The 72,089-nt window shown below is 45.7% G+C and overlaps 1 protein-coding gene, 3 non-coding genes and 1 pseudogene across 4 annotated transcripts; 3 read left to right on the forward strand and 2 right to left on the reverse strand.

Moving 5' to 3' along the window:
- Positions 1–14,361: 14,361 nt before the first annotated feature.
- Positions 14,362–14,461, forward strand: LOC140208831 (U6 spliceosomal RNA; annotated as a pseudogene).
- A 5,367-nt stretch (positions 14,462–19,828) lies between these two features.
- Positions 19,829–19,901, reverse strand: trnav-cac (transfer RNA valine (anticodon CAC)). Its single transcript has one exon. It is a non-coding gene; the product is annotated as a tRNA-Val (tRNA).
- Positions 19,902–29,730: 9,829 nt separating this feature from the next.
- Positions 29,731–29,803, forward strand: trnav-uac (transfer RNA valine (anticodon UAC)). The gene has a single exon. It is a non-coding gene; the product is annotated as a tRNA-Val (tRNA).
- Positions 29,804–33,098: 3,295 nt separating this feature from the next.
- Positions 33,099–33,180, reverse strand: trnas-gcu (transfer RNA serine (anticodon GCU)). Its single transcript has one exon. It is a non-coding gene; the product is annotated as a tRNA-Ser (tRNA).
- A 4,058-nt stretch (positions 33,181–37,238) lies between these two features.
- On the forward strand, positions 37,239–45,568 carry LOC140207564 (uncharacterized). Its single transcript, XM_072276110.1, has 2 exons — positions 37,239–37,266; positions 43,641–45,568. Exon 2 carries the CDS (start codon positions 44,046–44,048, stop codon positions 45,267–45,269), a length of 1,224 nt encoding a protein of 407 aa, XP_072132211.1. The 5' UTR covers positions 37,239–37,266; positions 43,641–44,045; the 3' UTR covers positions 45,270–45,568.
- Positions 45,569–72,089: the final 26,521 nt, after the last annotated feature.

Genomic DNA, 72,089 nt, shown 5'->3' on the forward strand with positions numbered 1-72,089 from the left:
TGTTTACATGTATACAAGTCATTTTAGCTATTATATTCACTATTTTATTCCTGGTATTAGACATCAGAGGAAATATCGGTTGTGTAAAGGTGCAGCTGATGAAGACTAGACATTCTTATGCCCCCGGTGTTTCCATTATCTGAACCGACCTATTTTCGTCATTGCGGGTCTTTATCTGCGAACCCACTGAACAATGTCAGGATCTTTTTTTTTTCTCCCCCGTGTAAGTATGTAACAGGACTTGCAAATAAGTAACGCCGAATTTCATTTAGACATACGAAAATAATAATTAAAAAAAAGTGCCGGTTTCTTGAAATAGAAACACAGCTGAATCTGATGATGGAAAAGAAGAGTGAATATTTATCATTATCGGCGGGGTCACAGCTGAGATGAGTTCGAAAGTAACAACAAAAGCCGAGTTTAAATGTTATCATGTCCACTGATGTTTCGGTCACTCTTTGGTGCATTGATCGTACAACTCTTTCCTCTGAACGATAAGTTGCATGGAAATTCTGTCGACAACACATAACCATCTCCTGCTGTGCAGGGTACTAAGCCGTTAGTAATCCAATGCTGGTTGTAGTTGATGATATTTAGCATTATGAATGTTTGCGATATTTTATGACCAGTACAAAATCCACATGTTCAGGGTGACAAGGACAGTAATTGTATTCGCCGGAGAGACAGTATTTGGAATTCTGTTGCAGAGTTGGCAGAACCAGACTTTCTAGCCGGTTATTATTACGTCGGCCATGGTTCTCAGACACTTCCTATTGAAGATCCAGAAAAAAAACATCCTCACACGCTTGAAATCTAGTACATTCTCATTTACTTCAGAGAGTAATCATCCTTATTCTGCAGGGTTCATTGTTGGTTTTTGCACAATATTTGCCTGACCATCGACTAACTGAACGACATTATCACCCTGAAACGTGTGAGAATTTCTCGGTATCTATGTCTCACCTTCTGGAGAATTTACACTTACCTTCTCCAACGTCATAGAAACATAGAAAACCTGCCGCTCAATACAGGCCCTCCGGTCCACAGATCTTTGCCGAACATGTCATTATCTGAGAAATTGCCATTGCCCTCTATTTTTCTAAGCTCCATGTACCTGTCCAGGATTCTCTTAAAAGACGCTATCGTATCCGCCTCCACCACAGTCGCCGGCAGCCCATTCCATGCATTCACCAAACTCTGCGTAAAAAATAAATACCCCTGACATCTCTTCTCAACCTACTTCCAAACACATTATAACTGTGACCACCCGTGCTAGTCATTTCAGCCCTGGGAAAAAGCCTCTGAGTGTACCCACGATCAATGCCTGTCATCATTAATATTACTGGTTTTTCAACTGAACCCACAAGCATTCTTCAAATCCCTCGCCCCCCTTATTTCTTCAGTCCTGACGAAGGCTTCCGGCCCAAAACGTCGACTCATCGTTTCCACTGATGCTGCCCGACCTGCTGAGTTCCTGCAGCGTGCTGTGACTGTTGCTCCTGTCATCATTATATCAGGTCACCTCTCATCCTCTGTCGCTCGAATTAAAAAAAAAAAGCGAAGTTCACTCAACCTATTCCCATAAGGCATGCTCCCTAATCTAGGCAAATCTTTGTAAATCTCCTCTTCACCCTTTCTGTGATTTCCACATTCTCCCTATACCTGGAGAGAGAAAAAATCTTCATGTTGTTACCTAACACGCCTCCATCATTCGTCCTCCGTTACTTCCTCCGTCTTCAACGGGAATCTTACCACGATAAAATCCCCTACACGGCCCCCAGCCCCTTCTGCGGTTTCTGCAGGTATCACGTCACTCCCTTGTCCACTATCCCTCCCGACTAATCTCCTTCCTGGCACTTATCACTGCAAGCGTTACAAGTACCCTAACTACATCTACACGTTCTCCCTCATTCCACATTGGTGAGACCCAATATAGATTCCGGTACCGCATTGTGGAACACTATCGCTTCGCATTCACCCTCTAAATATTAGCCTCCTTTTACATTGGCGAATGAACGTGTAAACATTCCCCGGTGTTCCTATCCAGATGGATCTGCGACCGGTCTATAAGAATGGAGCCCAGTGAATCCCAGGTAGATTGGCAAAATGAATTTCAAACTGTCTTGAAACAGGATGCATAGATTCACGGTGGAATCTTGCTCTGTGACTCTCCTCCTAAACTATCCTACTTTTTGTCCACAGGTGACAAGGATGAAGAGTATGATGGAGCATTCCACACTTAAATCTTCAGCAGGTCAATACGGATGTTGATGCCATCCAGCAAAGCACCCATTTCATCACATTTCATTCTGCATTGTGTGCCGTGTTCAGTGCTCATCCAGGCAACTGGACCAATGACCCCAGTTACAGGGCAACTCGCCACCTCAGAGTCCCCGTGTCAGTCAGAAACCTGATTTGCAGAGAAATATATCTCCTCACGTCACTGTTATTCTCTGCCTCTTCCCATTCGCCACTGGAAAGGCTGCAATCCTATAAAAGAGAAGTTAATCATTGCCATCGGAGGAGCAATTGGAGACAGGCAATAAATGATGCCTTGGTAACAACACAAATATCGCAGAAATCAACAAAACTAGAGCGAGCGTTGATGTATTGATCAATGGACAGGATGCATTGATTAATGGCCCAGTGAACAATGAAATAGCTGAGTAGGAATTGAAATGAATTTCTGTCGCAACAAATGGTAACTGTTTCCGAGTTACTGATAGAAAGCAATTTACAAGAAGAGGTGAGTCACACTGTGGGACCAGCGCAGTCAGCCTCACAAATCGAATTCAAAGTGTGAGAGGAAAAAGCGTGTTATCAGCGCTGAGATATTCTCAAAGAATCCGAGGGCCACGCATTGGTACCAGTCCCACAATGGATACAGAGTGGCGAGTCAGCCCACAGTGATAATACCAGTTCCGCACATCGCGCATCGATACCAGCTCCACGATAGATGCACACGTGAGACTTTCTCCAGGCTACCGAAGGCTGTACATTTGTACAAGTTCCACACTGAATGTAGAATGGTAAGACTTTACTTTTCCAATAAGCCGAAGGCTTCTCATCGGTCCGAGTTTCACAATAGGCACAGAGTAGTTTAGTTTGTACTACAAAAGCAGAAGGAAATGACCTTGAAAGGTGAGCTTGACCACATCCTCTGCTCTGCACATACTTAGGTTTTTGACGAAAATGAATAGACACTGAATGGGGAAATCGATCATAAATAGTCGTGAAGTTGCAGATTATTACTACAGAGAAATAGGCACTTCCGTTCATCTGGTCATCCCTCTGTGATCATCCATATATCTGCACCCTCTGTCCCACTCTCATCCACGTACCTACACAACCTTCACTGAAATGATACAATTGAATCCGCATCTAGCAGTTACGCTTGCAGTTCCTTCCACACTCGCTTGACCCTCTGAGTGAATAAGTTCTAATTCACATGCTTCTTGCATATTTAAAATTTCTGCCCAAGCCTATGAACTCCAGTTGTAGATTCACTCAAAGGATGGAACATAGAACATAGAAATCTACAGCATATTAAAAGGCTCTTCGGTCCAGAATGTTGTGCCTAATATGTAACCTACTCTAGAAACTCCTTCGACTTTCCCGAGCGCATAGCCCTCTAATTTTCTAAGCTTCATGTACCTGTCTAAAAGACTCTTAAAGACCCTATTCCATCCGCTTCCACCACCGCCGCCGGCACTTCCATTAAAACTCCACTCTCTGTGTGAAAAACACCTTAACCCCTGTATCCCTTTTGCACCTATTTCCAAACACTTTAAAGCTATGCCCTCTTGTGTTAGCCAGTTCGGCCCTGGGGGAGAAAAATCTCTGACTATTCAAGCGATCAATGACTCCCTTCATCTTATACACCTCGATCAGGTCACCTCTCATCCTCCGTCACTACAAGGAGAAAAGGACAAGTGCACTCGAGCTGTTCACCTAAGGGACGACCTCCATTCCAGGCAACACCCTTGTAGATCTCCTCTGCACTCCCTCCCTACTATCCACGCACCCTCTCTATAGTGTCTATCGTATAGAACCTGGATGGGGAATCACTGTTCATTTCCCGAACTCTTCCTTTCAAATTATCGCTGGACATTCTGAAGCTTGTTGAGATTTCCAAACTGTAAGCAGGTGGCTAGAACAGGCCACGATATTCTATCTACGGCCTCACCAACGTGTTGTACAGCTTCAGGAAAACGTCCCAACTCCTGTACTCAGTGAACTGATTGTGAAGGACACTGTGATCAGAGCTCAATACGAGCCGATCTGCCCGTGACACCCGATTTCCTGGAATTATCGATCTGTATCGCCAGGTCTCTTTTTAAATACTGCACAGTAACTCCACATATTCAATACGTGTGTCGAAACCTGTTGTATCTTTCCTCACAAAGCAAGCCATCTCGCACTTGTCTGTATTAAATGCCATCTGCCATTTTTCAGCCCATTTCCTAGCCAGTCAACATCAAGCTGCAGCTTGGATAGAGTTCCTGGCTGGAACGACGCCTACTACTTCGGAGTCGGCCGCAATCCCTCTGATTCAGTTTTCTACATCAACACCTGAGTCATTAACATGCATGATTAAATAAATAAAAAATCCCTGCACTACACTACACTGAGTGAAAGAATCAACCATCCACTCTCTGCTAATCAAGAAAAGACCGCTCATCAATCCGTCCACAAGCCACGTCTAAATTCGTGTGGGCGCGGAACATTTTATTATCAAAGGTCCCTGGAATATTGCACTCGATCTCTTTTATATGCTCAGAAGAACATACGTACAACGTCTTTTATTGTGATATATATCATTAGCTATTACTGTGACTTTTTGATTCAAATAACTCGAAATGACAAAAACAGGCGACAGTAAAAAAATGATCCTGTCTCCCCCCTCAATAAATTGTAACCTATTTCACCTGCCGAGGTAATGTCCCGCCCTCAGTGACAGAAGGGAATGTGCTCCGCTGAATGGGACAAAATAAATGTGTTTGAAGTTGATTGTTCAGAATGATTGTCTATGTTAGAAACAACACTGATCAGAAAATATCCCATTTTAGCAGCTGACGTCAGATGTCTTGGAAAGTACATTGGTAACGTTCGCATTATCTTTTATTTACAAGTTAATAACCTGTAACATCCCTTGGGGATATGAATTCATGGCACGGTGCCAGAGTGAGAAGAAAACTTTAATGTCAGTGTTTGTGTAGCTGGTTGTCCCTCATGCGGCTGATGTCATTACCACACTAATTGCCTCAGTGGAATTACTCTGAATTGCATATAACTCTGTAAAACCTGCCACCAGTCCGTATAAGCGTTTGGAAGGTTCCGTGCATCTGAACGCTGCCTCAGACGGAATATGGGATATCCAGCGATTTACTACATCGCGGGCATTTTCTATCCTGCAATTGTAGCGATCGGGATCCCTGGTAAGATACTGGAGCTGGTCACTCTGTGTACGGTGCCGTCGACATCTTGATTTTGTTCCGCTGCACTGTTTCTACTTTCCCTGAGCACAGGTGCTACCTTCGTCTGAAATGTGTTTCCAGAATTGAGGTTTCAAGCACTTGATAGATTCGTTATTCAGAATTGATATTGTTTCTATGTGATGCTTTGCATTTCTTTTGTCAACGACGTTGGTGCCGATATTGCCATAGTTCCGTAGTTTCATCTTGCTCAGCTTTCTGAACCGACAGTGGTCGCATTTCCAGTTCAGAGGCTTTTTCATCTGACCGATCAGTCAAATATCGACACTCAGGTCTGTTCTCCCCTAAAACGGTAAATTATAACTTATGCATTAAGTCTCATGATTTCAGCTATTTCACCTCAAATAATGGAAACTGGTGTTGTTTATGGAGCGATCGAACTTCACCGGTACGTGAGTGGTGGAAATCAGACGCCCGTTTCTAATCTTTCGGAAAGTCGCCAACCCACTGCTAATTCTGTCCATTATTGTCCAGCCGGAGTGCACGGACCGAGTCCGCACAAATTGAATTTCTGCTTTTCACTTCCAAAAAAAGCATTCCCTGCGGATCTTTGGAAAAATGGTAGCCATTCAGATATTTGCAGCTAACGGTAATTCTGTGTTGATTTTTATTCTCTCCAAATTTCTTCTAGTTAATTTAACGGCGATTGTGATCCTATCTCGGGGAAAATGCGGACTTTCCAAATGCATCACCCGTTACCTGGTTGGAATGGCAACAGCGGATATGATGGTGGTTATAGTTTTCGCTTTAGTGGAACAGACCAACAATATCTACATTTATTCCAGATCCCTGCTCATCACTCCTGTGTGCGCAGTGACAATTGTATTATTTGTTGTGACGAGGGACTGTTCCGTTTGGTTTACGGTCAGTTTTACCTTCGATCGTTTCATCGCAATACGTTGCCGAAAGCTCGAAAAACGATACTGCACTGAGAGAACAGCAACAGTGGTCATGCTGGCCGTGGTGTTAGTGAGTTGCGGAAGAAGCGTCCCGTTTTATTTTACAGTTGAACCTTACGCCATCATTGACAACGTGCCGTGGCGTTGTGTCCTCACAAATGAATACGCTACTTCACCCGTGTGGAAAGGAATCGAATTACTAGATAGCATTTTAACACCCTTCCTACCAATCGGCTTAATTCTTATCTTCAATGGATTAACAGTAAAACATATAATTGCGGCAAATAGAGTCCGCAGAGGACTTCGGACGAGCAGCGATAAACAGAAAGATACCGAGGTGGAAAACCGCAGAAAATCGATTATTTTATTGTTTGCAATTTCAGCTAATTTCATATTATTCTGGATGCCCTATGCAGCTCATTCCCTGAAATGGCAAAGGGAAAATTACTATTACTTGGACAGATATTTGAGTTCTCCGGTATACATACTGCAGCAATTTGGGTACATGTTGCAATCTCTCAGTGTGTGCACCAATACTTGTATCTATACACTGACCCAGAGGAAATTCAGACGAGAACTGAAGGGGGGAATGAAGTATGTGTTTACGTTAAATGGCCGTCTGTGTAAATAACGCCCACTCCAATTGCAATTCAGAGGAGTTTTAAAATAAAACAGTTCAAAAAATCAGGAGACTTGAGAAATATGTCATAAATTCAAACAAGCATGTGCCTGGTTATCCTGAAATGAATTAATTCCAAAATATCGTAGAGACTTGACAATCATCCAGGAAACGGTACCGCAGCATAAAAGCCAGGACCAACAGGCTCCGGGACAGCGTCACCCACCAGGCCATCAAACTGATTAACTCACGCTGATTTGAGTGTTTTTCGATCTTGCATTGACAGTTCTATTTATTCTAAATTATTATAAATTACCGGGATTGCACATTGCACATTTAGACGGAGACGTAACCTAAAGATTTGTATTCCTCGTTTATGTGAAGGATGTAAGAAATAAAGTCCATGCAATCGCAAGGGGAGGAATGACATCCGAACTTACCGGGGTTCAGATGTTTCAAAATGTTCATAGTCCGGTGTAAGAGAGTAAAGGGAGAGCCTTTTAAACACAGGGCGAGTGTGATGGTATCACAGCTGCGGAAAGAGAGGGAACTGTGGTGGGATTGTATGTTAATAGATAGTGAGTGGAACTCGGAAGTGAGAAGGGAAGAAACACTCGTTTAGGAGTATTGTGTACAGAGCTCCCATCACAAAAACGAAAACAACACACAGAGACAGTGACAGATCGGGAGACAGATTTTGCACAGGTGCTTAGATAAACACGGCTGTTGTCACAGGTAACTGAAACTTCACTGATATTCATCGGCAATTCCTCAGTTTAAAAGGTTTAGGTGTGACAGAATTTCTCAGTTGTGTACAGGAAGGAGACCTGGCACAAGTAGCGAGCAGGAGGACTAGTGAACAGTCCATCTTGTGCTAATACCAGAAAGTGAAATGGGTCAGGTAACTGATCTCTCCGCGTGTCAGCATTTCAGAACGATAGAGCACAGCGATTCGACATACCTTACACTGGGATAGCAGCAGACAATATGGAATGTACTTATTGATACTATTGGGTAGGAACGTGGGAGCAGATTTAGGGAAGCGATTTGCTCTTTCAAGTGCACAGGAGAAATATGGAGATTGTTAATGGAGCACTTGATTAGGGCTCAGCGTTGGCTTGTTTCATTGAGGTGGGGATCGCATGGCTCCGTAAAGTGACCCTGGTTGATAAGAGATATGGAACATCTCTTCAAGAAAAAAGAAATATACTTATGGTTTTGAAAGAAAGGATCAGGCAGGACTGTGGAAAGTCACAATGTAGCAGGGAGGGATTTAACAATGACATTAGAAGAATTAAAAGGGGACATCAGAAGTCTTGGGAGAACCGCATTAAGGTAGGTGAAAAACAGGAAGATGACGAGAGAGAATGGGAGAGATCAGTGACAAAAGAGGAAACATGTGTCTGGACTGCAAGGACGCAGTGAAACTATTTTATGATACTTTGCTTCGGTAGTGACCAGTGAGTGAGACCTTGAATGTGGACACAGCGAAAAAAAGCAGGTGAGCTGAGGCATGCAGAAGCTTAGAATTACGACCTGGAAACTGGGAATAATTGAATATAAACCATTTCCCGGTCCTAGAATGTATGCAATCCAGGTTATTAGAGAAAGTGAGAAAAGATATTGCTCAAGAAATATAATAAGGATAGTCTTGAGAAGTACAGGCCAGTGAGACTTCGGTGAGTAGTGGGTAAGGTATTGGAGAGGCTTCTTAAGTCGGAATTTACAGAGAAACCTACTCCGGTTGGGGATAGTCAGAATGGTTTGTGTCCCTCATGAGCCAGAATAAATTCCATGAAAAAGTGAAAAATAAGGCTGATGAAGCAGAAGAGTCAATGTGGAGTATATTAATTCTGTAAGGTGTTAGACTGGGTTCCCTATGGTGCACGCATTCAGAAAGTCAGGTGGCCTGGTATCTAGTGAAACCCGGCTGCATAGATTCAGAACTGGCAAACCAAGGGAAGGCCGATGAGGTAGTGGATAGAGTGTATTCTGCCTGGAGGACAGTGGCTGGTGATGTTCCGCAAGGAGGGTATAATCTTTACTACACTTTACAAACTATATCAAGACACTGCTATTATAGTGTTTTGGGAGGCAGGCTTTAATTTGACCATCCTGCAGGACGTGGATAATTTACGGATTTAGGGCTGATTTGGAAAGCAAACTATTAAAATCGGACTGAACAACAGGAATTCTGCAGATGCTGGAAATTCAGGCAACACACATCAAAGTTGATGGTTCACCAGCAACTTTGAAATTCGGACTGAAATTGCACGCTATCTGAACTGAAATCACGTTTACCTATTACAGGGCAGATGCCACGAATACATCAAAACATTTTTTTTTCCAGTGGAACTTTGCAACTCAAGATCAGCATTTCAAAATATTCAGCAGCACCCCTTGTTGCATTCCAAATGAACCAGCTTCCAAGAAAGCGAATTTAAAATTCCCAATTCAAGTACACACGAATTTGTCTTATGTCAATTCACCTTTGAACAGTGGGTTTATCGTACCCGGAATAGATACACTCATACCTCGGTCCATTTAACCTTGATTTCACGTGGCCAGTGTGGAATCCGTGTCTCCCTGTGAAATCAATACCACAGCAAACAAGCACAAGAAAGCAATCGAAATACGTAGGTAAGGCAAAGCAATAATCGAAGCTCCAACGTTTCTTCCTTCAAAACTCTCGCTGGTAACTGGCGTATATAGAATAAACAGTTAATTCCTGGAGTGAAAATCCTTATCAAATATTCTAAAGAACAAAGGGAAACCAGATGTGTGTGATTGTGGCCCCCATACACTGAGACTTTATACAATTTCGGAAACAAAAGCGGTCTCTGATATTCACATGTTCCTGCAAATTTATTTCAACCAATGAAACAGACATTTGCAGACAGTGAGATCCTCTTGTGAATAAAAAGAGCAATTCAAACATCCTTTCAGTACGATGCTAACAATCACATGGCTGCCTTCCGTTCACTCACGCACACATTATCTCTGTTTCTCTTTCAACTGAACTCACAAATGTCCAGTCATTGTGCAATATTTTACATATTCAATGGATTCACACTTTAAGCAGAAGTTTTAAGTGTTGAACAGTCTACAAATAATCTATAATTAGAATCATACAGCATTTAAGAAATCCTTTCGAGTCTAAAGCAAAGGGACGCTGAAAGTTATGCATCATCCGCAAATTATAATTCAACATATCTGAAAGATAACATCACGACGTCACCAAATCCCCAACGACTGAAACGTTTTCTCACCTCCAATCACGGATCAAAGATACGATTGAGATGGAATGAACGATTTGTTGTGTATTATCAGGTTTAATAATCCCTATCACCACCGTTAAAGTAACAGATTTGTACACTGTACTGGCGCCTTTGCCACACCACCCCCCCCCCCCCCACATCCCAATCAAGAGCTATGTCCTTTACTGCTTTAATGATGGAGTGAAGGTATATTCTTTCAGTGTGTTACCTCCCTTATCATCGGAGGGTGAAGCTTCGGATGATGGCGCCTCATGGAGACTCGTTTGCTTGCATCTTCTCATTCAGCTCTATTTCTATCTTTAATATCTCTTCTCCTTCCCTTTTTGAGTTCTTTTGAAGGCTGCGGCCAGGAGTTACACGATATAGAAACATATAAAACTATGAAAGGGCTGGATTAGATTAGATTAGATTATGAGGACACTCAGTTCTCGTTTGTTGTCATTTAGAAATGCATGCATTATAATTGACACAATGTTCCTCCAGAAAGCTATCATAGAAACACAGGACAAACCAAGACTAAAACTGACAAAACCACATAATTATACCATATAGTTACAACAGTGCAAACAATACCGTAATTTGATAAAGAGCAAACCATGGGCACGGTAAAAAAAAATCTCAAGTCCCGATAGCCCCATCATCTCACGCAGACGGTAGAAGGGAGAAACTCTCCCTGCCATGAACCTCCAAGCGCCGCAAACTTGCCGATGGATTGGAAGCTCCCGACCGCAGCCGACTCTGAGTCCAGCCGAAAACTTCGAGGCTCCGACCTTCCTTCTGACACCGAGCACCGAGCACCATCCTCTGCCCGGCGCTTCGACCATGCCCCGGCCAAGCCAACAAGCCAAGCCAAGGACTCGGGGCCTTCCCCTCCGGAGATTCTGGATCGCACAGTGGCAGCGGCAGTGAAGCAGGCATTTCAGAAGTTTCACAAGATGTTCCTCCGTGCTCTCACGTCTGTCTCCATCAAATCAGGATTGTGCACGGCACCCTTATTGACAGATAACGGATAAGGTCGAGGCTAGAACTTGGGGCATAGCCTCAAGTGACGGTAATGTAGATTTTGGACCGAGATAAGGAGGAAACGTTTTCCCAGACAGTGTTGAATCTGCAGGATTGTCTGCCCAATGAAACAGTGCAGGCTACCCCAGGAAATACATTTAAGACTAGGTCGGATAGATTTTTGCAAGTAGGGGAATTAGGGGTTACGGGGAAAAGACAGGTCGGTGGAGATGAGTCCATGGTCGGATTTGCCATGACCTTACTAAACGGCGGACCCGGCTCGATGGGCCAAATGTCCTACCCCTGTTCCTATTTCTTAAGTTCTTCTGTTTTTTATGCTTGCTGCTCGTATGGTTACATTTGGTTAGCACATCCAGCGGTGTCTTCTGCTAATACCCAAAAGTAACTTAACGGCTTCATTAATTCTTCACTTGGTCTATCCTTGTATTGTCGGAAAAGTCGAATGTTACGAATGTAAACCTGAGACTTTATAAAACTGCGATGTGTTGTGCTCTTTTGATATGTTCGCATAGGAACACATTCCAATCAATGATCAATATTTCTCAGATGCTGAAGTACAAAGGACGTAGTGCATGTTATATTCTTCATTCAGATTCCTGCCCCTATTTCCTTCGATTGTGAGCTTCTTTTTAGTCGCAAATGGGGAAGGGAGTCGGAATAGTGACAATAGTACTGCTTTCTTTGGTTGTATGCTGGCAGGAGATGTTGGAAACAGGCTGACTTTCATCGTCATAACCATACGGAGCTGCGTCGCTACGTCCACCACCAATCTCCTGTTTGATATGCAGCCCCTGTTTATTATTTCTCTGTGAATGGGGATGTTGGCTCAGCAAATTTCCTATCGGCTGCAGACACTTCATTTCATCTCCAGTGTTACGTTCCTTTTCTGAAAATAATTTCGATATTACATTCAAAATGTGTTAAAATCAGCATACATTTTACTCTTAATTCCACTTCGCTGCAAACGGAAGTGCTTCTTTTCACACTCTTTTTCACAAGCATTCTAAAACTGATTCAAATGCATTATTTACACGCTCCTCGCAACCACCTTCCTCGCAAATATGTTGCCTTCTAATTAAGTTCGACAGCTTCTCTTCAAGACGGGTCACCAGATCATGGAAAACATGATTGCTTCATCTAATCAGTCCCTCTGTACTCCATTTTGCTGCCGCAATTCTACTAAATTCTCAATTAAGCTTCCTTTTGCTCCAGCTTCGTTTAAATTCCTTGCCTCACATCGTCCCATGGGTAATCATCGAGAGCCTCATCACAGGCACTTAATATCCTCCGTACATCCGTGACCAGCGATGTCCCCACACTGAGGAGAGTTCCACGTTACCGTGTAACAATCAGGGTAGAATTCTCAGTACGGAAGATGTTGAGCCTGTCGGAGCAGGTTATCATTTCATTGTTAATCCAAGGGATTATATCAATAAAAAATACAGTAGATGTCATAAAGGAAAATGTGTGCAGATGCGGCTGAGACTTCAGAAATTAAACTGAAGGGAAATGCTGGATGTTGAGTCAGTTTCAGAACAACGGGGTCGATTTAAAATGTTTATTCACGCTGTGCAGGGAGTTTTCCAACCCAAGGTCGTCAGAAGCACAATAAAAACAATAGATTAATGTTGAAAGTTCAAAGTAAAATTTATTATCGAAGTATGCAAAAGTTACAACCTGAGATCCTTTATTTTCTGCAGGCATCTTTAGCAAATCTATAGACGAGTATATGGATCAATAAATGTATAGGTAAGATATTGAAGAAAAAGACAGCTATGAAAAAGAATAGAGAAAAAATAGTAATGATGTTAACCGTACGGCATATGAAATGTGAGAGTAACAGTCAAGAGTTATATTCGGACTCCCAAAATGCAGGTTGAGAAGTAAATTGCCGATAATGCTGAGACTGAGGGGAATAGAGGTTCTTCCTTGTCGGAGAAATATTAGGAACTGCACTTAGACACGGAGGAGATCGCTTCAACCAATCTTTATTCGTGATATCACGGGAAACCCTTCCCTAAGAGCGGGGTGTCAGAGTTCGGGAAACAGCTTCAAGTACAGCTTCATTGATACAGTTGAGTACATATCAGTAAGCTCTGCAAGCAGGGGTTATCGGTTAGTTATCAGCTGTTCACGCACTCATGATCACAGCACGGTCCATTGTAGGATGCAGGTCTTGGGGTTCAAATCAACATTAAAGGACAACACTCACAGTCAGGTCCTGATACTTGACATTAGTGCAGACACACAATACATTCTGTTGCCCTTTGATCACGATAAGGAAGCCGCTCTAGCAAAAATATGCTGATGTGTGATAAAGAATTACAAAAACAGGGACAGACTGGTGCGTTGCCCGCACCTCCCCGGCCCCCAACTCTCGCCTTCACAGGTTTCAGGCATTTATTTGATTTAGTCCATTTTAACCCTTTGATGCTTGAAAATTCCTCCACAAGTCCCTTCTTGTTGATCTGTCTTCCAGATCAACATCCTAGTACGTTGTTTTCTTCTTCGTCCTGAAAAGAGGGTTTGTATCCTTCAGGGAAGGGACAGTAGTTTCTCGGATACACTTTCTCCCCCAGCCAATGCTCTTCGCTGGCTATGGACCCCAACATCTGTGGAACTACTGGGGTGCCTAAAGGATTTACAATATGTTTGATCCACTGATTACAACACGGCGTTAATGCTCCACATACAGAGCACCCGAGAAGACATAACACTACAATTATCATAACTCCATGGATGATTCACAACCTCCAGCTGGAGAACCAGCCAGTAAGCCAGTCCCACCAGCTCGCCGGCCCCTGCGTGAAGCCATCTGTGTAATCACGTATTTCACCTATAGCATAGGAAATATTATACCACTCGTCCCTGACGTGGGTGATAGATTTATCTCCTGCTACGGCACAGACCCCTCCTTGTTGGGCAAGTTCATAGTCAACGGCATAGCGAGTCTGTTGAGCATACAGCAGCATCTCTGCCAGTTCTCGGTTGTTAGCATTAAACCCATCTATTGTACTGTTGCCTAAGATAGTCAGCCCACACATGAGATAGTTTCGATTCTTTGCAGCTATGGTACGATACAGAGAAGATTAGCATGGCCCCTGCGCAAGGATGACACGCAAATCCTCAAAAGTGAACTCAGGCATAGGCATATGGTCGTCTGTGGCCGGACCTGGGGCCTCAGTATTTTGCTGACAGATGGCACATCTTTTCACAACCTCAGCAATGGCTGTTGTTATTCCTGGCGCATACCATTGCTGTTCTATTGCATGTAGCATCCCTCCTCTGCCCATGTGGGCCGCACATCGATACCAGTTCCAAGATAGATACAGACATGAGACTTTCTCCGGCAACCGAGGGCCACACATTAGTAGAAGTTCCACACTGGAAGCAGGGTGCTGAGGGTTTCGGTTATCTAATAAGCCGAGGGCCGCTCTTCGGTACCAGTTTCACAATAGGCACGCAATAGTTTGTACTACAAAAGCAGAAGGAAATGAGATTGAAAGGTGAGCTTGAATACGCCCTCTATTCTGCACAGACTTAGATTGGTGACGAAGTGGAAAATGAGAAGACACTGAATGGGGAAATGGGACAGAGATAGTCATGAAGTCACAGATTATTACTATAGAAAATAGGTTCTTCATTCAATCTAGGCCATCCCTCTGTGATCTTCCGCCTCACTCCATTTTTCTGCACCCTCCGTCCCTCTCTCATACACGTCCCTACACAACCTCCACTAAAATGATACAATTGAATCCGCATCTATCAGTTACGCTTGGAGTTCCTTCCACGCTCGCTCGGCCCTCTGAGTGAATAAATTCTATTACATATACTTCTTGCATATTTCAACTTTCTCCCCAAGCCTATGACCTTTAGTTGTAGATGTTCTCAAAGGATATGACATAGAATATAGAAATCTACATTATATTACAGACCTTCCGGTCCACAATGTTGTGCCGAATATGTAACCTACTCTAAAAACTCCTTAGACTTTCCCTAGCGCATAGCCCTCTGGTTTTCTAAGCTCAATGTACCTGTCTAAAGGGCTCTTCAAAGACCCTATTGTACCCTTTCCACCACCGCCGCCGGCAGTGCTTTCCAGGCACTCACCATTCTCCGTGTGAAAAACGTACCTCTGGTATCCTCTCTGTACCTATTTCCAAGCACCTTAAAACTATATCCCCCTTGTGTTAACCTGGGGACAAAAAAAAACCCTCTGACTATTCACACGATCAATGTCTCTCTTCATCTTGTACATCTCTGTCAAGTCACCTCTCATTCTCCGTCAGTACGAGGAGGAAAGGCCAAGCACACTCAACCGGTTCTCCTAAGGTACGCCCTCCAATCCAGGCAACATCCTTGTAAATCTCCTATGCACTCTCTCTCTGTTCAGTATGCACACAGCCTCTCTATAGTATTGACCCTGGATGGGGAAGGTCTGCGCGCATTCACACTGTTCATTTCCCGATTTCTTCCTTTCAAATTATCGCTGCACTCTTTGAAGTTTATTGATATTTCAAAACTGTAAGTAGATGGCCAGAACAGCCCACGATATTCTATGTACGGTCTCACCAACGTGTTGTACAGCTTCAACAAAACGTCCTGATTCGTGTACTCAGTGATCTGATTGTGAAGGCCTCTGTGATTCGAGCTCAATACGACCCGATTTGCCCGTGACGCCGCTTTCCTGGAGTTATCAATCTGTATCGCCTTGTCTCTTTTTAAATACTGCGCACTAAAGTCCACATATTCAATATGTGCGTCGAAACCCGTTGCACCGTTCCTCACAACGCAGACCGTCGCACACTGTCTGTATTAAATGCCATCTGCCAGTTTTCAAGCCAGCTGACATCAAGCTGAAAGCTTGGATGGAGATTCTGGCCGGAACAGCGCCCCCAACCTTAGGGTCGTCCGTAATTCTTCTGATTCAGTTTTCTACATCGAGATCTGAGTCATTAACATACATGATAAATAGCAATGGGACTAACACCAATCCCTGCAGTAGACCCGTCACAGTCAAAAAATCAACAACCCACTCTCTGCTAATCCGGACATGAACGCTCATCAATCCGGCCCTAAACCGCAGCTAAATTCCTCTGGGCGGGTAACTTTTTATTACCAAAGGCCCCTGGAACATTGCTCTCGATCTCTCTTACAAGCTCAGAAAAACATACGTACAACATGTTTTATTGTGACACATGTCATCAGCTGTTACTGTGACCTTCTTGTTCAAATGACTCGAAATGACTAGAAGAAGCGACAGTAAAGAATGATCCTATCTCCCCGTTCAATAAGGTATATTCCATTTCACCTGCCGAGCTGGTGTCCCGCCCTCAATGTCAGAAGCGAATGTGATGCGCTGAATGGGATAAAATAAATGTTTCTCTCTCTCCAAATTTCTTGTAGTTAATTTAACGGCGATTGTGATCCTATCTCAGGGAAAGTGCGGACTGTCCAAATGCATCACCCGTTACCTGGTTGGAATGGCAACAACGGAACTGATAGTGGTTATAGTTTTCGCTTTAGTGGACCGGACCAACAATATCTACATTTATTCCAGATCACTGCTGATCACTCCTGTATGCGCTCTGACAAATGTATTATTTGGTGTGATGAGAGACTGTTCTGTGTGGTTTACGGTCAGTTTCACATTCGACCGTTTCATCGCAATATGTTGTGAAAAACTAGGGGAACGATACTGCACTGAGAGAACAGCAACGGTCATCATGGTGACCGTGGTTATAGTGAGTTGCGGGAAGAGTGTCCCGTTTTACTTTGCTCTTGAACCTTACGTCATCATTGACAACGTGCCGTGGCGTTACTCCTTCACACGTGAATACACTGCTTCACCCGTGTGGAAAGGACTCGAATTACGAGAGAGCATTTTAACACCATTGCTACCAATCAGCTTAATTCTTATCTTCAATGGGTTAACAGTAAGACATATAATTGCGGCAAATAGAGCCCGCAGAGGGCTTCGGAAGAGCAGCGATAAACAGAAAGATACCGAGGTGGAAAACCGCAGAAAATCGATGATCTTATTGTTTGCAATTTCAACTAATTTCATATTGTTTTGGATGCCCTATATAGCTCATTCTCTGAAATGGCAAGTGGAAAATTACTATTACCAGGACAGATATTTCAGTTCCCCGGTATATATACTGCAGCAAACTGGATTAATGTTTCAAATTCTTAGTGTGTGCACCAATACTTGTATCTACACACTGACACAAAGGAAATTCAGACAACAGCTGAAGGATGAAATGAAATATGTGTTTACGTTAAATGGCCTTCTGTATAGGCAACGCCAACTCCAATTCCAATTCAGCGAAGTTTTTGAATAAAGCAGTTTAAAATTCAGTAGGTTTGGCAAGTACGTCATAAATTCAAACAATCGTGTGCCTGGTCATCCTGAAATGAATAAATTCCAAACTATTACAGAGATCTGACAATAATCCGGGAAACCTTACCGCAGCATAAAAGCCAGGACCAACAGTCTCCGGGACAGCTTCATGCACCAGACCATTAAACTGACTAACTCACGCTGGTTTGAATGTTTTTCTATGTTACATTGCCTGTTCCATTTATTATAAATTATTATAAATTACTAGGATGGCACATTGCACATTTAAACAGAAACGTAACCTAAAGATTTTTTTTTTATTCCTCATGTAAGTGAAGGACGTAAGAAATAAAGTCAATTCAATCACAAGGAGAGGAATGATTTCCGTACTTTTACAGGTTCAGGTGTTTCAAAATGCTCATAGTCGGGTAAAAGAGAGTAAAGGGAAAGCCTTTTAAACAAAGGGGGAGCTTCATAGTAGCACAGCGCGGAAAGCGGGGACAATGTGGTGGGATTGTATGCTAATGGACTGTGAGTGGAACTCAGAAGTAGGAAGGGAACAAACACTCGTTTGAGAGTATTCTGTACAGAGATCCCATCACCAAAACGAAAACAACACACAGAGACAGTGACAGATCGGGAGATAGATTTTGCACAGGTGCTTATATTAACACGGCTGTTGTCACGGGCAACTTAAACTTCACTGATATTCATCGGCAATTCCTCTGTTTAAAAGGTTTAGATGTGACAGAATTTCTCAGTTGTGTACAGGCAGAAGAATTGGTACAAGTAGCGGGCAGGTGGACTAGTGAACAGTCGATCCTGTGCTAGGATCACCAGAAAGTGAAATGGATCAGGTAACTGATCTCTCCGCGTGTCAGCAGTTCAGATGGATAGAGCACAGCTATTCGAAATACCTTACACTGGGATAGCAGCAGACAATATGGAATGCACTTAATTGATACTATTGGGTAGGAACGTTGGAGCCGATTTTGGGAAGCGATTTGTACCTTCAAATGCACAAGAGAAATATGGAGATCGTTAATGCAGCATTGATTGGGATTCAGTATTAGCTTCTTTCATTGAGGTGGGGATCGGATGGCTCCGTAAAGTAACTCTGGTTGATAAGAGATATGGAACACCTCTTCAAGAAAAAGAAATAAATATACTTAAGGTTTTGGAAGAAAGGATCAGACAGTGCTATGGAAAGTCACAATGCAGCCAGGAGGGATTTAACAATCGACTTAGAAAAATTAAAAGGAGGTATGAGAAGGCATGAGAGAGCCGCATTAAGATAGGTGAAAAACAGGAGGATAACGAGAGAGAGTGGGAGAGATCAGAGATAAAAGAGGAAACTTGCTTGTAGTCCAAGGAGGCAGTGACACTTTGATACTTTGCTTCGGGATTCACCAGTCAGTGAGACCTTGATGAATGTGGATACAGCGAAAAAATGCGGGTGAGCTGAGGCATGTAGACACTTAGAATTACGACCTAGAAACTGGGAATACATGAATATAAACCATTTCCCGGTGCTGGAAGCTATGTAATCCAGGTAATTATAGAAAGCGAGCGAAGATGTTGCAGCGCTTTTGGACATGACATTTGCATCATCACTGTCCACAGAAGTAGTACGGGAGGATGGGAGAATGGCAAATATTACTTCTTTGTGCAGAAAATGTAATAGGGATAGTCTTGGATAGGACCCTGGTCAGACCCTACTTAGAGTACTGTGCTTAGTTCTGGTCACCTGACTACAGGAAGGATGTGGAGCGATTTAACATCTTAAAGTAGTTTTGAAATTTTGCAGGACACGGTATTTGCTCCTGATGTTTGTCTGGATGGGAACATTTGAGATGTCCGCTCCGGTGAAACCAGAACACATCCTCCGCTCTGCGACAATAGCTTCGAACCGCTAATTCTCCCGTTGTGCCGTCTACGTCATCCACGAACCTACTTATGTTTAAATCCGTTTATGTTTTCCTGAAAATTATATATCATTTTTATTATTTTTTCTTTCTTTACTTTACCATTGTCAGGTTTGAAATACAATGTGCTACTGCTGGAAAAGCGGATGCTCATGTACTTACACCATGGATGCCCACGACAGTAAACCTGAACACGAACTGAAAAGTTCAGTTTCAAGTTCATCCCAAACACTGGAGCCCAAACGATGTTTCTGCCCAGGATTGAACTGGGGACCTTTCGCGTGTGAAGCGAACGTGATAACCACTACACCACAGAAACTGTGCAAAGCGCTCAATACTCTGCGCTATTGAGCAATGACCCGAGGCACCTCCTCCCCACCCTGCTCTGCAATACAGCAATAAGAACAAGTCATTACCCACCGTTCCTCTTCGCTTTCAATGACAATTATTGCATTTATGTGACATATACGGTTACATGCATTAACAATTTCCTGTGGGGTGCTGGTCAGGGCGCGACATGTAACAGGTAACTGAACTATGTTGCTTATATACAGCAAGGAATTCAAACAGCAAACACGAGGAAATCTGTAGATGTTGGAATTTCGAGCAACACACATAAAAGTTGCTGGTGAACGCAGCAGGCCAGGCAGCATCTCTAGGAAGAGGTACAGTCGACGTTTCAGGCCGAGACCCTTCGTCAGGACTAACTGAAAGAAGAGTTAGTAAGAGATTTGAAAGTGGGAGGGGGAGGGGGAGATCCAAAATGATAGGAGAAGACAGGAGGGGGAGGGATGGAGCCAAGAGCTGGTCACGTGATTGGTAAAGGGATATGAGAGGATCATGGGACAGGAGGCCCAGGGAGAAAGGAAAGGGGGAGGGTGAAGCCCATGGGCGAAGGGTATAGTGAGAGGGACAGAGGGAGAAAAAGGAGAGGGAGAAAAAGAATACACACACACACACACACACACATATATGTGTGTGTGTGTATTTTTCTCTCTCTCCTTTTTCTCCCTCGCCCTCCTGTCTTCTCCTATCATTTTGGATCTCCCCCTTCCCCTCCCACGAGGTTGTGCTCCAGCTCACGAACTAAATTCAACGGCGCCTTTAAGATTTCTCACCCTGTCTCTCTCGTCCTTTCTCATCACCTCAGATTACAAGTTAATTGAAAGTGACTGAACAACGTGCCAATACACTTATAGACAACAGGACGCGTTACAAGCCGGAGTTACTTGTGAGATGATACCAGCTGTAGAGTAATGAATCACGGCCAATCGTCACACTGAATCCACACTAACACCAGACACACCATCACACTGATATCTCACTGATGATCATGTTCCAATCTAATCCGTCGGATCGCAACCAGACAAAGACATGAAAGGCCAGTTATATGACCGATTGTGAAGGAAATTTATATTGGGAACAACAACCTTCAGGCAAATAGACCAAATCAAAGGTCGCAGTGGAGGGATCGCATTGCAGCTAGAGGGATCTGACCATTGGAAACGGAATCTCAGCATGTCAGTAGAATCGGGGGAGGTGTCCTCTCTTTCACAGAGGCTTAGTGAACACAGGACATGTGAGAATTATTTTATAATTCTGTCCTGAAATAGTGGAGCTTCATGTTGGGAGAGAGGGATAGAGATATCATCATCTCGATACCATTTCTGGCCATTGAGGCCACGATTAATATCTCTTTTGTTCGCGTGGGCCTGAAACAACTCGCCGTAGTAAGTAAACATTGAGCTTAATCGACAGCACAGCGAACCAAGGTGAGGTGCAATTACAGCGTTTCTGAGGCATGGCTTCAGGAAAGGTCGGGTTCGTTGTTTCACTGTTTGGTTAATTGAATTGAGAAGACAGGAATGTGTTGGGCTTGTGATGTCCTGATTCAACAAAGAAATCGCCTGTTCAGGCACGTTCAACAAAGGGAAGTGAGGCTACGCGTGTTGAGCGAGAGAAGCAAACAGGGAGAATGTTTGCAGCCCCGCGGGCACATGCCTTTTAGTGAATAAGGTCAAAGGTGCATCGCTTCGAAGTTAAATGCAAGTAATAAACAGGGTGCTCAGCTTGAAAAACGCGCAGTCACCTGGGTGTTGCAAGCATTAAAATCACAAGTGCTCTAGGTGAGGCTGGAACTCCCAGCCTCGGCATTTCTCCGCCGTGTACTGCCATGTAAGTACCGCGCGCTAACCGATTGCGCCACTAGAGCCCAGCGCTGCAAACACTTGGTTGTAAATATCTGGAAAGGAAAACTGGAAGAAATTCCAATATCATGGAGCAAACAGCACAGAAATATACGTGAAAACGCCGTTCGGCCCACAGTGTATTGCCGTGGCATCTAAACAGCAAATCAAAGATACTCAAACTCTAATCCCTCCTTCCTACCATGTCCATATCCCTCGATCTTCCTGACATCCATGTGGATATCGAGTAATCAAATGTGCGCATCAAGTACCGCCTATAAATTTGCTGATGATGCAAACATTGTAGGTAGAATCTCAGATGGAGAAGAGAGGGCCTACGGGACTGAGATATGCCAACTAGCGGAGTGGTGTCGCAGCAACAACCTGGCACTGAACATCAACAAGACGAAAGAGCTGAGTGTGGACTTCAGGAAGGGTAAGACGAAGGAACACATTCCAATCCTCATAGAGGGATCAGAAGTGGAGACAGTGAGCAGTTTCAGGTTCCTGGGTGTCAAGATCTCTGAGGACTTATCCTGGTCGCCACATATCGATGCAGTTCTAAAGAAGGCAAGAAAACGTCAGTACTTCATCGGGAGTTTGAAGAGATTTGGTATGTCAACCAATGCACTGAAAAGCTTCTATAGATGTACATTGGGAAGCATTCTGACAGGCTGCATCGCTGTCTGGTATGGGGAGTGGGGCTACTGCACAGAACCGAAAGAAGCTGCAGAGGTTTGTAAAATTTGTTCCTCTCCATCGTGGATACTAGCCTACGAAGTACCCAGGACATCTTCAAGGAGAAGTACCTCAGAAAGCGTCCACTATTAAGGACCTCCAGTACCCAGGACATGCCCTTTTCTCACTGTTACCATCAGATAGGAGGCACAGAAGCCTGAAGGTACACACTCAGCGATTCAGTAACAGGTTCTTCCTCTCTGTCATCCGATTCTTAAATGGACATTGAACCCATGAACACCACCTCTATTTTCAAATATATATTATTTCTGCTTTTTTACACAATTTTTAATCTATTCGATATACGTATAACATCATTGATTTACTTATTTATTATTATTTATTTTCTTCGTCGATATTATGTATTACTTTGAAATGCTGCTGCTGAGTTACAAAATTTCACGACACATGCCAATGATAATAAACCCGATTTTTTTTTTCTGAATTCTGATTCTGATCTCTTTAAAGCCTCTAATGTTTTTGTTTCTACCACCGTACCGGGCAGTGCACTCCAGGCATCCACCACTCTGATCAAAAAAGTTTGACCTTGACATCTCCCCAGAATCTACCTCCTCCCTTCCTCAATGCATGGCATCTGGTATTAGTTACTTCAACCCTGGGAAACCGACGCACCCTGTCTACTCTAACTCTTCACCTCATAATCTTCTAAACCTCTACTAGATCTCCCCTCAGCTCCCGGTGCTCCAAAGAAAACAAACCATGTTAATCCAACCTTCCATAAACACATATACCCTTTAAACCCGGCCGCATCCAGGTAAACCTCCTCTTCAACCTCTTCAAAGCCTGAACTTCCTTCCTACAGTAGGGTGACGAGAATTGTATGCAATACTCCAGAAATAGCCTAATCAGAGTTTTATAAATTTGCAACATAACCCCTTCACTTTTGAACTTAAGGCTTCGACTAATAACAGCAAGTTTGATCTTATAAAAGCAAGGTTGATCGATGAACCTCCTTATCGATCTTCGCTTTCAGCTCAAGCGGGTATAACTTCAGGTTAAAAGGTACATTTATTATCAAATTATACAAATCGTCTTCTAATTCGGTTGGAAATGAAACCTAGAGGGAAACAAAAGGCGGCAGGATCATCAACGCACATATCCCCCACCGCAGACGGAGATTAAAGTCCTGATATCAGTGGATTCAGCATTAATCGGGAACTCGGGATCATCTGCGTAGACAAGTATTCCGTAGATTGAGCAGCCAAACTCAGTGTGTTTATTGTTACAATGTTTCTCGTTGTGAACAATGAAAGTACAGTAGCCTCGGCCGGCAAATGTCCAATTAAATCGTCGCGTCATTGCCTTACGTCAGAATGGAACAAAGAAAGTCAACACATTACGCGACAAACTCTGAAACCTACACTTCCACTAAACCTGTGTCCATCGTGTTAGATGCAGCTGATATAGAAACATAGAAACATAGAAAATAGGTGCAGGAGTCGGCCATTCGGCCCTTCGAGCCTGCACCGCCATTCAGTACGATCATGGCTGATCGTTCAACTCAGACCCCTGTACCCGCCTTCCCTCCATATCCCCTGATCCCTTTAGCCACAAGGGCCTTTTCTAAGTCCCTCTTAAATATAGCCAATGAACTGTTTCCTGTGGCAGAGAATTCCACAGATTCACTACTCTCTGTGTGAAGAAGTTTTTCCTCATGTCGGTCCTAAAAGGCTTCCACTTTATCCTCAAACTGTGACCCCTCATTCTGGACTTCCCCAACATCGGCAACAATCTTCCTACATCTAGCCTATCCAATCCCTTTATAATTTTATACGTTTCAATAAGATCCCCTCTCAATCTTCTAAATTCATAGCGTATAAGCCTAGCCGAGCCAGTCTTTCATCATATGAAACTCCCGCCATCCCAGGAATCAATCTGGTGAACCTTCTTTGTTGTTGTTGTTGTTGTTCGTCCTTCGTAGTCGGAGATGACCATGGCTTCAAAGTCAAATGGGAGATTGGTGGCTGTGGGTCCGGAGGTGACTGATGAGGCCAATCCGGGCCCTGAAGGCTCGCCCACATGTGGGACACAAGTGGGTGGGTGCTGTCATGGCAGTGGATGCTGCTCGGGCCTTGCTCACAGCACGCTTTCGTTGCGCCTCGATGGTGCGCCTGACTTCAGCTGCACGGGCTCCTGTGGTGATCTTGCTGCGCCAAGCTGGACGGTGGAGGGCAAGCGTCTCCCACGTGTTGATGTCGACACCCAGGCCTTTGAGGGATGCTTTGAGGCAGTCTTTGTAACGTTTCTTCTGCCCCCCGACTGAGCGCTTGCCCTGACACAGTTCTCCGTACAGCAGCTGCTTAGGCAATCGGCTGTCTGGCATTCTGACCACATGTCCAGCCCACCTGGCTTGGGCTTTCAGCAGGAGGGTGTAGACGCTGCAGAGCCCAGCTCGTTCCAGGATTTCCGTGTCGGGGACTGTGTCCTGCCACCTGATGTGGAGGAGTCTGCGGAGACAGCTCAGGTGAAAGTGGTTGAGCTGTTTGGCGTGTCTGCTGTAGACAGTCCAGGTCTCGCTGGCGTAAAGGAGGGTGGTAAGGACCACTGCACAGTAGACCTTCAGCTTGGTGGTAAGGCTGAGTCCTCTCCGCTCCCAGACGTTCTCACGGAGTCTCCCAAAGGCGGCGCTGGCTTTGGCAATCCTGTTGTTGATCTCAGCGTCTATGTTCACTGCGCGAGAGAGTATGCTGCCCAGGTAGATGAAGTTGTCGACTGCCTGGGGGTTCTGGCCCTTCACCGTGATGCGCGGCTCCTGGTATGGCTTTCCTGGGGCAGGCTGGTACATAACTTCGGTCTTTTTGGTGCTGATAGTGAGACCGAAGTTGTCGCAGGCTTGTGAGAAGCAGTCCGTTTCACGCTGCATCTCCTGATCTGTGCTGGCGTTGAGTGCGCAGTCATCAGCAAACAAGAAGTCTCTGATGACAGTCTCTTGCACCTTTGTAACTGCCTGCAGGCGCCTAAGGTTGAACAACCTGCCGTCAGTCCTCTACCTGACGTGGATTCCTTCTTCGTAGTTACGGAAGGCATCTGTCAGCATGGCAGAGAATACCATACTGAACAGAGTCGGGGCAAGAACGCAGCCTTGTTTGACGCTATTTGTCACTGGGAAGGCCTCCGACTCGTCGCCGTCATCCAGAACTTTCACCATCATACCGTCGTGGAACTGCCGGACGATTGTGATGAACTTGCTGGGGCAGCCAAATTTCTCCATGATCTTCCACAAGCCTTCTCTGCTGACCGTATCGAAAGCCTTGGTTAGATCGACAAAGGTCACGAAGAGGTCGCTGTGTTGCTCCTGGCATTTTTCCTGGAGTTGGCACGCAGCAAAAATCATGTCCGCCGTCCCAAGTTCAGCACGGAAGCCACACTGGCTTTCTGGGAGCATACCTCGCTCAAGATGTTGGAGAACGCGGTTGAGCAGGACGCGGGCCAGAACTTCCCCGCAATGGACAAGAGGGAGATGCCTCGTTGGTTGTCGCAAGACTGGCCGTTGCCTTTCCTCTTGTAAATGTGGACTATGCTGGCATCTTTCAGCTGTTGCGGGACCTGTCCCTTTTTCCACATGGACTGGAAGAGAACAGTCAGCTTTTGCATCATGACAAGGCCTCCTGCTTTGTATAACTCAGCAGGGATTCCATCGGGTCCTGGCACTTTGCCACAGGAGAGTTGCTTCACTGCCTTCCTGACTTCATCTACTGTGGGGAAAGTGTCGAGGTTCTTGTTGATCTCTACCTGGGGCAGGCGGGCAATGGCCTCGTCGTTGATGTCGGCAGGGCGGTTAAGGACGTTGTTAAAGTGCTCAGCCCACCGATCCAGAATCTGCTTCTTCTCTGTCAGCAGCTGCGTCTCATCTGCGTTGAGGAGAGGTGAGGAGCCGGATACAGCCTTAAGCGCATCGTAGAAGCGCTTTATGTCGTGGCTGTCTGCATAGCCCTGGATTTCATCGGTCTTCTTGCTGAACCAGCTGTCCTGCATCTCGCGAAGTATTTTCTGCACCTTTCTTCTTGCGTTGGTAAAGGCATCTTTCTTGGCTAGCGACGTGGGGTCGTTCTGATGCGCTCTGTAATGTTGATGTTTCTCCGTTAGTAGTGCCTGTATTTCTTCATCATTCTCATCAAACCAGTCTTGGTGGATACACGTTCTTCTGGAGCGGTCGCAGCAGCGCTGAACGACGAGAAGCAGGCGTGGGATTTGCCATCAATTCTAACCTCGCCCGTAAACTCACCAAGCACCCAGAGAGCATCAACGACCGCCTGATGACACTTCAGCTCCCACTTGCAAACAAGAAGAGTGCTGCGCTGATTAGTGCCTACGCTCCCACCATGACCAACCCAGATGACATTAAAGACAAGTTCTACGAAGAACTCGACGCCCTCATCTCAGCAATCCCACAGTCAGAGAAGCTCATCGTTCTCGGGGACTTCAATGCCAGAGTAGGGACAGGCTACCAAACCTGGGAAGGGATCATTGGAAGACACGGCACTGGCAAGTGTAACAACAACGGCCTTCTGCTCCTCAAGACATGCCACACACGACCTTGTCATCACCAACACCCTGTTCCACCTACCCACCCGCAAGAAGACGTCATGGATGCACCCACGCTCGAAGCACTGGCATCTGATTGACTGCATCATCACCAGGAAGAGGGACAGGATGGGTGTCAGAGTGACGAGAGCCATGTGTGGTGCCGACTGCTGGACCGACCACCGCCTCATCGTGTCCAAGTTCAGGCTTCGCATTCTGCCCATGAGAAGACCCCAAGGGTAGAAGATTGCAAAGAGGCTGAATGTCTCCAAGCTGAAAAGCAGCAGGGTTGCAGAAGAACTCGTCGATGACCTTGAAGGCAGACTGCCAGACACACCACAGCATGACGGGACCAGCGTTGAGGAACAGTGGACGGCCTTCACAGACGCTGTCTACACTACCGCCCTCGAACACCTCGGACCAGCAACCCGAAGAAAGGAAACTAAGTCTCCATTAATTCCACGTGGTAGACCAAATGCAAAGATTACTCGCATTGGCAGTCTTAAGACACAAAATGATTCCCAGAGACACAGGACCTACTTTTTACGATCGCAAGTGACCCTCAGAACGTTATATTCGGGTTACCTTACTTCATAATTTCCATTCGCGCTCACCCTGCCACCACCACCCCCCCGCCCCATCTATCCCTCTTGCTGACAACTCCCCCTACCTGTCACTTTTCCAGCTGGTTTTCACTGCTTTCCATGCGTGTTTTTTTTTTTTTCTGTTGGGAACTTCAATACATGAACCGTGTGCAATCAATTTCAGATCATCATGTAATCTGCTCACGGGTAGTGTAGCCGAGAGGTTTCTGTCTCCAGTCTTTAAAGTGAAGAGGCTTCGAATCACAACACAGCCACGGCTCGAATGTCCCCCTATGCTTTTTCGAGAAGCTGTCGTTGGGCGGATGGTCGCAACCGACATTCACCATCCTGCAGTTGTAACAGAAATCTCTCATACCCCTGATGATCCCGTACTTCGATTCTCCTTCCACCCCAGCGGAGTAAAACAGTGGCTAAGATTGTGTCACTAAATTGAACGTAGATTGTTTTTTACAAGTGGAGTACTCATGTTGTAATTAATTTTGGAAAGAGCTGACCATCCACTCTCCAAACAGACTGGCCGGAGCTCTCATCATTGAAGCCAATCTGTTCTTTACATAGGTTAACCCAGCGTAAAAGAACAGGTCGAGGAGAGAATCTCTCTGCCCACCAAAGTCCGCCCCTCATTGAAACATGCGATAGAAACACCATTACAGTTTATCCACGTTGCTAAAATTACCTCTGCATTGAACGGAGTCACATCCACGTTTCACTCACGTAATAAATATGTGCACTGATCTGCCAGCGTAAATTAAAACAATATACTGTCCATAATCCCGATAAAACCCCGCATGGATTTGTTCCTGCTGTACATGACATTAAATCAAAGGTAGAGTCCCGGCCGATATGCAAGCTATCAGTTACCCAGTGAAACCGCGCGACATGCGATGTACCCAGCATACGCGCCGCGCCGCAAATGCTTGGAGGACAGTATCAAACTCCACCTTCCAGCACCCTGACATGGGGTTAAACTGGAGGAATTATCCATGTCATTGCGGCTGTTGTTACAGTACAAGGTGAGCGCAGGGAATGAAAACTAAAAGGTCCGGAAATGGGCAATTCCTTGGTTACTTTTCACACTAAACTATTGAAACCTGCAGTTGAGACGATTCCATTCTGGAACAGAATTATAAATCAGTTCTTCCATGTCCAGTGTAATCCGATTTCTGACTTGCTTTACCAAGCTGCTGTTAAAGAATGGAGCCCTCCACCAAATCTACTGACATGCCGATTATCAGATCCTTCAGGCTCTCTGTGACCTGCGACCTCTGATGTGACCGACTCAGCGCTGCTGTAAAATGCTCACATTCCCGCTCTCCTGTTACACGGGGCTCGCTTCCTGATGGTTATTGTGATTAATATAATTTTCCATCCAAAAGAGGTTGTTTAATTATCCGCAGATGAGTGGGTCTGGTTCAGATACGACGGAACAGATTGGAAAATGAAGATTAAGATGGAATTAATGAAACATTAGTGTGATTGTGTGTTTAGTAATAGCTCGCTTGTGCACTAGGCGGGGCTAAAGACATTGGTTTCTGACTCTACAGATGCTATTTCCTCTTGTTTTCACTATTTCCGTTGTCTATGAATTATTTCCTTCAATTAACGTTCTGGCGAGAGTGACGAGAACGGAAGATTGGCGAAGACTGGCGAAGAACTAATCTACAGCGAGAAATGTCAAAATTACAGCTGAATTATCCTTGAGAGGCGGGGAGCCACCATGTGGTGACTGAAGGACATTGCAGCGACCGATACGTTTTTTGTTGCAACACACATCAAAGTTGCTGGTGAACGCAGCAGGCCAGGCAGCATCTCTAGGAAGAGAACCAGTCGGATGTTGTTGGATGTTGCGCCCTGACCAAAACATCACAGCAAATTCGTTGTGAAATTAATAAATATGCACTATAAAGTTGGCCCTTGTTCCTGAAGTGGGAACGAAGAGTGGGCAAAATTTAGTTTTCTATTGCTTGCGGGCAGAAAAAAATTGTCCTTAAGAACAGGATGAATAAATAGACAGTCGGAGGTGCAGGGTGTCTGGTCAATGCTCAAAAGCGTAGAACATTGAGCTCCTGGCAGCGTTTCTGTGGTGTAGTGGTTATCACGTTCGCTTTACACGCGAAAGGTCTCCAGTTCAATCCTGGACAGAAACACTCTTTAGGCTCCAGGATTTAGGAGGCACGTGATCTCAAAGATCCCGCGAACTTTTACGTTCGTATTTACATTTATTATCATGGGTATACCCCTGCGGGAAATTGAAAAGGAATGGTCAAAAACCTCGTGCATAATCTACAGAGCAAGGGAATTGGGAACCGTTTTGTTTCGAGACAAGATGATGATGCGAGATCATATATCGGTATAGAGTTATAGTCACTATATTTTAATATGTCGGTCTTGCTGAGTATTGATGCAACATGTAACTACTTACGGAATATCCCACGCGTGCATGCAGATGAGTAATTAACCAGTGATGTTTTTCTTTTCTTCGTCGTTAACGTCACGAATAAGTTTATATTTCGGTATACACTTTGCCCTGTGACTCAACACATAGCTCCCGATGTTCCCTCGGCACCCTGTTACCTCTATTACATTATTAAAACATAAGGGTCAGTTATCTTCATCAAACCGGCCACTGTTACGTATATTCTTCAATGTCTTGATGGCGAACTTACCACTGATGTTCCAATCTGCCCACAGTCGATATAAAATATGTATCACTGAAGTTGCAGAAATGTCAGTCAAAATGTATCCGGAGGTATCAGCAGAATGGAAGGGAGAAAACATAAAACTGTACATCGGAAGTAAAGAGACAGATGGGTGGGGAAATCGCGGTTTAATCGGTGCCGCCCACAGTATTCATGCGCTGTATGGAAATTCCTTCAGTTTGTGTTTTACTTGTAGATTCCTCGCCTGCGTGGCCGCGGTTGATGCATTTCACTTACTCGGTCCGGACGTTGTGCCGCTCTTCTGCTGTCTCCGGAATCGGATGACGAGAACATACTCCGCTCGATCTGTCTTTGATATCAGTTCGGTACACTCGAGTATTAATCGACACCGCGCTGTGTTTAATCGTTTCTGACGCGTGTTCTGCAGGAAGGTTTGAAAATCACCTGCTTCGGGATCTGTGCGCTCAACTCCCAGTTCAGAATTTCCGCATGCACCTCCATCCGCCCTTCATCGTTGCGAAGAGACGTAGGCTGAATGGGGAAACTGATAAACATCGCAACTTATAGTGACACTCACACATTTTCCCCTGTAGGCGCATTTGTACTGATCGTTCAAGGAACAGCAGACTTTGGAACAGTTCAGGAGAACTGGAAAATTAGAAATGTCTCTCCACTCTTTAAAGGGAGAGAAACAAAAGACAAGAAATTTTATTCCCATTCCCATTCCCATTCTGAACACATTTTAATTCCACATCCCATTCCCATTCTGATATGTCTGTCGACGCCCTCCTCTACTGTCAAAATGAAGCCACACTCAGGTTGGAGGAACAACACCTTATATTCTGTCCGGGAAGCCTCCAACCTAATCGCCTGAACATTGACTTCTCTAACTTCCGCTAATACCCCATCTGCCCCTCTAACCCCATCCGTTATTTATTTTTATACACACATTCTTTCTCTCACTCTCCTTTTTCTCCCTCTGTCCCCCTCACTGTACTCCTTGCCCATCCTCTGTTTCCCCCATCCCCATTTTCTTTCTGCCTAGGCCTCCTGTCCCATTATCCTCTCATATCTCTTTTGCCAATCACCTGTCCAGCTCTTGGCTCCATCCCTCCACCTCCTGTATTCTCCTATGATTTTGGATCTCCCTCTCCCCCTCCCACTTTCAAATCTCTTACTAGCTCTTCCTTCAGTTAGTCCTGACGAAGGGTCTCGGCCTGAAACGTCGACTGCACCTCTTCCTAGAGATGCTGCCTGGCCTGCTGCGTTCACCAGCAACTTTTGTCTGTGTTACAGGAAATGTTAGGCTCGTTAGTCTTCTTCCGTGTTTAGGACGATGTTGTCCATTATTAAGGATGAAGTTTCGGGGCACTTCGAGGCACATATTAAAATAGGGCAAAGTCAGCATGGTGTTCCTCAGGGGAAATTTAGCCTGACAAATCTGTTGGAATTCCTCGAGGAAATAACAGACAGGATAAATGGAGAAGGGTCAGTGGATGTTGCTGGCCTAGAAAATCAGAAGGAATGTCACAGGGTGCAACTCTTGAGGTTTCTTAACAAGAGGAGAGCCGATGGTCTTACGGGAGTTATACTAGCATGGATCGAAGATTGGCTGAATGGCCGGAGGCAGCGAGTGGAATTAAGTGGAGCGTTTTTCTTGTCGGCTGCCGGTGACCAGTAGTTGTTTGGACCACTTATTTTCACGTTATATGTCAATAATCTGAATAAGGGGATTAATAGTTTTCTGGCCAGTTTGCAAACCGTATAAATATAGGTTGATGGTTATGTTGTGTGAGTGTTGATCAGCAGGAACTTGGCAGAAGGAACTGAACTGATTAGGAGAGAGATGTAAAATTATATTGGGATGTGTATGGTCGTTCACTTAGGCAGAAGCTATAAAGGCGTGGTCTATTTTCTAAACGGCGAGCATGTTCAGGAAACAGATGTGTAGAAGGAAGCGGGAGACCTGGTACAGGATTCCCGAAAGATCAACTTGCAGGTTGACTCAGTATTAACGAAGGGAAATGCAGTGACAGCTTACATTTCGAGAGAACTGGAAAAGGAAAACAAGGATGTAATGCTGAGTCTTTGTAAGGCATTGGTCAGACCGCAGTTGGAATCTATTGAGCAGCGTGTGTTCCTTAACCAAAAGCGGGTGTGCTGGCATTGGAAAGGGCCCAGGAGACATTCGCCAGAATGATCCTGGGAATTACAAGGCGAAATATGCACAGCGTTTAATGACTTTGGGACTATACTTGCTGTAGTTTCGGAGAATGACGCGGGTATCCCATTGAAACTTATCGAATAATGAAAGGCCTGGAGATAGTGGACATGGAGAGGATGCTTCTTGTCGTGGAGAAGTCTAAGAATAGAGGGAACTAACCCAGAATATAAGGAAGTCATTTTCGAACTGGGGTAAGGAGAGATTTCTGTAGCCTGATGGTTGTGAATTTGTGGGATTTATTGCTACAGATAGCTGTGGAGGCCACGTCATTCGATATATTAACAGTTTCATGATCAGTAAGGGGGTCACATGTGACGAGGAGAAGGCAGGAGAATAGGGTTGAAAGGGATAGTATATCAGCCATGCTGGAACGGCAGAGCAGACCCGATGGGCGGAATGGCCTAATTCCTCTCCAAATGACCAAATTTGGAGACAAATTCCAATTGTGAACATTATTTTTCATGACTCACAAAGCAAACTATCTGGCAAATATTGGAGACTTGGAAGCTTTAAAGTACAGTAATAGTTCAACAGATGGCTCCTCACATAAAGAGGTCACGACGAGGATGGGATTCGAACCCACGCGTGCTGAGCACAATGGATTAGCAGTCCATCGCCTTAACCTCTCGGCCACCTCGTCTGTTCTTCTGTCTCTTGTGTTACAAAATTCTGAATTTCTTCACAGCACTTAGAAACTCCTCTTATGTTAGAAATATTTGTTTTCAGATACCATTTATATTTACTTTGCCTGTGATGCTTACCAGAATTTCTGGATATTGGGAAGAAAGACTTAATGGGATAGGTGCTAACCATAGGGAAAAACAGAACTAGCTATTATTGGCATTTCAGACGCCACCGCCGTGCTATGCCAAATTGATCGATTCCGTGCGCTGTAGCTCTAAGAAATAGTGTGTTTTGGGTAGTGCAGTGAGATAAAATTATATCGAATTTAGTAAACGTCTAGTAACTTGTTTATCAAATTGTTTGATTTCAAGAAACACATATTATCGTAAATTATCATCTGGCTCCAAAACAACGGCGTTTCGTGTATTGGCAATTATGAGAACCCGATAGCTATTAAATTACAGAAACGCTGAAGAGCACTTAGCTCTGTCTGCGGCAGCAGATCTGAATATCCCAACCTTAACCGACACAATGCATGGCTGCTCGGTTCTGGTATATGCATATGATATATAAAAATAAATCACGCCCGATGATGTTTTGAATGAACTGTACCATTTTGCTGATTCCACTCCCAGAATTTAGGGCCGCCTCAAAAGTCAGAGGCGCGTGCCTTTAAGGATGGCTTTTTATGTAAGAGAAACAGAGATACAGAATATTAAATCCTTGTAAATGAAAGTCGCAAAATGTAGTGATATTAACAACATTGGCCGAACTTTCATCTGGACGTGTGTAGCAGCATTGGGCCGGTACCGAATTTAAACGAGAGCCGATGGTGGTACGGCCTGGGGGAAGTATCTGAGGGTGAGACCCTCTTAGTGGAAGCTCCAAACTACCACGAAGGAGGGGAGTTGACCGCTGAAGACACCTCGGTGAGAGAGAGGTCGCGGCGACTGGCCCCTGCAGCCGTGAAGGACGTGTGTGTGGATTATAGGACTCTGACAAGGCGCACTGTCATTGACCTGAATACGGGTCTGACGGCCGAAGACGCGATGGTCTGTCTGAATGGTGCGATGTGGTTTAATGTGCTGGATCTGAGGAGTGGATGTTGCCAGATCCCGATGAGTGAGGCCAATGAGGAGAAGACGGCAGTTATAGGTCCCCTAGGATTCTTCCAGTCCGAAAAGATGCCACAGGGCATATCCGGAGCCCTTGCAACCTTCCCGCAGGGGACGGGGGATGTGGACTTGTTTGGAGTTTTGGTGTATTTGGATGATCTCCGAGCATTGGGATTCACCATGGAAAGCTATGAATTGAGGCGAGTGAGGGATCCCGGGAGACTAGGGATAAACTAAATAAAACTTTCTTTGGACGAATGCCAGCTCTGGAGAAGGACGCAGATCCTGAGTGTTTGGCTGAGAGAGGAGATTTGTACCGCTGAACTGAACGCTCAGAAATGCAGGATGGAGACTGAGTGCTGCAATTTTGGGACAACCATTGAAGGATTGGAGTCCATGCTCATCAAAGTGGAGACGGGGAAACGGTATTCCGAGCCGAAACTGCGGTCATTACTGATGAATTAATCCAAAGAGACGCTGCAATGACCAACCTTCGAAAGGATCAGCAGAAGCTCAAGAAATCGACCCAGCACAGATTGGAAGAAGCTGGTGGTGTAATTGCGTCCCAGATAGAGATGGACACGGAGCGTGGGTCAGAACTGCTGCGACTGCGGGTGGAGGTCGAGGAGTCAAAGAGTCAGAGGACATCTCAATTGCCGGAGGTTGAAGAGGCCGCAGTGGCAGCCCAGGCTAAGTGCTTCCGTTTGGAGAGCATCAAACAGCATTTACCAATCGAGGAAATGGGGAGGAATATGGATTCGAAGGATGGTGTGCTGGTTGTGTGGTACATACTAGGTGAGAGTAAGCGTTCGACACGGACTAGAATGGTCGAGATGGACTGGTTCCGTGCTGTAATTGTTATATGGTTAAATGGTTATAGAAGGAGGTGGGACCATGAGGGAGGTGGTAGGCAGCAGGGGGAGGGGGTAGAGTAAAACTGGGATAGGGGAAAGGCGGGGGCGGGAATTTCCGGAAGATGGGGAATTCAATATTCATACCAAGGGGCTGGAGACCACCCAGACGGTATATGAGGTGTTGCTCCTCCAACCTGAGTTTAACCTCATCATGGCAGTAGAGGAGGCCATGTATGGACATATCTGAATGGGAATGTGAAGCAGAGTTGAAGTGGGTGGCAACCAGGGGATCCTGTCTATTGTGCTCGACGAAGCAGTCCCCCAATCTGCCTCGGGTTTCACCGATGTAGAGGAGGCCGCACCGGAAGCACTGGATGTAATAGATGACCTCTCATGGTATTTTTTAATTCAAATCAGCCCTGTGTTAAATGTTTAACTATCACGGTGACTGAAGGCAGCTGCAGGTTCATGAGGAACTGTTACTGTCAGATTCTGCAGTTCTTGCGGCTGCTCATCGCACCCAGGACTGAACCCTGGTCACTGAGTATTGGAGGAGTCTGTTCTGCTGATGTTAGCCTTAAACTAGACTGATGTTTAATATTGTGGATCTGTGAAAGATAAATCAGTTCTGTATCAAATCCCGTGTCTCAGGTACTTACTGTATCTACCACACTCACAATGTACACTAGAGAGGTCACTCGGCCCATCTGGTCCCTGCCCAGGTTTCGTTTCCATATCAGTATATGAAAATCTATCCCTGCCGTTCCCCTCTCACTCTCCCTGTGATGACAGGTTGCAACTAGTTACCACTCCGTGGGATAGGAGATTTTCTTTGAATTTCATGGAATCATAGAAATCTACAGCACATTACAGACCCGTTGGCCCACAATGTTTTGTCGACCATGTAACTTACTCTAGAAACTGTCTAGAATTACCCTACTGCATAACCCTCTATTTTCCTAACCTCCATGTACCTATCTAAGAATCTCTTAAAAGACCCTATTGTATCCACCTCTACCACCATCGCTGGCTGTGCTTTCCACACACACACCACTCTTTGTGTAAAAACTTAGCTCTGACATCTCCTCTGTACCTACTTCCAAGCAGCTTAAACCTATGCCCCTCGTGTTAGCCATTTCAGCCCTGGGAAAAGCCTCTGGCTATCCACACGACCAATGCCTCTCATCATCCTATACACCTGCATGAATTTCCTGCATGATTGTCTCCAGTCTGAATAAGACGATGAACTCACTGTGGTTTTGATGTTCTTTAGAGCTCTGAACTAAGGTGGTTAAACTCTTCCTTCCCCGCTCTTTTCAACGTTTTCTATCATTTTCACTCATTTCAAAGGACTGTGCCATAGACAGCTGGGTTGTTGCAATGCACCTCTAAAGTCTGACAGCAGACTAGCGAGTGAATCTTCGATGGAGCAGAGGCAGAAACCAAAGAGTTGCCAGCCTGAGTCAGGGCTTTGGGGCTCCAGAAAGAGATGGGGTCTAGAGTTTATGAGGAGGAGGAGGAAGAAGAGGAATCAGACCAGCAGGATGTGGCTACAGAAACATTTGGAAGCTGATTGATTTTTAAAAAGGTGGTTAATGTCTGCAAAATACTGGAGAAAATCAACAGATGAGGCCGCAAATGTGGAGAGGAATAAATAGATAACGATTAGGCCGAGCCCCTTCGGCATGGCTAGACTGTCTACTCCTCTGCTTAGTTGCTGCCCGAACTGCAGAGTTCATCCAGAATAGTGTGTGTGTGTGTGTGTGTGTGTGTGTGTCTACATTTCCAGCAACAGCAGAATCTCTTGTGTTTTATATCTGCATTTTGTAAGAGGATTGTACCTTGGCTCCTGACACGCGAAATGCCTGTTGATATTGAGTATATTATTTATGGAAGCTGCTTTCTGCGTGAAAACAGCTGCTGAGTTTTCTACACACAAAACACAGTGAGGCATGGACATGGAACCGGTGCCTGCAGAAACCTAAAGTCACCGTGATCATCCAGAAAGCGGTGCCTTAAAAATAACGCCCGCGCTGCAGCACCGATTAAATGCGCAGGCGTCAGGGTTGTTGACGTTCCCGAATATCACGCATGCGCGCAGTACACAAAAGGCCGCGGAACGATCAGCTGCAGGTAAGAGCATATTCCGGGCGGGGGGTTTCGACTCTGACTGAGGGGCAATTGCTCCTGCCATCGTGGCCCGCAATCCCGGGGCAGTCCTGTTCTCTTCCCTCTCTCTCTCTCTCTCTCAGCCCCACCATCCGTACACGGGCCCCGGGGAGCTTCCGGCTGATGAGGGAGTGGGAACCGATGCATCTTTCAGACAGAGCTGAGCTCCAGCTGTCTAAATACAAGGATTAGGAACTCGGGGAAAGGGAACAAAATCTTTCAGATCAGTAGCTGAGAAAATCTCCTTTGTTCTACCTTCAACCACAAACAAAAGAAACTCTGCAGATGCTGGAAATCCAAGCAACACACATAAAATAGGTAAATTAGAATTATTTTCCATAGATGCTGCCTGGCCTGCTGAGTTCCTCCAGCATTTTGTGTGTGTTGCTTGTTCTACCTCCTCTTGTTCTGGACGTTTCTACCCGTGGGAACATATTTTGACCCATTCTGTCCGGTTACATAATGATATCAAACACCTTTGTCCTGGGCAACATGTAGCTTTCACATAACAAACGTGCCAGACTCCAATGAGACAGACTGCTGCCCTTCCCTTCATATTCACTGCCATTGCCATCAATGAGTTCACCACCGTCAGTCACCTGGGGGAGGGTTCAGGAGAGATATTTATGTACAATACAGAAAATGGTATTACCTGTGTGTATTGTGGCAATGCAAAAGTTGCTGGAGAATTTGCAAGTGGGAAGAAGTGAGTGATATTGGGAAATCTGACTTTTTAAAGTATCATTTTACGAGCAAATCAGATATGGACAGTGTGCAAAATTTCTGTTGAGAAGATCCTTCATTACCCGCTGCAGGCCTGCTACATAGGTTGTGTGAGAGTGCAGATGAACATGATCAAACCTAGGGGAGATCAAAGTTCTTATTGATTGTGATTTGCTAACTGTTAAAATCAATACCTCTCTATATAAAATTCAGTGTGCACATTTTTGTTACTGTTAAAAATTGCACAGCGCAAGATATTTGCACACACTTGTCATTACAAATTTGAGGGGGCATTGGTGGAAAGGTGGGGAGACCTCCAGTGTCCCTGACACCATCACCTACAAGATGTGTATCCAGCTACACTTTAAGGAGTTGGAACTCAAAATGGATGAATTCCAGATCATCTGGGAGTCAGAAGGGATGATAGATATAACATGAAGAGAGGTGAGTTACACCCAAGGTACAGGACAGAGGAAACTGGGTGAGAGTCAGGAAGGGGAATGAGGTTAAATAGCCATCGCAGAGTGCTCTTGTTGCCATCCCTCACAACAGCAGATGGACCACTTTAGAAACTTGTTGGGCGGTGGGGGGGGGGGAATTACCTTGCAGAGGAAAGTCAAAGTGGTGATAGGGGATTAGTTAGTTTGGGAAATAAAACTAGCAGAGGTCTAATATCCTAGTGGTAAGGCTTGCAATTGCTAGTGTGGGGGTGGGAGTGTTGGTTAAAGTAAAGTTGCAGGGGGGTGGGGGGCGGGAGCCAGAATGACAGAACAGATAGTGGAGAGGGTGAATTGAATTGAATTGACTTTATTACATACATCCTTCATATACATGAGGAGTAGAAATCTTTACGTTACATCTCCGTTTAAATGTGCAATGTGTAATTTATAGTAATTTATAACAAATAGTTTGTACATAGGACAGTCTATATAACATAGAAATACAGTTCTATCAGCATGAATTAATCAGTCTGATGGCCTGCTGGAAGAAGCTGTCCCGGAGCCTGTTGATCCTGGCATTTACGCTGTGGTACCGTTTCCCAGATGGTAGCAGCTAGAACAGTTGGTGGCTGTTTCTGTAAATGTCCTGTCAGTGGAAAGTTCACATCTGCAGATTCGCTTTGCTGTCCGCACCACTCTCTGCAGAGTCCTGCCATTAAGGGAAGTACAGTTCCAAACCAGGCAGTGATGCAGCCAATTAGATTGCTCTCAATATTGCCCCTATAGAGTGTTCTTAGGATTTGGTGGCCCATAACAAACTTCTTCAACTGTCTGAGGTGAAAGAGGCGCTGTTGTGCCTTTTCCACCACACAGCCGGTATGTACAGACCACATTAAATCCTCGTTGATGTTTATGCCGAGGAACTCAAAGCTGTTCACCCTCTCAACCCCAGATCCATTGGTGTCAACGGGGGTTAACCTGTCTCCATTCCTCCTGTTGTCCACAATCAGCTCCTTTGTTTTTCTGACATTGAGGGAGAGGTTGTTTCCTGGACACCAGACAGATTTGTTCAGACCTAAGACGAAGTCAGCAATCAGAAGGTTGAGCATGGTGCGATGAATGTGCTGAGCTGTGTATATCACAATGCAAGAAGCATTGTAGGAAAGCCAGATGAGCCCAGGGCATGGAATTATGATATTGTAGGCATCACTGGGAGCTGGTTGCACCCAACAGTCTGAGGGATTCAGAGGAACAAATTTGTAGAGAGTTCACAGACTATACCAAGAAACAAAAGTTGATATTGTAAGTGATTATAACTTCCCATATGTAGCCTCCTGGTAAACCTCAGCTCGCTCAACTCGCTTTCATCTAGGGGAAGCAGCCTTCGGCCCCGCCAAACTGGGTAATCAAGTTTGTGTGGATGCTGTGGCCAGTTAGAAGATTAGGTTTTGTACCTTCAAATTAATCACGGACATGGGCACGTGACCGGGCTCTTCTTGTAGCGTATGGTGCGCTGTCTTCTCCAGCATCTCCGCCTCCACATTCAAGGATCAGTGACATTCCCACAAAATAACAGACAATACAGCATATGCCATTAAATGATTACAATTTATAGATATTACTGGAACTATGTAATTAATAGAGATAAAATATAAAAGGAAATAAAAGGCGCCAAACTTATCAAAGTTCACTTTGTGCACAACAGTTGGATCTCAAGTAACGGGGTCTTCTTTCCACCATTCAATCCCCTCCAACCACCTCGACCCGCCGCCTGGGACCAACCACAGTGGTCGACCAGACGCTCCACACGAGTATGTCTTCGTCTCCTCTCCTCGCTGAAGACCCTGGGCCTTGGACTCTGGCTCGTGGTCCATCCTATCGGCCAGCCCACAGCATCGTGTCCACTGTCTCTGTCCCCATCGTGCCTTCTGCGCCAAAGCCCGCGCATCACACTAGCTTACAGACACACAAGAAAAAATAACGTCTATCCCAATTGGTTAGCAACTGAATACTACTCTCTTTGTAACCCAAACAAGCAGCTAGAGAGAAAACTTTCTCAGCAGTTAACATAACAAAGAAGCCATTTTGGTTACCGTACACAGTAACATAAAAGAAGAAACCCCTTACACATATATTGACTGGGACTCCCATACTGTAAAAGGACTAGTTGTCAAATGTGCCTTAATTAGTATGGAAAATTTCCGATGTTGAAGTGTGCAGTAAGCTATTAGAAAATGGTCCAGGGCTGGTGACTGAAATTAGTGTACGGGAACACGTTATGTCTAGTGATCATAATGCCATGAGATTCCAAGTAAATACGGAAAAAACAGAGGTATGGACCAGGGGTTGAGATTCTAAATTGGAGAAAGTCAATTTTTATGGTATTTGCAAGGATTTGACAAGTGTGGATAGGGACAGGCTGTTTTCTGGCAAAGGAGTACGTGGAAAGTGGGAGTTCTTCAGAAGTGAAATTTTGAGGGTGTAGAGTTTGTACGTGCCTGTCAAAATAAAAGTTGAATTGTAACTAGTGCAGGGAACCTTGGTTTTCAAGAGATATTGAAGCCCCAGATATTTTGTTCCTGTAAATGCCTCAGGCTGTTGGGTGCTACCAAAACACATTAATGACTACAATATCATACTTCCACACCCTGAGCTCATCTTTCTTTAGTTGTCTTCTGTTGGTTTCTAAAAGCTTCTCAATCTGTTTTGCTCATTATCTGCACTCTCTTTGTTTTTTATGTTGACTTTGGCTTCTCACTTCAGCCATGGTTGTGTCCTCCTGCCTTTCTAATGCTTCCACTTTTTTGGGATGTGTCTATCACTCAGCTCCCGAATTGCTCGCAGAAACTCCAGCCATTGCTGCTCTGTTGTCATTCCTACCAGTTTCCCTTCCAAACAAGTTTGGCCAGCTTCCGTGTCACAGAAACATGGAGAAAGTCAGTGCAGAAACATGCCCACTCTGGAAGATCCGAATGGTAATTTATATGAGGAGACAAAATAGATGGGGGAGATTTTACATAGTATTTTTGCATCTGTATTTGCTCAGGGGATGGACACAGAGTCTATAGAAGTGAGGCAAAGTGGCATCAACTTCGTGGACCCTGTACAGATTACAGAGGTGGAGGTGTTTGCTGTCTTAAGGCCAATAAGCGTGGATAAATCACCAGGGCCTGACAAGTTGTTCCCTGGGACCCTGCGGAAGACAAGTGCAGAAATTGTTGGGGCCCAAGCAGAGATACTTAAATCGTCCTTAGTGACAGGTGAGACACTGGGGGATTGGAGGACAGCCAATGTTGTTCTGCTATTCAAGAAAGGCTCTAAAAATAAATAGGAAATTCTACATTGGTGAGCTTGACATCAGTTGTGAGGAAGTTATTAGAAAGTATGTGCAGGAAATCAATATATATTTGGATACATGTGGACTGATTAAGGATAGGCAGCATGGCTTTGTGCATGGTAGGTCATGTCTAACCAATCTTATAGAGTCTCTCGAGGAAGTTATCGGGAAAGTGGATGAAGGCAATGCAGTGGATGTTGTCTACATGGATTTTAGCAAGGCACTTGACAAAGTCACATATGGGAGGTTGGTCAAGAAGGTTCAGTCACTCAGCATTCAAGATGAGATGGTAAATTGGATGAGACATTGGCTTTGGGAGAAGCCAAAGTTGTGGTAGCAGGTGATTGCCTCTCTGACTGGAGGCCTGTGACTAGTGGTGTGCCACAGGGATCGGTGCTGGATCTGTTGTCGTTTGTCATCTATATCAGTAATCTGGATGATAGTGTGGTTAACTGGATCAGCAAATTTGTGGATGACACCAAGATTGGGGTGTAGTGGGCAGTGAGGAAGACTATCATGGCTTGCAGTGTGATTTGGACCAGCTGGGAAATAGTTTGAGAAACGGAAAAAGGAATTTAATGCAGACTAGTGTGAACCGTTGCATGTTGGTAGCACCAAGGTCTTACACAGTGACTGGTAGGGCACTGAGGAATGCTGCAGAAGGAAGGGATCTGGGAATACAGGTCCATAATTCACTGAAAGTGATGCCCCATTTAGATAGAGATGGAGAGAAAGATTTTGGCACATTGGCCTTCGTAAGCCAAAGTACTGAGTACAGGAGATGGATGTTATGTTGACATTGTACAAGACATTGGTGAGGCCTAATCTGGAGTATTGTGTACAGTTTTGGTCACCGACCTACAGGAAAGATATAAAAGAGGTTGAAAGAGTCCAGAGAAAATTCATAAGGATGTTGCCAGGTCTGGAGGACTTGGTTATAAGGAAAGATTGAACAGGTTAGGTGTTTATTCCTTGGAATGTAAAAGATTGAGGAGAGACTTGATGGAGGTGTACCACAATTATGAGGGGTAAAGATAGGGTAAATGCAAGCTGGCCTTCTCCACTGAGATGGGGTGGGACAACAACAAGAGGCCATGGGTTAAGGGTGAAAGGTGAAATATTGAGGGGAACATGACTGGAAACTTCTTCACACAGAAGGTCATCCGGGTGTGGAATGAGCAGACAGCACAAGTGGTGAACGTGACCTCAATTTCAACATTTAAGAGGTTTGTGTAGGTACCTGGATGGTAGGGATATGGGAGTAGAAAGCTTAAATAGTTCAGCACAAACTAGATGGGCCGAAGGGTCTTGTTCTGTGTTGTACTTTTCTATGACTGTAACAAGAACCATAAATAATATTAATATTCACTCTAATTCCTTTTAACAGACCGACCGTTCATCTCAGCAGCAAATTTTTATATGGCGTTAAAACTGTGGCACTTTAATCTAACAGTGCATAAAAGAAAGTCCCAGCTGCAGGTCAACAAAGGCTATTTGTGTGAGAGTGCTTCAGTCACTGTGGAACGAGACACCCATGTAGCTCAGTGGGAAGAGGGAATAATACCAATGGAGAGACTCAAACTGAGGCAAAGCACAGATTGGAGATGGCAGAAATGCCCCATTCTTATAGAGACAGGAAAAGCATCAGAGAGATTGATTCCAGTTAACATTTAATCCCAGATACCAGCACTGTGCCAGTTCGAAGATGAGTTCTCTCTCCAACTTGGGTTGAAGCTCACTGTAACAGTGTGATGTCAGATCACAGCTTGCTGACTAAAGTGATCTCATCTGAAATGTTGTCCTTCAGCCATTGATGGATTTTGTAAATGTTTTCACAGGTTAAAAACGACAAGGAATTTATCTACAGGAATCTCGAACACAACACGCCAGTTTTTCTGACTCTGTCCAGATATTTAAGAATTGGAGCAAGGGATTCACTCGATCTTCCTTCCTGCTCAGACTGGGCAGGGATTCAGTCAATCATCTGACCGACTGGCATGGCCGTCATTTTACACTGGGGAGAGGCTGTTCACCTGCTCAGACTGTGGGAATGGATTCACTGGGTCACCTCAACTGAAGGTACATCAGCAAGTTTACACTGGGCAAGACCATTCACCTGTTCTGTGGGTGAGAAGGGATTCAGTTGGTCTTCCCACCTGTAAGCACACCAGTCAGTTCACATTGGGCAGAGGCTGATCATCTGCTGAATTTGTGGGGAAGGATTCACTCGGTCAGCTGACCTAATGGCTGACCAGCGAGTTCACACCAGGGAGCGGCCATTCACCTGCTCAGACTGTGGGAAGGGATTCCATCAGTCAACCACCCTACTGGTACACAAGTCAGTTCACACTGGGGAGAGGCCGTTCACCTGCTCAGACTGTGGGAAGGGATTCACTCAATCGTCCAACCTAATAGTGCACCAGCGAGTTCACATCAGGGAGAAGCCATTCACCTGCTCAGACTGCAGGAAGGGATTCACTAGGTCATCTGACCTACTGGTGCACCAACGAGTTCACACTGGGGAGAGGCCATTCACCTGCTCAGATTGTGGGATGGGATTCACTCGGTCATCTAAACTGAAGGAACATCAGAGAGTTCACACCGGGGAATGGCCATTCACCTGCTCAGACTGTGGGAAAGGATTCTCTCGGTCATCCAAGCTACTGGCACACCAGTCAGTTCACACTGGAGAGAGACCATTCACCTGCTCAGACTGTGGGAAGGGATTCATTTGCTCATCTAATCTGAAGGCACATCAGCGAGTTCACACTGGAGAGAGGCTGTTCACCTGCTCAGACTGTGGAAAGGGCTTTACTCGGTCACCCGACCTACTGGTACACCAGCGAGTTCACACTGCAGAGAGGCCATTCACCTGCTCAGACTGTGGGAAGGGATTCACTCGGTCACCCGACCTACTGGCACACCAGAGAGTTCACACTGGAGAGAGGCCGTTCAGCTGCTCAGACTGTGGGAAAGGGTTCAGTCGGTCACCCGACCTACTGGTACACCAGCGAGTTCACACTGGGGAGAGGCCGTTCACCTGCTCAGACTGTGGGAGGGGGTTCACTCAGTCCTCCACTTTACAGAGACACCAGTCTGTTCACACAGGGGAGAGGCCGTTCAGCTGCTCAGTCTGTGGGAAGAGATTCGCTCGGTCATCCAACCTAGAGAGTCATCAGCGAGTTCACACTGGGGAGAAGCCGTTCACCTGCTCAGAATGTGGGAAGGGATTCACTCATTCATTCACCCTACACAGACATCAGCGAGTTCACACTGGGGAGAAGCTGTTCACCTGCTCAGAATGTGGGAAGGGCTTCACTCGGTCATCCAATCTACAGAGTCATCAGCGAGTTCACACTGGAGAGAAGCCGTTCACCTGCTCAGACTGTGGGAAGAGATTCACTTGGTCATCCCAACTACTGGCACACCAGTCAGTTCATACGGGAGAGGCTGTTCCCCTGCTATGAATGTGGGAAAGCATTTCTGCAATCATCCTGCCTACAGAGACACCAGCGAGTTCACACTGGGTAGAGGCCATACACCTGCTCAGAGATTGGGAAGAGATTCTCTCAGCCATCTCCATCAAATGTGCATCATTGAGTTCACACTGGGGAGAGGCCGTTCACCTGCTGTGAATGTGAGAAGGGATTCACTCAGTAATCTAACCTTGTAACACGCTACCGGGTTCACACTGGGGAGAAAGTTTCAATAAGCTTCATGCTGGATATTTGTCCATCATTGTTTCTCAATGCAATTTTGAGAGTGACTGTCGGTGCTGAACTTGGGGGGGGGGTGTGACGTCACCTGTGGGGGAGCACTCGTATTTAAAAGCACCACAATGGACATTTCTTATGATTTCAGTGGGACAACAACATTAATCACGGGTTTCATCACTGAATCCAGTGTTGTGAGATGTAAAGTCCCCTGTTATGTTTCCGGCTGTGCCGTGTTGTTGGTGGAGTGGGCAGCGTGGTGTTTGTCTCGATTCGGGTCACAACACCAGAATTGCCAGCGGGGTCCACACACAGTGTATTAGTGACCAGAAAACCTCTCGTCCCTGCAGTCTTTGTCTCCTGGTAAACTCAACACCCTGACAATGTGGATCATAGACACCCCTTCCTCTCAGAGTCAGGGGATCATTCAGACAGCTGATCAAAGAGAGGAATTATATTTATTGGTCATTAAAGTTCACCCAGATTCGATGTTATTGTTCCCGTTTGTGGGAGGGGTGGGTTTTGGGGGGTTGATGATCGGGATGCCGTTCTTTTTTATACGGGGGTGGGGTGGGAGTCCGATTTTTTTCGCTCTGAAAGCCTTTTTCTTTCTTTGTTTCGTGACTCTCTGGAGGAGAAAAAAAACTCAGAGTTGTTTATGGATACCTGCTTTGATAATGAATTAACCTTTGAACTATCCGTCCCGAGCGGGACTTCCCGTGTCCAAATATTTTCATTCCCATTCCCAATCCGACGTGTCAACCCATCGTCTCCTCTTGTGCCAAGATGTGGCCACCCTCAGGGTCCAGGATCAGCACCTTATATTCCGTCTGGGTTCATTTTCTCTTTCTTCTCTCTCTCTCTCTCTCTCTCTCTCTCCCCCCCCCCCCCCCGACTTTTCAGCTCAGTGCTTCAACTAATAAAGACAACCACACCATTTGCCTTCTTAACCACCCGATCAATCTCTGCAGTCTCTTTCAGGGAGCATTGAACTTGGAGTCTAAGATCCCTCTGATCATCAACACTGTTCAGGGTTTTGCATTTAACAGTGTACTGTCTCACACATTCGACCTACCAAGCTGCCAAGGTGATCATCACTAATCAAAACTCACTGAGATTTCTCAGGTCCTCTTGAATTTATTGCCAAGTGCACAAGTACGGGAAGGTACAGGTACAGAGAAACACTGACTTGTGGCAGCATCACAGGCAAGTACATTCAGATAACACACGGAACACAAATTATACGATTCTCTGTCAGTCACAATCTATAAATACGTTTTATGTCATTAAAAGTATATAAAATACATTGTGTTGTGATCAATATTAAAATGTGCATTTTGTGTCAATAACAGACTTGGAAATGTTGAATTTTGGTCCCTGTCTCCATTCCTCCTGTAATCCACAACCAGCTCCTTTGGTTTTGTGACAATGAGGGAGAGGTTGTTTTCTGGACACCACTGTGTCGGGGTGATGACTTCTTCTCTGTAGGCTGCCTCGTTATTATTTGCGATTAGGCCAATCAATGTAGTGTCGTAAGCAAATTTAATTAGCAGATTGGAGCTGTGGGTGGCGACACAAGTCATGGGAATACAGAGAGTAAAGGAGGGGGCCAAGGAGACAACCCTGTGCGTATGAGTGCTGAGGGTCAGAGAGACAGAGGTGAGGGAGCCCACTCTTTCCACCTGCCGGCGATCTGACAGGAAGTCCAGGATCCAGCTACACAAGGCAGGGTGAAGGCCGAGGTCTCTGAGCTCCTTGTTGATACCTCACGCCTTCGTATGGCTACTGCTCTGCCCATGACTGCAAGGAACTGCAGAGAACTTTGGAGAGCAGAGAACATCAGAGAAGCAAACCTCCCCTCCATGGACTCTTCCTACACTTCCCCTGCCTTGGAAAAGCCAGTCATATACTCAAAGATCCTCACAACCCGGACATTCTTGCAAACCTGCTCCCCCATCAGGGAAGAGATACAAAAGCCTTAAAGCGCATACAACCAGGCTCAAGGACGGCTTCCTGTCTGCGGCTATAAGCCAAATGAATGGTCTCCAGTCCGATAAAATGGACTTGATCTCACAATGTAATTCGAGATGACCCTGCACCATATGTCTTTCTGCACTGCACTTTCTCTGCAGCCATAATGGTTTGTTACAGTTATTGTTTTGTCGTATATCAGATCAATGTACTGCCGTAATGTATAGATCTGTGTGGATGGTACGTCAGGCAAGATTTTCACTGTAGCTCAGTACATGATAATGATAAACAAATTCACCATTTTAATTGTGTGTAAATATTAGACAGACTGAGCTTCTGCTTTGGAATGACAGAAGGAAACTTAACTGAACTATTGTTATTTCTGAGGAATGCAGATAAATAGAAAAGGCTTCAATCTCGCATTACGATCTGCGGTAACAACTATGAATTGCAATAATGTACATATTAAATTGTTAAATTATATAAATGTTGCAAAACTAGAAATAAAAGATGTAATAAACTCTTTTAATTGTGTGGAAATTCTGGAGCAGAACTTAACTAAACTGTACACATTTATGAGAAGCTCAGAAAAATAGAAATGTCTAAATTCTCAAATGCATGGCTTTGTGTTAAATGTTTAACCATCACGGTGACTGAAGGCAGCTGCAGGTTCATGAGGGACTGTTACTGTCAGATTCTGCAGTTATTGCGGCTGCTCATCACACCCAGGACTGAACCCTGGTCACTGAGCATTGGAGGAGTCTGTTCTGCTGATGTTAGCCTTAAACTGGACTGATGTTTAATATTGTGGATCTGTGAAAGATAAATCAGTTCTGTATCAAATCCCGTGTCTCAAGTACTTACTGTCTCTACCATACTCACAATGCACACTAGAGGCCACTCGGCCCATCTGGTCCCTGCCCATGTTTCTGTTCCATATCAGTATATGAAAATCTATCCCTGCCGTTCCCCTCTCACTCTCCTTGTGATAACAGGTTGTAACTCCTTGGGAAGGAGATTTTCCTTGAATTTCATAGAATCATAGAAATCTACAGCTCATTACAGACCCTTTGGCCCACAGCGTTGTGCCGACCACGTAACTTACTTTAGAAACTGCCTAGAGTTACCCTACCACATAGCCCTCTATTTTCCCGAGCTCCATGTACCTATCTACAAGTCTCTTAAAAGACCCGATTGTATCCACCTCTACCACCGTCGATGGCAGTGCATTCCACACACACACCAAACACTTTGTTTATAAAACTTAGCTCTTTCACCTTCTCTGCAACTACTTCTAGGCAGCTTAAACCTGTGCCCCCTCGTGTTAGCCGTTTCAGCCCTGGAAAAAAAGCCTCTGGCTATCCACACGACTAATGCCTCTCATCATCCTATACACCTGCATGAATTTCCTGCATGCTTCTCTCCAGGCTGAATAACACGATGAGCTCACTGTGGTTTTGACGTTCTTCAGGGCTCTGGACTAAGGTGGTTAAGCTCCTTCTTCCCTGCTCTTTTCAAAGTTTTCTGTCATTTTCACTCATTTCAAAGGTCTGTGCCTCAGACAGCTGGATTGTTGCAATGCACCTCTAAAGTCTGACAGCAGACTAGCAAGTGAATCTTCGATGGTGCAGAGTCAGAAACCAAAGAGTTACCACCCTGAATCAGGGCTTTGGGGCGCCAGAAAGGAAATGGGGCCTAGAATTTACAAGGAGGAGAAGGGAGAGGAATCAGACCACCAGAATGTGGCCACAAATGAAAGATCAGAAACATTTTGAAATTGTTCGATTGAAAAAAAAGGGTGGTTAACCTGTGCAAAATACTGTAGGAAATCAACAGATCGGGCCGCAAATGTGGAGAGGAATAAATAGACAACGTTTAGGCCGAGCCCCTTCAGTATGCCTAGACTGTGTACTCCTCTGCTTAGTTGCTGCCTGAACTGCAGAGTTCCTCCAGCATTTTATGTGCATGTGTCTACAGTTCCAGCAGCAGCAGAATCTCTTGTGTTTCATATCTACTTCGGCATGAAACACGCGGAAAGTTTGCTGATATTAAGTGCATTGTTTATGAAAGCTGCTTTCTCCATTAAAAGAGCTGCTGAATTCCGCCCCCCCCACCAAAAAAAAACTGAGGTATGAACATGGAACCGGTGTTTGCAGAAATGTTTAATGGCACCGTGATTACCCAGAAAGCTCTGCGTAGGAATGGTCGCGGTCGCTGAAGCGCCGATCGAATGCGCATGCGTCAGGGTTGCGGTTGTCCCGAATATCACGCATGCGCGCAGTACATAAAGGCCTCGGAAAATCAGCTCCGGGTAAGAGATATTCCCCGGTTGCCGGATTCGGAACAATTGCTGTGAGCTCCGGACACCGTGGCCCGCAATCCCGGGACATTCGTGCTCTCTTCCCTCTCTCTCAGCCACACGATCCGTACACGGGCCCCGGGCAGCTTCCGGCTGATGAGGGAATGGGAGCCGATGGATCTCTCAGACAGAGCTGAGCTCCAGCTGTCTAAATGCAAGGATTAGGAACTCGGAGAAAGGGAACAAAATCTTTTACATCAGCTGTTGAGAAATTCACCTTTGTTCTGCCTCCCATCACAGATAAGATAAAATCTACAGATATTGAAAATCCAAGCAACACACTCAAAATGCTGGAGGAATTCAGCATTTGTACTGTTTTCCATAATGCTGTCTGGCCTGCTGAGTTCCTCCATCATTTTGTGTGTGTTGGTTGTTCTACCTCCTCTTGTTCTGGACCTTTCTACCCGTGGGGACATGTTTTGACCCATTCTCTCTGAGGACACAATGATATCAAGCACCTTTGTCCTTGGCAACAAGTGCCAGACTCCAATGAGACAGACTACTGCCCTTCCCTTCATATTCACTGGCCGCCAGTCACCTGGGGGAGGGTTCAGGGGAAATATTTATGTACAATACAGAAACTGGTGTTACCTGTGTGTATTGTGACGATGCAAACGTTGCTGGAGAACTTGCAAGTGGGAGGAAGTGGAGTGATATTTGGAAATCTGACTTTTTAAAGTGTCGTTTAGCAAGCAAATCAGATATGGACGGTGTGCAAAAGCTGGTGTGAGAAAATCCTTCATAACCCTCTACAGGCCTGCAACACAGATTGTGTGAGAGTGCAGATTAACTTGATGAAACCCAGAGGATATCAAAGTTCTTATTAATAGTGATTTGCTAGCTGTTAAAATAAATCCCTCTCTATTTAAAGTTCAGTGTGCACATGTTGTTGTCACTGGGTAAAAATTGCACAGCACAAGATTTTTTGGCACACTGGTCATTACAAATTAGAGAGGACATTGGTGGGAAGGTGGGGAGACCTCCAGTGTCCCTGATGCCCTCACCTGCAAGATGTGCATCCAGCTGCAGCTTCGACATACCCACCCCACAGAATCCACAGCCTCCCGTAACTTCCTGTCGTCTATCACGCAGGTCTTAGACGACGGCAAGCAGGAGAGTCTGGATCGGCCACTGACCCTGGACGAGCTGACAGGCTCCATCCGTTCCTTTGGGTCGGGTAAGACTCCCAGAAGTGACAGCTCACCGGCTGAGTTGTACTCGGCTCTGTGGAACTGGATGGGCCCAGACCTGCTGGAAGTGTGCAACGCTATGCTTCTGGCCGGCAGTATGTCTGAGTCCATGAGGAAGGGCATCATCACCCTCATCTACAAGCAGAACGGGGAAAAGGAGGACATTAGGAATTGGAGACCCATCTCTCTCCTGAATGTGGGCTACAAGATCCTGTCCAAGGCTATCGCCAACAGGGTCGAGTCTGCTCTAGGACAGGTGATTCACCCGGACCAAACCTGTGCTGTACCGGGCAGGAAAATCTCAGACAACCTCGCACTGCTGAGGGACACCATCGCCTACGTGCAGGACAGGGGGGTGGACACCTGCCTGGTCAACTTGGACCAGGAGAAAGCCTTCAACAGGATATCACACACATACATGGCGGACGTGCTTTCCAAAATGGGATTTGGGGAGGGAATCCGGAATTGGATTAGACTGCTCTACACAGACATCCGTAGTGCAGTCCAGGTCAACGGGTGGGAAACAAACAGCTTCCCCATCAGGTCGGGAGTCAGGCAGGGCTGTCCCCTCTCCCCTGTCTTGTTTGTCTGCTGCATAGAACCCTTTGCGGAAGCCGTCAGGAGGGATGAGGGCATAAGAGGGGTGACGCTGCGAGGCAGTGGAGGGACCCAAGTGAGAACCTCCCTGTGCATGGACGACGTCACCGTCTTCTGCTCTGATCCGAGGTCAGTTCACAGGTTGATTGGCACCTGCGAACAGTTTGAGCTAGCGTCGGGGGCCAGGGTCAACCGCACGAAGAGCAAAGCCATGCTCTTCGGCAACTGGCCCGACCGATCCAGCGTCCCCTTCACCATCAGGTCTGACCACGTGAAGGTGTTGGGGATCTGGTTCGGAGGGGCTGAGGCATGCAACAAGAACTGGCAGGAGCGGACTGCCAAGGTGAAACAGAAACTGGGACAGTGGGGAGGGCGCTCCCTGTCAATAACGGGCAAGAACCGGGTCATCAGGTGTGAGGTGCTCTCAGGGCTGCTGCACTTGGCGCAGGTGTGGCCCGTCCCCCGCTCCAACAGCTCGGAAATCACCCGAGCTGTCTTCAGGTTCGTCTGGGGATCCAAGATGGAGCGGGTGAGATGGACTGTCATGCACAAGTCCCTGGACAATGGGGGCAAGAACGTCCCCAATTCGCCCTCACCCTAATGGCCAGCTTCGTATGTGGCTGCATCAGGTTGTGTGTAGAACCCAGGTATGTGGGCACCAAGTACCACTATGTGCCCAGGCTCTACCTGTCGCCCTGGCTACGAAGGATGGGTCTGGCCCCACTCCCGCGCAACGCCCCAGTCAGCTGGTCGTTGCTGGCATACCTGTCCTACGTAGCAAAGTTCTTCCAGGAGAACGCCTTTGACCACGGGGCCATCAGGCAGTGGTCGGCACGTAATGTCCTGCAGGCACTGCAGGAGAAGGACGTGATGGACACAGTGGTGTGGTTCCCTAAGCAGACCGTCCAGTTCATCTGGCAAAATGCCTCATCGCCAGATCTCACCAACAGGCACCAAGACCTCGCCTGCTGGCGGTGAGAGGGACCCTCCCAGTCAGAGCCCTCCTATATGCCCGGAACGTCGTCTCCGCACCCCACTGCCCACGGGAGGACTGCAGTGAGGAGGAGTCTGTGACAGTTCGCAGAGAGGGTGTGGAGGAGGATGGACGGGCTAGTGTCACGTTTCATCCCCAGCAGCTGCGTAACAGAGGACTCTCTGATCTACGGGCTGTTCCCGGGGACGCACACGGAGACCAACATCCGGTGCTGCTGGCAGATCATCAACTCGGTGAAAGACGCTCTTTGGTCGGCCCGAAACTTGATGATCTACCAGCACATGGAGATGTCCGTGGGAGAATGCTGCCGACTGACACATTCTCGGCTGCAGGAGTACGTGCTGAGGGACGCACTGAAACTCGGTGCAGCCACCGCAAGGGCCCGGTGGGGAAGGGCCACAGTATAGAGTTCTTCTCCCGTGGGAGTGGGAGGGGCCGGGTGGCGGGGAGTATACCCCTCAACAGTGATACGGTAAGGTGAACAACTGGAGTGCCACGTGGGTGGCCATAAATATGGATATGTACAGACTATAATGGAAACGTATGTAAAGGATGGGAAGTTATTGAATGGTTTATTGTATATATTTATTTTTGAATATAGTATATTTTGAAACATAAAAAAAACCCTGCACTTTCAGGCATTGGATCTGGTGTTTTATAAGGAATAGGATGGGAGGTAGAAAATAGCATTACTGGTCAGGGATAGTATCACGGCTGTAGGAAGGGAGGATGCTGCAGAGGGAGTGTCCACTGAGTCGGTGTGGCTGGAAGTCAGGAATAGGAAGGGATCAATCACTGTGCTGGGAGTAGTCTATAGGCCCCCAAATAGCCCTCGGGACACCGAGGAGCAGATAAATTCCATATCATCCAGGAGTTGGATGGGTGATAGATATGTCACGAAGAGAGGTGATTTAAACCAAAATGCAGGACATAAGAAACTGGGTGACAGTCAGGTAGGGGAATGAGGTTAAATAGCCATTGCAGAGTACTCCTGTGGCCATCCCACACAACAACAGGTAGACCACTTTAGACACAGTTATGGAGGATTACCTAGCAGAGGAATGTCAAAGGGTTGATAGGGGATTTGTTAGTTAGGGAATTAAAACTAGCAGAGGTCTAATATCCTCGTGGTAAGGCTTGCTGGTGCTGGTGTGTGCTGGGGTGGGTGGGGAGGTTAAACTCAAGTTGCAGGGGGGATTGGAGTCAGAATGCCAGAAAAGGCAGGAAGGAGGTCCCAGTGCAGGTAGTTACATTAGACAGCCTGAATGTTTTTTCACCATTGACTAGGTGGGCCCCTGTTTCTGTACTGAACTTCTCCAAGTTTGGGTACTGTTGATGGGGACGACCTGCCAGGGACAAGTTGTAGTGGTCGCGTCTCTGGCACTGCGTCTCTGGACCCTTACCTCAGAAAGGAAGGAGTGAAAAGAGGAGAGCAGTAGTGATAGGGGATTTGATGCTATGGCATGAGTTGGTGAGGAAGGACAGGCAGGGGACAAAACATAAATGTAGCCAGTTAAAGGGGTTGAAGTGTGTCTATTTCAACAGTAGGAGTGTTAGGAATAAAGGGGATGAACTTGGAGCATGGATCAGTACATGGAACGATGACGTTGTGGCCGTTACTGAAACTTGGCTGGAGGAAGGGCAGGATTGGCTGATGCAGGTGTTTTATAAGGAATAGGATGGGAGGTAGAAAAGGGGGGGAGTAGCATTACTGGTCAGGGATAGTATCACGGCTATAGAAAGGGAGGATGCTGCAGAGGGAGTGTCCACTGAGTCGGCGTGGGTGGAAGTCAGAAATAGGAAGGGATCAATCACTGTGCTGGGAGTAGTCTATAGCCCCCAAATAGCCCTCAGGACACCGAGGAGCAGATAAGCAGACAGAGTTTAGAATGGTGCAGATTTGTAGTTATGGGTGATTTCCACTTCCCTCGTATTGACTGGCACCTCTTGACTGCAAGGGGGAGAGGTGGGGCTGAATTTGTCAGGTGCATTCAAGAAGGATTCCTGACACAGTACGTGGACTGGCTGATGAGAGGAGAGGCCATACTGGATCTAGTTCTGGGTAATGAACCTGTTCAGGTGGTAGACCTCTTGGTGGGGGAGCATTTTGGTGAGAGTGACCACAACTCCCTTAGCTTCAGCATAGCTATGGAAAAGGATAAAAACAGACAAAATGGGAAAGTACTTAACTGGGGAAGGGCTAACTATGAAGGGATGAGGCAGGAACTAGCGAGAGTAAATTGGAAACAGATGTTCAAGGGTGAAAGCACAGAAGTAATGTGGAGGAAATTTAGGGACTACTTGTGCTGGGTTCAGGATAGGTTTTGTCCCTCTGAGACAAGGAAAAAATGGTAGAAAAAGGGAATCGTGGCTGACGAAACACGTGATTCAACTCGTCAAGAGGAAGAAGGAAGCATATGTTAGATATAAGAAGCAGGAAGCAGGAGGGGCTTATGAGAAATATAGGGTAGCCAGGAAGGAGCTTAAGGACTTAGGAGAGCTCGAAGGGGGCATGATGAGAAGGCCTTGGCATGTAGGATTAAGGAGAACCCCAAGGCGTTCTATGCGAATGTGAAGAACAGAAGGATGGCAAGAATGAAGGTGGGGCTGCTCAAGGATGAAGAAGACAACATGTGCCTGGAGGTGGGGGAGGTTGGGGAGGTCCTAAATGAATACTTTGCTTCAGTATTTACAATTGAAAAGGATCTTGATCAGGGTGAGGTCAAGTTAGAACAGGCCTGTGTGCTGGACAATGTGGAGTTTAAGGAAGAGGGAGTGTTGGATCTTCTTAAAAGCATCAGTAAAGAGCTTTTCCAAATGTTCCCGTTAAATTTTCACTTCCCCACTTATCCATGACCTCTGGTTGTCATCCCACCCAACCTCAGTGGAAAAAGCTGCTTGCATTTACCCTATCTATACCCTTATAATTTTGTATACTTCTCACAAATCCTCAATGCAATGTATAATTTCCTTGTTTATGTTTAAAGCCATTTTTAGGTGTATAAGATGATGAGGGGCATTGATCGTGTGGATAGCCAGAGGTTTCTTCCCAGGGCTGAAGTGGCTAACACAAGGGGGCAGAGTTTTAAGGAGCTTGGAAATAGATACTGAGGGGAAGTCAGGGGTAAGTTTTTTACACAGAGAGTGCTGGGTGCGTGGAATGCACTGCCAGCTATTTGTGTGAGAGTGTTTCAGTTACTGTGGGGCCAGGCACCCATGCAGCTCAATGGGAACAGGGAATAATACCAATGGAGAGAGTCAAACTGAGCCAGGTCACAGATTGGCAGAAGTGCCCCATTCTTATACAGACAGGAAGAGCATCAGAATTTGATGGTCATTCCAGATACCAGCACAGTGCCCAGTTAGAAGATGATTTCTCTCTCCAACTTGGGTTGAACTTCACTGTAACAGTGTGATGGCAGATCACACCTTGACAAATCAAGTGATCTCATCTGAAATGTTGTCCTACACCCATTGATGGATTTTGTAAATCTTTTTACAGGTTAAAAATGACAAGGAATTTGTCTGCGGGAATCTCGAACACAACACGCCAGTTTTGCTGTCTCTGTCCAGATATTTAAGAAGTGGAGCAAGGGATTCACTCGATCATCCTTCCTGCTCAGACAGTGGGAATGGATTCAGTCGGTCATTTCAACTGAAGGTACATCAGCAAGTTCACACTGGGAAAGGCCATTCGTCTATTCTGTGTGTGAGAAGGGATTCAGTCAGTCTTCCCACCCGTGGACACCAGAGGCTGGTCATCTGCTGAATTTGTGGGGTAGGATTCACTTGGTCATCTGACCTAATGGCTCACCAGCGAATTCACACCGGGGAGCGGCCGTTCACCTGCTCAGACTGTGGGAAGGGATTCTCTCGGTCATCTTACCTAATGGTATACCAGCGAATTCACACTGGAGAGTGGCCGTTCTCCTGCTCGGATTGTGGGAAGGGATTAACTTGGTCATCTCAACTGAAGGTACATCAGCGACTTCACACTGGCGAGAGGCCGTTCACCTGCTCAGACTGTGGGAAGGGATTCACTTCGTCATCTCAACTGAAGGTACATCAGCGAGTTCACACTGGAGAGAGGCCATTCACCTGCTCAGCCTGTGGGAAGGGATTCACTCAGTCATCTGACCTAATGGCTCACCAGCGAGTTCACACCGGGGAGAGGCCATTCACCTGCTCGGACTGTGGGAAGGGATTCACTTGCTCATCTCACCTGAAAGTACATCAGCGAGTTCACACCGGGGAGCGGCCATTCACCTGCTCAGACTGCGGGAAGAGATTCACTATGTCATCTGATCTACTAAAACACCAGTCAGTTCACACCAGAGAGAGGCCATTCACCTGCTCAGACTGTGGGAAGGGATTCACTCGGTCATCTTACCTAATAGTACACCAGCGAATTCACACTGGAGAGTGGCCGTTCTCCTGCTCGGATTGTGGGAAGGGATTCACTTGGTCATCTCAACTGAAGGTACATCAGCGACTTCACACTGGTGAGAGGCCATTTGCCTGCTCAGACTGTGGGAAGGGATTCACTCTGTCATCTCATCTGAAGGAACATCAGCGAGTTCATACTGGAGAGAGGCCATTCACCTGCTCAGACTGTGGGAAGGGATTTGCTTCGTCATCTCCACTGAAGGTACATCAGCGACTTCACACTGGCGAGAGGCCATTCACCTGCTCAGTGTGTGGGAAGAGATTCACTTTGTCAACTGATCTACTGAGACACCAGTCAGTTCACACCAGAGAGTGGCCATTCGCCTGCTCAGACTGTGGGAAGGGATTCACTTCGTCATCTAAACTGAAGGTACACCAGCGAGTTCACACTGGGGAGAGGCATTTTTATGCTCAGACTTTGATAAGAGGTTCTCTCAGCCAAATCAACCAAATGTGCATCATTGAGTTCACACTGGGGAGAGGCCGTTCACCTGCTGTGAATGCGGGAAGGGATTCACTCAGTCATCTATCCTTGTGTAAATCCCGTTTTGGCTAGCAGCTTAATATAGGGGGTGATAGCCCCCCAGCCTGGGAAAACTTAAGAAATCTCATTTGGTTGAATGCTGCGTGATGTGTCCCCTGTTACAAATCAGTACCCCGAAATAACAAAAACAGTACAGAGTATGTGATTATACGATTGAGCTTTATAATTCTTACTTTGACTATAGGGTCAGGAAAGAAAACCAAAAAAAAGAAAAGGGGCCCACTCTCTCCATTCGTGTCTTCTCATTTCTCCCCGGCAAAAGACTGGGAAAATCTCTCTTCCAGACTCACATGAAAGAACAACATTTCTCTCACTGGATAACCCCGCATTCCAAAATCCTGTTATCTGTAGTCATAACCTAAACATTGCTGCTACAGAGAAACCATTACCTCAGCAGTGAAACATTACAGAGAGGCCATTACATTAGCAGTGAAACTTACAGCTTATTCAGCATATTACACTTGTGACACACTGCCGGGTTCACACTGGGGAGAAAGTTTCAATCGGCTACATGCTGGATATTTGTCCATCACCATTGCTGAATGCAATTTCGAGGGTGACTGTTGGTGCTGAGCTCTGTAATTATTGCTGCTGGTCACCACACCCAGTTCTGCACCCTGGTCACTGGGTATGGGGGGACTTTCTTCTGCTGCATATTCACCTTTAATGGGACTGGAGTTTAATATTCTGGATCTGAGACATATAAATCAGTTCTATTTTAAACTCTGTCTCTGGTACTTAGTGAATTTATGACACACCTAGTGTACAGTAGGGAGTCAACTCAGGCCGGCTGGACCCAGCCAGTGATTCTGTTCCACGACAGTCCTTTTAAATCCACCCCTGTTGTTCATCTCTCGCTCTCCCTGTGGGATGGGTTCCAAACAGTCACCACTCTGTGGGTGAAGAGGTTTTGCTTGAATTTTCTGCAGACTGAACAAGTCGAGCTGACTGCAGTTCTGTCTGAGATGTTCTTTGCCCCTCAAATCTCTGGGCTGAGGAAGAATGTCATTGGGAGTTAACCTCTTTATTCAGGGTTCATTCCCACATTATGGGTCATTTTCTCTGCTTCTGAAGGGTTGTAAGGAAATACCACTGTCCTCTAAAGACTGAAATCAGAATGGGAAACCATCAGTTGGATGCTCAACAGAACAGGGTCAGAAACCAGAGGCGGGTCTGCATAGGGCAGAGTTTGGGGCTCTGGACGATGGTCGGGGTAAGAACGTATGATGAGGAGAAGGGAATCAGCAGCGGGGCATGGCAACGAATGACAGAGCAACAACATTTGGAAGCTGATTGACAGAGAAAATAATTTGTTTGTCTGACTGGTGACACAAACAATGCCCGTGGTGAGGTGCTCCACTGGTCGAGGAACATGTGTGTGTTGGGAATGGTTTTATCTATTGAGGGAGTTGTTCCTGCTTGTTTATCCTGTAATATTATATCCGGATGGTTATTATGGGTTGTCTTATCTGTAATAATGTATTGATTATCATATAATTTGTAAGATTTGGACTCTAAAACTGGATCAGGCTTGAATTTATGGTGCCTTTATGAAGTGATGAAGGGCATTCATGAGTTTGTATTTTACAGCAAGATTTTGGTGAATGATATTTACCACTTGATTGTACCTTTGTAATTAATCAGATTGAGTTAAACTGCTGCAGGATCCTGGAATGTGTTGGATTGTGTCTCGTTTCTCTTGGCATTTTCTACACTTGCTGCCTTGTTTGTTTGTATTTCCTGTATTTTTGATTTTTTTTCCCCCTTTTGTTAACCAGCTTGTCCTGTATTTCTGGAAGGACTCCCTCTGTTTCTGGGAAGAGGTCTCCAACTCTCAGTCAGGTGCTCGATGCTTCCTTGTCACCATCTCGTCTGCTCAGATCGTTGGGATGTCTCCCATGGAGGGTCATACTCATTCCACTGGTTAATCTTTTCTTCCATAGTTATGATTCCTTTTTCTGAGCTGGTCTCTCATTTAAGTTTTCCGGTCTGTATTTCTTATTGTGATTGCATATACACACATGGAGTGCTGAATCCTGTTCATTTTTGATGAAAGTGTATACTTAGAAGTTTTATCTGACTGTTGTGTTTTTTTTTCATGTGTGTTATTTCTCTTCCTCCTTCTGTCCAAGGTAGTGTTAATCTAAATGGGTTTGAGTGTAAATAGGCTTTTCTAAGGTTGTTATTTATCTTTGTAAATTTTACTGATTGAAATGGGACCAAGGTATTTTTATATTTAAAAAAGTCAATGTTGGTTTTGGTGAAAGTATTTATTGCCTTTGTTGTATTTGTTAACAATTGAGCTCTGGTTGGCAGGTTTTTTTAAGCTTTGAACTAAATTTTGTCAAGGTTTTCCCTATTTTTCACTACTTTCTATTTTCCTTGTTGATATTCCAGATATGTGGGTATCAAGATTCCAGATGAAGGGTCTTTGCCCGAAATGTTGATTCCCATCCATAGATGCTGCCTGACATGCTGAGCTCCTCCAGCACTTTGTGTGTGGTTCTCTAGATTTCTAGCATCTGCAGGTCCTCTTGTTTCCCAGATACGTTTCTGGAAAGAACAAGCTGGTATTGGGGTTGTGTGGGTCTGTTTTTAAAATATTAAATAACATCATTAGAAAGAGGTGGCATAGGGTTGGAAGGTGTAGAATCTGTGGGTAGAATTAAGGAACAGCAAATGTAAAAAAAAAAATCCTTGACGGGAATTGTATAGAGACCTCCAAACAGTAGTAAGTATGTGGGCCACAAATTACAACGGGAGATAGAAAATGTGTGCCAAAAGGGCAATGTTACAGTAGTCATGGGGGATTGTCATGCAGGTGATTAGGAAAATTAGGACAGTGTTGGTGTCAAGAGGAGGAATTCCTAGAATGCCCGCAAGATGCTTTTTTAGAGCAGCTCATGGTTGAGCCCGCTTGGGGATCATCTATTCTGGATTGGGTGTTGTAATGAACCCGAATTAATTAGGTCTCTTAAGTTTAAAGAACCCTTAGGGGCAAGTGATCTTAATATGATCAAATTCACCCTGACATTAGAGAAGGAGAAGGTAAAGTCAGATGTGAAATAAAGTGAACTAGAGAGGCATGACAGCAGAATTGGTCAAACTGGTTTGAGAAGAATACGGGCAGGGATGAAACAGAGCAGCAATGGTTGGAATTTCTGGAAGCAATTCGGAAAGCACGGGATATATAAATCACAAAGAGGAAGTGGTATTCGAAAGGTAAGGTGACAAAACCGTGGCTGATAAGAGAAAACCAAAAAACAACATAAAAACCAAAGAGAGGGCATGGAGCAAAAATTACTGGGAAGTTAGAGGATTGGGAAGCTTTTAAAAACCAACAGAATGCAACTAAAATAATTAGGAAGGAAAAGATGGAATACATAGGTGAGCTAGCCAGCAATATTAAAGAGGATACCAATTTTTTCTTCAGGTACATATAGTGTAAAAGAGAGGTGGAAACCACTGGGAAATGATGCTGGAGAGGTAGTAATGGGGTGGGGGTGCAAGGTGATGGCAGATGAACTGAATAAGTATTGTACATCACTCTTATCTGTCAAAGACACTGGCAGGAATATGAAAGTCCCAGATGTCAGTGGTCAGAATGTGTAAAGTTACGTTACTCGGGAGAAGGTTCTTGGGAAACAGAGATGGTCTGAAGGTAAATAGATCACCTGGACCAGATGGTGAACACCCCAGAGATCTGAAAGAGGTGGCTGAAGGGATGTGGAGCCATTAGCAATCATCTTTCGAGATCTTACCCCCACCATCCGAAATCTCCTCTCCTCACCCACCCTCCCAACTCCAGTCCTGTCCCCGCTTGCAGGGCAACAGTCTGCCGGTGTTTGCCCCCAATGTGGTGAATCGCCACCACCGTGGGCTCAGACATTTCCACAGATGAGCCCCTCCTGTCCCCACCGGGACAAACATCCTGTCCGCCCCCTCTCTCACCGTCTTCATCCTCTCCCTCCCCGGGGAACCGGCATCAAACCGACGGGCCGAGCGGTCTCCTCCTACCTCTCAGCGATACATCAGACTCCGGCCGCAGGAGACGCTTCACAAACGCCCCAACTTCCCTCGGAGGGAAATGGAAATAAATCAGAAAGCGGACATTTACTTTGGGGTTTGTTCCTCTTTGAGAAGAGATGTCAGCGGGGTAACGCCCTCTCGGCTGGTCCGCCTCCGCTATTGGGCGTAATCAGTGATTGACATCGCTTCGGGCCAATCACTACAGCGCAGCGGAGGTGAGGGGTGGAGGGGTCTCGTGGTCGGTAGCTCAGCCGTTAAACTGCCTCAGCAAGAGCGCAGCAGCGTGTGTGTGACGTCGATACGCGCGAGGGGAACCATGTGTGACGTCAGGCGGGTGGTGGAGCGCTGGTATTTAAAAACACCTGAATGGATATTTCTTATGATTTCAGTGGGACAACAACATTAATCACGGGTTTCATCACTGAATCCAGTGTTGTGAGATGTAAAGTCCCCTGTTATGTGTCCGGCTGTGCCGTGTTGTTGGTGGAGTGGGCAGCGTGGTGTTTGTCTCGATTCGGGTCACAACACCAGAATTGCCAGCGGGGTCCACACACAGTGTATTAGTGACCAGAAAACCTGCCGTCCCTGCAGTCTCTGTCTCCTGGTAATCTCAACACCCTGACAATGTGGATCATAGACACCCCTTCCTCTCAGAGTCAGGGAATCATTCAGACAGCTGATCAAAGAGAGGAGTTATATTTATTGGTCATTAAAGTTCACCCAGATTCGTTTGGACGGATTTGATGTGGAGTTCGGGGGTCACAGTGAAAGGGCCGGATGGCCGAACTCTCTCCGTTGTCTAAACATCCTTCCAGGTGAGGCGCCCCTTCACCTGTGAATCTTCCGGGGTCGCCCGTTGTGTCCGCTGCTCCCGATGCGGCTCCTCTACACCGGTGACACCGGCTCCTCCGCAGTTGTGCGGGGTCGGGTTGTTTTTACTGGGGGATCGATGTTATTGTTCCCATTTGTGGGAGGGGTGGGTTTTGGGGGTTGATGATCGGGATGCCGTTCTTTTTTTATACGGGGGTGGGGTGGGAGTTTGATTTTTTTCTCTCTGAAAGCCTTTCTTTTTCTTTCTTTGTTTCGTGGCTCCCTGGAGGAGCAAAAAAAAAACTCTGTTTATCGATGCAAACAACAGGAAATCTGCAGATGCTGGAAATTCAAGCAACACACATAAAAGTTGCTGGTGAACGCAGCAGGCCAGGCAGCATCTGTAAGAAGAGGTGCAGTCGACGTTTCAGGCTGAGACTTTTCATCAGGACTAACTGAAGGAAGAGTGAGTAAGGGATTTGAAAGTTGGAGGGGGAGGGGGAGATCCAAAATGATGGGAGAAGACAGGAGGGGGAGGAATGGAACCAAGAGCTGGACAGGTGATTGGCAAAAGGGGATACGAGAGGATCATGGGACAGGAGGTCCGGGAAGAAAGACAAGGGGCGGAGGGGGGGACCTAGAGGATGGGCAAGAGATATATTCAGAGGGACAGAGGGAGAAAAAGGAGAGTGAGAGAAAGAATGTGTGCATAAAAATAAGTAACAGATGGGGTACGAGGTGGAGGTGGGGCCTAGCGGAAGTTAGAGAAGTCGATGTTCATGCCATCAGGTTGGAGGAACAACACAATATATTCCGTCTGGGTAGCTTCCAACCTGATGGCATGAACATCGACTTCTCTAACTTCCGCTAGGCCCCACCTCCCCCTCGTACCGCATCTGTTACTTATTTTTATACACACATTCTTTCTCTCACTCTCCTTTTTATCCCTCTGTCCCCCTCACTGTACTCCTTGCCCATCCTCTGTTTCCCCCATCCCCCTTTTCTTTCTGCCTAGACCTCCTGTCCCATTATCCTCTCATATCTCTTTTGCCAATCACCTGTCCAGCTCCTGGCTCCATCCCTTCCCCTCCTGTCTTCTCCTATCATTTTGGATCTCCCTCTCCCCCTCCCACTTTCAAATCTCTTACTAGCTCTTCCTTCAGTTAGTCCTGACGAAGGGTCTCGGCCTGAAACGTCGACTGCACCTCTTCCTAGAGATGCTGCCTGGCCTGCTGCGTTCACCAGCAACTCTTATGTGTGTTGCTCTGTTTATCGATACCTGCTTTGATAATAAATTAACCTTTGAATTATCCGCTCCGAGCGGGACTTCCCGGTGTCCAAACATTTTCACTCCGATTCCCATTCCTGTTGCGACGTGTCAACCCATCGCCTCCTCTTGTGCCAAGATGAGGCCTCCCTCAGGGTCCAGGATCAGCGCCTCATATTCCGTCTGGGTACCCTCCAACCTGACGGCATGAATATCGATTTCTCCTTCCGGTGAACAAATCTCCCCGTCACCTCTCCATCCCACTCCCTCAATTCCTCTCTGACTTTTCAAGTCCTCTCTCCTGCTGATCACTTCTCTCTGGGTCCACTGCTCCAACCCTTTCTCCTATTCTCCACTCTCCTCTCCTATCAGATATGGGTTCTCGTTCTCTCTCTCTCTCTTTAGACTGGCCGACTGCCTGTCTGCAGACCGCTCTCTCTCTCTTATGGTTAAATCCACAGTTAGCGCTGTCAGCCTGTGACTGACGTCATAGTCCCGCCTCCTCACTCCGGCGCTCTTAAAGACACAGTCACAGTCCGACCGCAGGCTCGCAACAGCCGCAACACAACTTCCCGACTTTTCAACTCAGTGCTTCAACTAATAAAGACAACCACGCCATTTGCCTTCTTAACCACCCGATCAATCTGTGCAGTCTCTTTCAGGAAGCGATGGACTTGGAGTCTAAGATCCCTCTGATCATCAACACTGACATCTCCGCAGCCGCATTAAACTCCCCGTCCAAGAAGAACAAAACCCGAAGTAAATGTCCCGCTTTCTGATTTATTTCTATTTCCCCCCGAGGGAAGTTTGGGGCGTTTGTGAAGCGTCTCTTGCGGCCGGAGTCTGATGTATCGCTGAGAGGTAGGAGGAGACCGCTCGGCCCGTCGGTTTGATGCCGGTTCCCCGGGGAGGAACAGAAACATGGAGAAGTTCAGTGCAGAAACAGGCCCACTCTTGACGATCCGAATGATAATTTATATGAGGAGACAAAATAGAAGTGGGAGATTTTAAGTAGTATTTTTGCATCTGTATTTACTCAGGAGATGGACACAGAGTCTATAGAAGTGAGGCAAAGCAGCATCAACTTCATGGAATCTGTGTTTGCTGTCTTAAGGCAAATAAGCGTGGATAAATCACCAGGACCTGACAAGTTGTTCCCCTGGGACCCTGCGGAAGACAAGTGCAGAAATTGTTGGAGCCCAAGCAGAGATATTTAAATCGTCCTTAGTGACAGGTGAGGGACTGGAGGATTGGAGGACAGGCAATGTTGTTCTGCTGTTCAAGAAAGGCTTTAAAAATAAATAGGAAATTCTACATTGGTGAGCTTGACATCAGTTGTGGGGAAGTTATTGGAACGTATGTGCAGGAAGTCAATATCTAAGTATGTGGATAGATGTGGACTGGTGAAGGATAGGCAGCATGGCTTTGTGCACGGTAGGTCATGTCTAACCAATCTTATAGAGTCTCTCGAGGAAGTTATCAGGAAAGTGGATGAAGGCAAGGCAGTGGATGTTGTCCACATGGACTTTAGCAAAGCACTTGACAAAGTCTCATATGGGAGGTTGGTCAAGAAGGTTCAGTCATTCAGCATTCAAGATGAGATAGTAAACTGGATGAGACACTGTCTTTGGGAGAAGCCAGACTGTGGTAGCAGATGGTTGCCTCTCCGACTGGAAGCCTGTGACTAGTGGTGTGCCACAGGGATCTGTGCTGGATCTGTTGTTGTTTGTCATCTATATCAGTAATCTGGATGATAGTGTGGTTAACTGGATCAGCAAATTTGTGGATGACACCAAGATTGGGGTGTAGTGGACAGTGAGGAAGACTATCATGGCTTGTGGTGTGATCTGGACCAGCTGGGAAAATAGTTTGAGAAACGGAAAAAGGAATTTAATGCAGACAAGTGTGAAGTGTTGCACGTTGGTAGGAACAAGGTCTTACACAGTGACTGGTAGGACACTGAGGAGTGCTGTAGAAGGAAGGGATCTGGGAACACAGGTCTGTAATTCACTGAAAGTGGTACCCCAGTTAGATAGGGATGGAGAGAAAGATTTTGGCACATTGGCCTTCATAAGCCAAAGTACTGAGTACAGGAGATGGATGTTATGTTGACATAGTACAAGGCATTGGTGAAGCCTAATTTGGAGTATTGTGTACAGTTTTGGTCGCCTACCCACAGGAAAGATGAAAAAGAGGTTGAAAGAGTTCAGGGAAAATTCATAAGGATGTTGCTAGGTCTGGAGGTCTTAGGTTATAAGGAAAGCTTGAACAGGTCAGGTGTTTATTCCTTGTAATGTAAAAGATTGAGGGGAGATTTGATGGAGGTGTACCACAATTATGAGGAGTAAAGATAGGGTATATGCAAGCTGGCCTTCTCCACTGAGATGGGGTGGGACAACAACACGAGGTCATGAGTTTAGTGTGAAAGGTGAAACGTTAAGGGGAACATGACGAGAAACTTCTTCACACAGACGGTCATCCGGGTGTGGAATGAGCAGACAGCACAAGTGGTGAATGTGACCTCAATTTCAACATTTAAGAGGTTTGTGTCAGTACCTGGATAGTAGGGATATAGGAGTAGAAAGTTCAAATAGTTAGCACAACCTAGATGGGCTGAAGGGTCTTGTTCTGTGTTGTACTTTTCTATGACTGTGACAAGAACCTTAAATAGTATTAATATTCACTCTAATTCCTTTTATCAGACCGACCGTTCATCTCAGCAGCAAATTTTTATATGGTGTTAAAACTGTGGCACTTTAATCTAACAGTGCATAAAAGAAAGTCCCAGCTGCAGGTCAACAAAGGCTATTTGTGTGAGAGTGTTTCAGTTACTGTGGAACGAGACACCCATGTAGCTCAGTGGGAAGAGGGAATAATACCAATGGAGGCACAGATTGGAGATGGCAGAAATGCCCCATTCTTATAGAGACAGGAAAAGCATCAGAGAGATTGATTCCAGTTAACATTTAATCCTAGATACCAGCACTGTGCCAGTTCGAAGATGAGTTCTCTCTCCAGCTTGGGTTGAAGCTCACTGTAACAGTGTGATGTCAGATCACAGCTTGCTGACTAAAGTGATCTCATCTGAAATGTTGTCCTTCACCCACTGATGGATTTTGTAAATGTTTTCACAGGTTAAAAACGACAAGGAATTTACCTACAGGAATCTCGAACACAACACGCCAGATTTTCTGACACTGTCCAGATATTTAGGAATTGGAGCAAGGGCTTCACTCAATCGTCCTTCCTACTCAGACTGGGCAGGGATTCACTCGATCATCTGACCGACTGGCATGCCTGTCATTTTACACTGGGGAGAGGCTGTTCACCTGCTCAGACAGCAGGAATGGATTCACTCGGTCATCTCAACTGAAGGTACTTCAGCAAGTTCACACTGGGACAAGGCCATTCACCTGTTCTGTGTGTGAGAAGGGATTCAGTCGGTCTTCCCACCTGTGGACACACCAGTCAGTTCAGACTGGGCAGAGGCTGGTCATCTGCTGAATTTGGGGGGAAGGATTCACTCAATCAGCTGACCTAATGGCTGATCAGCGAGTTCACACCAGGGAGAGACCGTTCACCTGCTCAGACTGTGGGAAGGGATTCCATCAGTCATCCACCCTACTGGTACACAAGTCAGTTCACACTGGGGAGAGGCCGTTCACCTGCTTGAACTGTGGGAAGGGATTCACTCAGTCATCCAATTTAATAGCGCACCAGCGGGTTCACATCAGGGAGAAGCCATTCACCTGCTCAGACTGCGGGAAGGGTTTCACTCCGTCATCTGACCTACTGGTGCACCAGCGAGTTCACACTGGGGAGAGGCCATTCACCTGCTCAGACTGTGGGATGGGATTCACTCAGTCATCTAAACTGAAGGAACATCAGAGAGTTCACACCGGGGAATGGCCATTCACCTGCTCAGACTGCGGGAAGGGGTTCACTTGTTTATCTAAACTGAAGGTACATCAGCGAGTTCACACTGGAGAGAGGCCGTTCACCTGCTCAGACTGTGGGAAGGGATTCTCTCGGTCATCCAAGCTACTGGCACACCAGTCAGTTCACACTGGAGAGAGACCATTCACCTGTTCAGACTGCGGGAAGGGATTCACTTGCTCATCTAATCTGAAGGCACATCAGCGAGTTCACACTGGAGAGAGGCTGTTCACCTGCTCAGACTGCGGGAAGGGATTCACTCGGTCATCCAGCCTAGAGAGTCATCAGCGAGTTCACACAGGGGAGAAGCCGTTCACCTGCTCAGAATGTGGGAAGAGATTCACTTGGTCATCCCAACTACTGGTACACCAGTCAGTTCATACAGGAGAGGCTGCTCCCCTGCTATGAATGTGGGAAAGCATTTCTGCAATCATCCTGCCTACAGAGACACCAGCGAGTTCACACTGGGTAGAGGCCATACACCTGCTCAGAGATTGGGAAGAGATTCTCTCAGCCATCTCCATCAAATGTGCATCATTGAGTTCACACTGAGGAGAGACCGCTCACCTGCTGTGAATGTGAGAAGGGATTCACTCAGTAATCTAACCTTGTAACACATCACTGGGTTCACACTGGGGAGAAAGTTTCAATAAGCTTCATGCTGGATATTTGTCCATCATTGTTTCTCAATGCAATTTTGAGAGTGACTGTCGGTGCTGAACTCTGCAATTATTGCTGCTGCTCACCACACCCAGTTCTGCACTCTGGTCACTGGGCATGGGAGGAGTTTCTTCTGCTGCACATTCACCTTTAATGGGACTGGAATTTAATATTCTGGATCTGAGACAAATAAATCAGTTCTATTTTGAAGTCTGTCTCCGGTACTTAGTGAATTTATAACACACCTAATATAGAGTAAAGAGGCAACTCAGGCCGGCTGGACCCTGCCAGTGATTCTGTTCCATGACAGTCCTTTTAAATCCTCCCCTGTTGTTCATGTCACGCTCCCCCTGTGGTGATGGGTTCCAAACAGTCACCACTCTGCGGGTGAAGAGGTTCCCCTTGAATTTTCTGCAGACTGATGAAATCGAGCTGACTGCAGTTCTGTCTGAGATGTTCTTTGCCCCTCTAATCTCTCGGCTGAGGAAGAATAACATTGGTAGTTAACCTTATTGACGGCTCATTTCCACATTTTGGGTCATTTTCCCTGCTTCTAAAGGGTTGTTAGAAAACACCCCTGTCCTCTAAAGACTGAAAGCAGAATGGGAAACCATCAGTTGGATGTTCAACGAAGCAGGGTCAGAAACCAGAGGCAGGTATGGACAGGGCTGAGTTTGGGACTCTAGACGATGTTCAGGGTAAGAACGTATGATGAGGAGAAGGGAATCAGCAACGGGGCGTGGCAGCAAAGAACAGAGTAGCAACATTTGGAAGCTGACTGACTGAGAAAATATCTTGGTTGTCTGACTGATGACCCAAACAATACCCGTGGTGAAGTGCTCCATTGATCAAGGAAAATGTGTGTGTTGGGATGGTTATATCTATTGAGGAAGTTGTTCCTGCTTGTTTATCCTGTAATATTATATCCGGATAGCTATTATGGATTGTCCTATCTGAAATAATGTACTGATTATCATATAATTTGTTAGATTTTGACTGAAACTGGATCAGGCTTGAATTTATGGTGCCTTTATGGATTGATGGAGGGCATTCATGAGTTTGTATTTTAAAGCAAGATTTTGGTGAATGATATTTGCCACTTGATTGTACCTTTGTAAGTAATCAGATTGAGTTAAACTGATGCAGGATCCTGGAATGTGTTGGATTGTGTCTGGTTTCTCTTGGCATTTTCTGCACTTGCTGCCTTGTTTGTTTGTATTTCATGTATTTTCATTTTTTTTCCCTTTTGTTAACCGCCTTGTCCTGTATTTCTGAAAGGAACCCCACTGTTTCTGGGAAGAGGGATCCAACTCTCAGTCAGGTGCTCGATGCTTCTTTGTCACCATCTCATCTGCTCAGATCGTTGAGATGCCTCCCATGGAGGGTCATACTCATTCCACTGGTTAATGTTTTCTTTGACAGTGGTGATTCATTTTTCTGAGTTGGCCTCTCATTTAAGTTTTCTGGTCTGTATTTCTTATCACGATTGCATAGACACACAGGGAGTGCTGAATTCTGTTCATTTTTGATGAAAATATATACTTTCTGTTGTGTGATTTTTTTTCAAGTGTGTTATTTCTCTACCTTATTCTGTCCAAGGTAGTGTTCATCTAAGTGTGTTTGAGTGTAAATAGTCTTTTCTAAAGTTTTCTGGAGTTATTTATCTTTGTAAATTTTACTGATTGAAATGGGACAAAGATATTTTTATATAAAAAAAGTCAATGTCGGTATTGATACAAGTGTTTATTGCCTTTGTTGTATTTGTTAACTTTGAGTTCTACTTGGCAGGTTTTTTAAAGCCTTGAACGAAATGTTGTCAAAGGTTTTCCCTATTTTGCACTACTTTCTATTTTCCTTGCTTGTGGATATTCCAGGTATGTGAGGATCAAGGGTCCCGATGAAGGGTCTTGGCCCAAACTGATGATTCCCATCCATAGATGCTGCCTGATATGCTGAGCTCCTCCAGCACTTTGTGTGTAGTTCTCTGGATTTCTAGCATCTGCAGGTCCTCTTGATTCCCAGATGCTTCTTGAAAGAACAAGCTGGCAGTGGCAATCTGTGGGTGTGTTTGTAAAATATTAAATAAAATCATTAGAAAGAGGTGGCGTATTGTTGGAAGGTGTAGAACCTGTGGGTAGAATTAAGGAACAGCAAGTGTAATAAAAATCCCTGACGGGAATTGTATAGAGACCTCCAAACAGTAGTGAGTATGTGATCCACAAATTACAATGGGAGATAGAAAGTGCGTGACAAAAGGGCAATGTTACAATAGTCATGGGGGATTGTCATGCAGGTGATTAGGAAAATTAGGATGGTGTTGGTCTCAAGAGGAGGAATTCCTGGACTGCCTACAAGATGCTTTTTTAGAGCAGTTCGTGGTTGAGACCACTTGGAGATCAGTTATTCTGGATTGGGTGTTGTAATGAACTGGAATTAATTAGGTCACTTAAATTCAAAGAACCCTTAGGCGCAAGTGATATTAATATGATCAATTTCACCCTGACATTCGAGAAGGAGAAGCTAAAGTCAGATGTGGGATAAAGAGAATTCGAGAAGTATGAGAGAAAAATTGGTCAAAACTGATTTGCAAAGAGCACAACAGGGATGAAAACAGAGCAGCAATGGCAGGAATTACTGGAAGCAATTCGGAAGGCACAGGATATATACAGTGGCATGTAAATGTTTGGGCACCCCTGGTTAAATTTCTGTTACTGTGAATAGCTAAGCGAGTAAAAGATGACCTGATTTCCAAAAGGCATAAAGTTAAACATGGCACATTTCTTTAATATTTTAAGCAAGGTTACATTTTTATTTCCATCTTTTATAGTTTCAAAATAATGAAAAAGGAAAAGAGCCCGAAGCAAAAGTTTGGGCACCCTGCATGGTCAGTACTTAGTAACACCCCCTTCAGCAAGTATCACAGCTTGAAAACGCTTTTTGTAGCCAGCTAAGAGTCCTTCAATTCTTGCTTGGGTAAATTTCTGTGTTCAGTCAATAGCAGCAAAGCACTGACTGTGGAAATTACAAATCAGAATATTATCAGAGTCACAGAGCCCAGCAGCACTGAAACAGGCCCTTTGGCTCTTCTAGTCAATGTTGACCTGTTTTTGTTTTTACTGCCTAGTTCCAACTACCTGCACCATAGCCTCCATACACCTCCCATCCATGTCATCACCCAAGTTTCTCTTTAGTGTCTAAATCAAACCCATATCCACCAGTTCCACTGGCAGCTCATTCCACACTCCCACCAAACTCTGAGTGAGGAATTCCCCTTCAGACTCCCCTGAAAGAATTCACTTTCACCCTAAACTTATGTCCAATGTGGGGGTGAGAGGGAAGACGGGGTGAAGAGGGAAGTCAGTAAGGGTAGGGGGTGGTCGAGTGCGGAGAGGGAAACAGAGCGGAGAGTTTATACTTAATATCTTTCAGAAAAAGTACTTGTTTAAACTTACTTGCTGCAAACCTACTCTCCATACCCTGTACATTCTCAACCAAATTATTGATCGAAATGACAAGTAGCAATGTTCAAACTTCAAAGTAACTTTTATTATCAGAGTACCTATGTCACCACTTACAACCCTGAGATAATTTTTCCTATAGGATCACTTAGCAAATCTATAGAATAGTAACAGGATCAGTGAAAGATCAAGTAGAGCATAGAATTCAACAAACTGTGTAAATGCAAATATAATTAAATATCAATAAATAATGACAGCAATGGGGTGTAACCCTGGGGAACCCCACTGGGCCTGGCCTTGAGTCCAATAAACA

The sequence above is a fragment of the Mobula birostris genome, chromosome 13 (genome assembly GCF_030028105.1).
Source record: "Mobula birostris isolate sMobBir1 chromosome 13, sMobBir1.hap1, whole genome shotgun sequence".
NCBI classification, from domain to species: Eukaryota; Metazoa; Chordata; class Chondrichthyes; order Myliobatiformes; family Myliobatidae; genus Mobula; species Mobula birostris.

Coding starts and splice junctions, on each gene's coding strand:
- LOC140207564 (XM_072276110.1), top strand. CDS start 44,046: ATGGCTGACCAGCGAGTTCACACCAGGGAGCGGCCATTCACCTGCTCA.